At 46.4% G+C, this 72,089-nt stretch overlaps 1 protein-coding gene across 1 annotated transcript; it reads right to left on the bottom strand.

Annotated features, from left to right (window-relative positions):
- Positions 1–25,948: 25,948 nt before the first annotated feature.
- On the bottom strand, positions 25,949–56,998 carry LOC122924021 (gastrula zinc finger protein XlCGF26.1-like). Its single transcript, XM_044274938.1, has 3 exons — positions 56,946–56,998; positions 46,356–47,268; positions 25,949–27,726 (listed from the first exon to the last, which is right to left on the bottom strand). The coding sequence occupies exons 2-3, from the start codon at positions 47,203–47,205 to the stop codon at positions 27,053–27,055; spliced, it is 1,524 nt and encodes a 507-aa protein (XP_044130873.1). The 5' UTR covers positions 47,206–47,268; positions 56,946–56,998; the 3' UTR covers positions 25,949–27,052.
- Positions 56,999–72,089: the final 15,091 nt, after the last annotated feature.

Genomic DNA, 72,089 nt, shown 5'->3' with positions numbered 1-72,089 from the left:
AGGTGACTTTCCCAGTCAGTGCTGTGGATAACGATATCGTCCAGGTATGCCGAAGCGTACCAACGATGTGGACAGAGTACAATGTCCATTAGCCTTTGAAATGTGGGTAATACCTTGTACTGATACAACCCCCTCTGGTGTGACGAAAGCTGTTTTTTCCTTGGCAGCCTCCGTCAAGGGTACCTGCCAGTACCCTTTGGTGAGGTCCAACACAGAAAAATACCGGGCTTGGCCCAACTTCTCAATAAGCTCATCCACTCGGGGCATGGGATATGCCTCAAACTTGGACACCTCATTCATTTTGCGGAAGTCGTTACAGAACCGCAATGTCCCATCCGGCTTGGGTATTAAGACTATCGGACTGGCCCAATCACTTTTTGACTCCTCAATGACACCTAGCTGAAGCATTAGCTGCACTTCTTCTGCGATGGATTGTCGCCGAGCCTAGGGTACACGGTATGGTTTTACCCAGACTTTTGCCTGATGCTCAGTGATTAATGTCATGTTGGATTATGGAAGTGTGTCCAGGGAGGCCCAAGAACACATCCTTGTTCCGACTAATGAACTCCCTGGCTTCCTGAGCCTATTTACAGGAGAGGCTCTCAGCAATTTCCACTGTGGCAGCCGCTTCCTTTGCTTCAGACAGAGTGGCCAAAACCGCTTCCTCTAGGAACCCTGGTCGTGGGCTGTCTTCAGTACCGGTTTCCCTATCTTTCCATGGTTTGAGCAGATTCACATGGTACATCTGCTCCAGCTTTCGCCTCCCTGGCTGATGTACCTTGTAATCTACCTCTCCAATTTTTTCAAGTAACTTGTAGGGCCCCTGCCACCTAGCTAGGAACTTACTGTCTACATTTGGTACCAGAACCAACACCCAATCACCAGGGTTAAAGTTACGGACCCGCGCCTGCTGATTATAGACCCTACTCTGGGCTCGCTGCGATGCCTCCATATACTCCCTGACTAGAGGTAACACTGTTTCCATCCTTCCTTGCATCTGGGTGACTTACTCAACCACACTTTTGTGCAGTGGGGGTTGTTGTTCCCACGCCTCTTTGGCCACATACAACGCCGTATAGCAGTTTAAAAGGCGAGAACCCAGTAGAGGCCTTGGGCACCTCTCGCACTGCAAACATGAGATAGGGCAAAGGAAGGGCCCAGTCCCTCCCATCCTTAGCCACCGCTCTTTTTAACATTTTTTTTAATGTTTGATTAAACCTCTCTACCATACCGTCCGTTTGCGGATGATACACGGACGTCCGTAGCTGTTTTAAGTGGAGCAACTTACAGAGTTCCCTCATGACCTTGGACATAAACCTCAGTCAGAACCTCCTTAGGCAGACCCACTCGAAAAAACATCTCCATTAACTCCTTAGCTATGAGCTTTGCTGATGTATGATGCAGTGGCACGGCCTCCATGTACCGAGTGGTGTAGTCGAGGACGACCAAGATGTGTTTGTGCCCTCTAGCGGACTTCGGTACTGGGCCTAGGAGATCCATAGCGATCCGCTTGAATGGAGCCTCAATATTCGGGAGAGGGATCGAAGGACTACGGAAATGTGACTGGGGGCTCGTTATCTGGCAGGTTGGGCAAGACTTATAATATTCTTTTACCTCTTTGAACACACCGGGCCAGTAAAACCGTTGTAGTATCTGATCCTGTGTTTTCTGCAATTCCAGATGACCCCCGAGAACATGCTGGTGGGCTAACTCTAACACGAGTTTGCGATAAGCCTGGGGCACCTCCAACTGTTCAATGGATTCACCCTGCAGCTGGTTTACCCGAAACAATATATCTTGATGAACCACAAAACGGGGAAACACTGTCTTGGCCCCCGGTTGTTGTGGTTCCCCATGTATTATTAACACATTTTCCCAGGCTCGGGATAGGATTGGGTCCCGGTGTTATGCAGTACCAAAATTATCCCCGGAGACGTTGAGGTCTGCCAGCTCAGGACCCGGCGACAAGTCCCCCATGTCTCCCACCATCACACTTAGAGGGGGTTGTCTCCCCCTTTTCCACCGAAGTGGCGGTCAACCCTACCACTGGCCCTTTGGACTCAGGTTCCCAGGGTTCTGGTCTCCGTCCTGAGCTGGGCCACTCTGCTAGGGTTAGATCTGTCTCACGGGTATCGGTAACTTTCGTATCCGGCCACAGTGCCGGGAACCCGGGGAATTCTCTCCCAATTATTAGTTCATACAGTAATTTTGTGGCGACGGCCACCTCATGAGTCCACCTGCCGGCCACCGTTGACAGAGAGACCAGTGCGGTGGGATAGTCTTTTAAGTCCCCATGAATGCACACAACGCCGACCTTTCGGCAGTATACTTGACAGGCCGCACCAGGGCAGCTCTTACCAGGGACACCAGAGTGTCCCCCACTTCCACCTGGCACAGGTGGCTATTGTCTACAGTCTCGGAGGTACCTGTGGCGCACAGCTTCCTGGCATACAATGAGTGGCGGTAGCCATAGTTGGTATCCATGGGTTCACCCCGATGGGGACAGTCGGCCCTTATGTGTCCAGGCTCGTGACACCGCCAGCAGACCACCGGGGCTGGGTCTGCAGGGGGTACGTCCCGGGCGGGTTTGGCTGGCACCAGCCGCCGGGTCTGGGGTGGATATTTCCGGGGTTTGACTGGCCCCCTCCCAAAAGAACCCCCTGCAGATTTCTGGTGGCCTCGTAAAAGGCAAAGCCCTCCAGAATACATCTGCCAACAGGCGGTCCAGCATAGCAGTGGGAGTCAGTATGTCAGGCTGTAGCCATTTTTGCAACCGGTTTAGCAGGTCATAATATTGTGGTCTGGCGGGTTCAACTGGGTTAAATTCCCACTGATGCACCCGCTGGGCACGGACCAATGCATTCATCCCCACTCTCGCCAGGATCTCACCTTCTACGGTCGGGTAGTCAGCCTCTTGATCATCGGGGAGATCAAAAAAAAACTTGCTGGGGTCCAGACGTCCAGGAACGGAGCGATGACCTCAGCCCACTGGTCTCGGGGTAACTTTTCCCTCAGCGGCCACCTTTTCGAACCCCGCCAGATAGGTCTCGACGTCATACGAGGGGGTCATCTTAGGGATCGCCACACAGACAGATTTCCGGGCATCATGGACATTCTGGGACGCTCCTGCCGCTTGCAATGCCATCACATGTTGTAATAGCAGCTGGTTAGTTTCCTGCTGCTGCTTGTTAGCCTCCCGCTGCTGTAAGTTAGCCTCCACTAGGGCTTTCACGACTGCCTCCATTTTGACAGGGGACACGGGTCTTAACCTTGCCGGCTTAATATAGGACATGCACTTGTGCCCAGGAAAAAAAAAAACTTTTCGGCCTTCAGGCCTGCCTCACTGCATTTTCCCGCATCCTCCACCAATTGTGGGGATTTGCTCTGGTAGACAGGCTAGCGGATGCAGTACAGAGGCAACCACAAAGACTTAAACAATTCAGTGTTTTATTCACACATAGGGAAAAACTAAAAGTAACGGTTTGCAGTCTTGGTGTTTGCTCACACCATAAAAAGTCCACAGAACAAAAGCCTTCACCTGGTCAGCAGTTTTTCCACCCGTAGTTTAAAGCAGGCTTTAGGGCCTGTTTCCCAGCAGGCGTCTCTCAGCCCTTTAGCACGGCATAAGTTCTCAGTTCCAAAACACACAGAGACTGAGAGCGCTCCACTGTCAGATGGAGGATAATCCACACCCAGCTGAGACTGCTGGCTGGGTTTTATATAGGCCAATAAAGACCCAGCCTGGAGCGTGGGGAGGAGCCACCCACCCAGCACTTTGGCTACTCCCAGTAAGAGTCGGCCCGGATCGGCTTTACAGCCATACTAACAAACAGTGTCAACCAGCACTAGCTGCCGCTGACACTTAAATCTACCGGCTCTTACCTCACCAAGGCCAGGAATCTCGGTGACACATTCCATCAATGACAGCCCCTTGAGCCTTCCTACAATATATATACAGTGGATATAAAAAGTCTACACACCCCTGTTAAAATGTCAAGTTTCTGTGATGTAAAAAAATTAGACAAAGATAAATCATTTCAGAACTTTTTCCACCTTTAATGTGACCTATAAACTGTACAACTCAATTGAAAAACAAACTGAAATCTTTTAGGTAGAGGGAAGAAAAAATATAAAAATAAAATAATATGTTTGCATAAGTGTGCACACCTTTAAACTACTACTTTGTTGAAGCACCTCTTGATTTTATTACAGCACTCAGTCTTTTTGGATATGAGTCTATCAGCATGGCACATTTTCCCACTATTCTTTGCAAAAACACTCCAGATCTGTCAGATTGCGAGGGCATCTCCTGTGCACAGCCCCCTTCAGATCATCCCACAGATTTTCAATCAGATTCAGGTCTGGGCTCTGGCTGGGCCATTCCAAAACTTTTATCTTCTTCTGGTGAAGCCATTCCTTTGTTGATTTGGATGTATGCTTTGGGTCGTTGTCATGCTGAAATATGAAGTTCCTTTTCATGTTCAGCTTTCTAGCAGAAGCCTGAAGGTTTTGTGCCAATATTGACTGGTATTTGGAACTGTTCATAATTCCCTCTAGCTTAACTAAGGCCCCAGTTCCAGCTGAAGAAAAACAGCCCCAAATCATGATGCTGCCACCACCATGCTTCACTGTGGGTATGGTGTTCTATTGGTGATGTGCAGTGCTGTTTTTGCGCCAAACATATCTTTTGGAATTATGGCCAAAAAGTTCTACCTTGGTTTCATCAGACCATAACACCTTTTCCCACATGCTTTTGGGAGACTTCAGATGTGTTTTTGCAAAATGTAGCCTGGCTTGGATGTTTTTCTTCGTAAAAAAGGCTTTCGTCTTGCCACTCTACCCCATAGCCCAGACATATGAAGAATATGGGAGATTGTTGTTACATGTACCACACAGCCAGGACTTGCCAGATATTCCTGCAGCTCCTTTAATGTTTCTGTAGGCCTCTTGGTAGCCTCCCAGACCAGTTTTCCTCTCGTCTTTTCATCAATTTTGAGGGAAGTCCAGTTCTTGGTAATGTTACTGTTGTGCCATATTTCTCCACTTGATGATGACTTCACTGTGTTCCATGGTATATCTAATGCCTTGGAAATTCTTTTGTACCCTTCTCCTGAATGATACCTTTTAAAGAGAGTCTGTCACCAGATTGTGACCTAATAGACCGCTTACATAGCGCTCTAGCATAGCAGTCTATGATTCTAATGGTACCTTTGATGTTTGCTTGTGAAGTTCCCCCAAGGCAAAAACTGACTTTTATTCATATGTAAATTAGGGCTCGCAAGTGCCCAGGGAGGGGTTCACCTCGTTGGAGCCCAGGCTGTTCTGCCTCATTTCGTCATATCCCCGCCCCAGCCTCTTCCTCTGCTCGCCCCGCTCTTCCTTTGCGTCCTCCTTCTCTGCAGCGAGATCCCGCGCCTGCACTATCCATTGCTTGGCCGGGGCATGCGCACTGCGATGCCCATTGTGGGCGTCTCTGGTCCGCCTCCTCGACGCTGTTTCTCGCCGTTGGCCGGCGCATGCGTAGTAGCTACTGCGATGCCGTGCCCACAATGGGCATCGCAGTGCGCATGCCCCAGCCAAGCAATGGATAGTGCAGGCGCGGGATCTCGCTGCAGAGAAGGAGGATGCAAAGGAAGAGCGGGGCGGGCAGAGGAAGAGGCTGGGGCGGGGATATGACGAAAAGAGGCAGAACAGCCTGGGCTCCAACGAGGTGAACCCCTCCCTGAGCACTTCCGAGCCCTAATTTACATATGAATAAAAGTCAGTTTTTGCCTTGGGGGAACTTCACAAGAAAACATCAAAGGTACCATTAGAATCATAGACTGCTATGCTAGAGCGCTATGTAAGCGGTCTATTAGGTCACAATCTGGTGACAGACTCCCTTTAACAATGAGATCCCTCTGATGCTTTGGAAGCTCTCTGTGGACCATGGCTTTTGCTGTGGGATGCGACTAAGAAAATTTCAGGAAAGACCAACTAGAGCAGCTGAACTTTATTTGGGGTTAATCAGAGGCACTTTAAATGATGGCCGGTGTATGCCGACTCCTATTTAACATGATTTTGAATGTGATTGCTTAATTCTGAACACAGCGACATCCCCAGTTATCCCCATATTTGTCACGGCCACGGTTTTGGCCATGACTCCTTGGGAGCCGCATACAGTTGCCCGCGGTTTGGGTAGTTGTTTCAACCGCAGCTTGAGGCATGATGTGGTTTGCCTCAAGTGCGGTTGCCGCGGACAACAGCTATGTGTGCGGTTTCCTTGGAGTTGTGTGCGTGTGTGTATGCACGTTTGTATGTCTGGTGTGCACTTTGTGTTGTCTGGTGTGCACTTTGACATCTTCCTTTCTCTGTGGCTGCCCGTGGCAACGTTTGGTATGTTGTACATGTGGTGGCAGTGTCCCGGCCTTCGGGCTGTTTCCCAGGACGGCTGCCACCCATGTCGTTGCCTGCGGAAACAGCCACAGGGTGATCAGTTTGGTCACTTCCCCTTTATGTATGTTTCCCTTCTGTTGTGCAGGGTGTTTTGGTGCAGCTTACGGTTCTGGATTCCTGTTTGCGCAGGGATCCAGTCAGCAAGGCTGTGACAGGTTGGTGGAACTAATAGCTTGGCCATTGAGACTCCTGCTCCTCCGTGCCTAGGAGGAGTAGGTCGTCTTACCCAGCTCCTAGCTCAGGGATCTGCAGAGGGTAAGTCAGGGCTCCGAGGTTCCTGCGCATGGGTCCTCCTACCTTTAAGGTCGGCCCATGCAGGTTAGGAGTTAGGGTCAGGTTAGGGATGCTTGAGGAGGTGACCTGCTCCCCATCCTGTTCTCCTGGCCGAGTAGCCACAACATCACCTGGCATTGCACGGCTGAGGGTTTTCCCCATCCTCAGCCGTGACAATATTATTTTAGTTTTTTTAGTTTTTTTCCTTCCACCTAAAATATTTCAGTTTGTTTTTCAATTGAGTGGTACAGTTTATAGGTCACATTAAAGGTGGAAAAAGTTCTGAAATTATTTATCTTTGTCTCATTTCTTTACATCACAGAAACCTGACATTTTAACAGGGGTGTGTAGACTTGTTATATCCACTGTGTTTATATATATATATATATATATTTATATTTATATATATTTTAGTAATTACACATTTATTTTGTGCCATACATTTTTTACAATTGCTAAAAAAAAAAATTATAAAATTATACTTTACGCTTTTCTAGCACAGTTTCTCAGCGGTTAAGGTTCTTGCCTCTAATTTAGAAGGTTGTGAGTTCAAATCCCAGCAGAAACATTTCAGAAATAGAGGCTAAATTAGATTTAAAACACAGGGTGTCCCCAAGCATACTGACAATGCTTGGGGATACCCCCTTCATGTTCATAGCAGGGACTGCTAAGCCAGGAACTAGAGTCCTGACTGTTCAGTAACACTGGGGGATTTCCTGTACAGCGATATTTTGCATAGACCTGAGTGGGCCCCCTAGGAGCAGTGGGTCTGGGTTTGCCAGGTGCTGACTCCGACCCTGGGTAAGGATCACGGACAGTTATCCGATTGAGTTCACAGAAATCCAGACATGGCTGAAGACCTCTGTCTTTTTATTTTAACAATAAGGAACCCTGCTGCCACTGGAGATTTGAAAGGTCCTATGTGTCCTTTAGCCAAACTCTTGGTAATATACTCTCTCACGTCCAGTCTTTCAGGTCCAGAAAGGTTACACAATCTAGATTTTGGCAATTTAGCTCTGGGAATAAGGTTGATAGGACAATCATATTTCCGATGCGGAGGTAAATCCTGGCATCCACTCTCAGAAAATACATTGGAAAAATCTGAAATAAAAGAGGGTAATGTCTTAGTAGTTAAAACAGAAAAATATGTATTCAGACAATTGTCAATGCAATAATCACCCCAATCCAAAATCTGTCTAGCTTGCCAATCGATGGTTGGATTGTGCTTGCTTAACCACGGTAAACCCAGAACCACCAGAGCAGGGAGACCCTCCAACACAAAACAAGAGATACATTCTTGATGAAAGTCACCCACTCTTAATTTGATATCATGCACCACTTGAGATAAACACTTCTGAGTTAGAGGTACAGAATCAATAGCAAAAACGGAAATGGTTTTTTTCTAATGCACACGGACGAACTGAGCATCAATCAGGTTGACCCCAGCGCCGCTGTCGATAAACACCTCAATACCCACAGTTTTTTACTCTAGCGCCACCTTAGCTGTCAGGAGAAATCGGGTATTACCAGTCAAAGACAAATGCACATTTTCAGACTCTTCTCTCACCCCTCCAAGAGTCAGATGGGAATTAAATATCCTTCTTTTTCCTTCTTGCCACTTAAAAGCAGATCCAGGAGTAGCTCCCCCTAATTGCATGGGTTCGTCCCCAGACATAAACCCAGGAGTAGCTTCACCCAAAGTGTCAGAGGAGGACAATACAAATTTAGAGCAATAAATCTCAGTAGAACGATCACCCTGACGAAGGCTGCACAGCTTGGTTTTGGCTAGAGAGGTCCGATCCGGATCATCATAGATAAGACCCAAAGATTCTAAAAATTCAGTCAGCAAAATTCATCTACTGACCGGAGAGACTGCGATCCGGTCGACAGAGAAAAGCCCATGACTGCGCATCCCCCTTAAGCAAGAAAATAACCACACCGAGTGTGGACGTAGCCTAAAATACAGTTTGCATGCCTCCCTAAACAAAATGAAATTATCACGTCGTCCAGAAAATCTGTCCGGGAGGGCAACTTTAGGCTCCAGATAGGCCTGATCTCCACTACTACCACCGGGACCAACACCCTGTGATCTCTGCATCTGCGAGATGGTCGTGCGGAGGTCAGCTACCTCCAAAGATAGCCCTTGCAGCTGACCTGCCAGTGCAGCAATAGGATCCATGGCTGCACACAAACAAACAAAAAATGATGGTTTTGGCGGTTTATAATGTCACGCTTCGGTGTGGGAGGGAAACACAACACTGAGCATAGGAGGGAAGGGGGAGTCAGGCCTGAGAACTAGGGAAGGAAAATGGACACCTCCTAGTGAAAACCCTAACCAAAATCCTGACTGACTACCATTATGAACAGACCCCAAAGATAGGCGAGTTCATACACAGGAATACCTAGAGTCCTATCAAGCCCTATAGGACCCTGATACTAATGACAAGGATGAAACTACCTGTTCCTCCAAAAGGAGGTACAAACAGGAGTCTCCTACAGGTCTAATACAAGCAAAAGGGAAAAGCAACACACAGAACCCAAACAAAATACAAAAAGGGAAAGGAAAGACTTAATTTCAAAAGAGCAATGGAAGCACCAGGATCTCAGCCGAGATCCAACCACAATCTATTCAAAGGTCCAAACAGAAGCTATAAACCGCACAGCATTGTGAGAGAAGCAACTATAAATAGAGAAGTTTAAATGACCATAATAGCTACACCTGGGGAAAGAAGGTGCGGCAAGCACCAGAAACGACACAGACGTCATTTGATCCAAACGGAAAACATGGCAGATCAAACCATGTGTTGCCAGTCTCACCGATCTCCTGCCATCTGTCGTGGAAACGTCCGTGACACCAGCTCTGCTATGTCTGCCCTGTTCACAGGAGCCCAGAACTGTACATAGTACTCTGTGTGTGATCTGACTAGAAATTTGTAAAGTGGTAGGACTATGTTCTCATCATGGGCATCTATGCCCCTTTTGATACAGCCATTATCTTATTGGCCTTGGAAGCAGCTGCCTGACACTGGTTTCTTCAGCTTAGTTTGCTGTTCACCAAAATTCCTAGGTCCTTTTCCATGTCGGTGTTACACAGTGTTTTACAATTTAGTATGTATGGGTGACTTGCATTATTCCTTCCCATGTGCATAACCTTACATTTGCCAGTGTTAAACCTCATCTGCCACTTATCTGCCCAAGCCTCCAATCTATCCAGATCCATCTGCAGCCGTATACTGTCCTCTGTAGTATATATACAATATACTGTCCTCTTTTGTGTTAATTACTTTACACAGTTTAGTGTCATTTGCAATTTTTTTTATTTTACTGTGCAGAGAATAGGGCTCAATACTGACCCCTGAGGTACCCCACTAGTGACAGTGACCCAATCTGAGTGTGTACCATTAATAACCGCCCTGTTCTCTATTACTGAGCCAGTTACTTACACACATACAGTGGGTCTAAGCATTCTCATTTTATATACTAACCTTTCATACGGTACAGTGTCAAATGTTTTGGAGAAGTCCAGATATACGACATCCATTGATTTGCCGCTGTCAAGTCTAGACCTTACCTCCTCATGAAGCCATGCTGATATGACGTTATTTGCTTATTTTCATTGAGGTACTCTAACATAGCATCTCTTAGAAAACCTTCAAACAGTTTTCCCACGACAGATGTTACACTTACAGGCGTATAGTTTCCGGGCTCTGTTTTTGGACCCTTTTTGAATATTTGCACCACATTTGCTATGTGCCAATCCTGTGGAACACTCCCTGTCAGTATAGAGTCCTTAAATATCAGAAATAAGGGTTTGGCTATGACATTACTTAATTCTCTTAGGATACAGGGGTGTATGCCATCTGGTCCTGGCGATTTGTCTATTTTAATCTTTTTAAGACACCGCTGCACTTCTTCCTGGGTCAGACAGGGCACTTTTAATGGGGAATTTACTTTTACATTCAAGCAGAGCAGAGGTTGGTACAAGGACAGACAACAGGATACAGCACACCTTAGCAGCAATTTAGCAAGTAAAAAAATGAATTGCTCAGGTTCTTCCCCATAGGAGAAGGTGTTTAAGTACCCCAGGGTTGACAGCTATTAGCTAGTGAAGATGCAGGTGTGCAAGAGCCATATTCAGTGTGCATTCACATCCTATGGGCCGAGGACGAGAGGTCCTTTAATAAATTGGGCACATGTTACCCCAGCTGACTTCATCTCCTGGCTCGGACCAGTACACTGTTGGATTTTAAAATGTGTTGGTACAACAAATTACTCCTTCCCTGTTGAGCGGTTACAACAACATCCTACACAGAAGCTCAATTCCATATTTCTATTAAGGAAGATTATAGCAAAAAACTATCATATCAGCTAATTTCCTTGACCAAGACATAAAGCTATTGTCAAAAAGATGAAGATTATTCAAGATTTTCAATATAGCTTCCACAACAGCAACAGCAGGAGGTTGTCCTGCCTTCCAGGGACAGGAAACAACACGGAGACCAACAATTTAAAAGACTCCTCCCCTTTACCTCCTCCAGTAAGTAGCCTAGGACACAGAAGTGATGCAGAACAAACACATCTCTAAAATTAAGTAAACAAATCATATATGTTCAATGAAAAAAGGAAATATTTTTTCCTATGTCGGAAAGAAAAAACAAAACAGAAAAAAAGCGAGAGAACTTTCTGGTGCCGTTGTGAAGGCTATATGGAAAATTCAATTACCGTTTAGAGTAATCTTCATCTGTTCCATACGCCTCCCCAATTACACAAGCAAAAGGATTAAAAGAGAAATTTCATCCTCTAGGGTAGGACTACTGCAGAAAGGACCTTCTGTCCGAAAGATAAATCCCTGTTAGAGGTTACATCCAACTTATAATACTTGAAAAAGGTGGAAGGATTTGCCCAGGTAGCTGCTTTTCAGATTTGATCTAAGGACACCGAGGCACCTTCTGCCCAGGAAGTTGACACAGCTCTTGTAGAATGGGCCTTCAGTCCCTGGGGAATGCTGACACCTTTAGAGAAATAGGCCAGGGAAATAGTAATTTTTATCCAACAGGCAATAGTTTTTTTTGCTTTCCGCTTGTCCTGTCCTCGTTACCACGTGTACCCCTGGGGTGTGTATGGACTTGGCAGGCAGATAAATACCCTCCTACTACTCAGTAAATTGAGACCAGGTAATGATCTGTAGCTTTAATGAGCCGAAGTAAGTTGGTGTGAAACTGTGAACCAGTAACATAAAGAATGCAATAAGTACATGAACTGCAAATATACATATCATAGAACAGCATACAACATGTCTGCAAGGTTAGCTGACTAGGCCCTTACTTTACATCTGAACTACTAACTAGCTTCCTACACAGAAATACACATAATGCATGTCTATAGCTAGTAGTAAATAACGTAGGCATGAAAGAACAACAAGAAATAATGCCTTACCGGCTATGCAGCCTATAGTAGAAGTTTAGATACAGAGCATGTGAATGAAAATGGCAACTTCTGGAAGACTACTCCCCTTCCTGTAGATAAGTGAGGACACAAACGGGAAGAGTAACAAAAGAGGCTGAACATACACAGAGAACAATATAGAAGTGGTCAGAGGGTGGCGCTAATTGACCATGTTTTAATACAGGACAAACCCTATATGAATCAGCACACATTTATGAGAAGCTGTCAGGAGACATGACACTCCCCGTCTGGTATTGATTATTACCACTATCAGTCATCAGGAGATAACAGGAGAATGAGTTCACACACTGTTCTAAGGAACAGCTTAGTCTCTTGTGATCTGCAGACCTTTACTTCCACTTTACGGACATTCCCATCCTCACTTGGAAATGTCTTTGTGACAAGTCCTAGGGGCCACTCATTTCTTTGCAACTGACTGTCCTTTAGAAGAACAACAGCCCCAAGTTTCAGGTTGGGCCTGACAGTTTGCCATTTGTTCCGTGGTTGTAAAGTGGATATGTACTGTTTCTTCCACCTGTCCCAAAATGTATTGGCAAGGCACTGTACTTGTCTCCATTGACGTTTATAAAGATCTTTGGTGCTGAACTCACCAGGAGGAGTACTCACTTTCCCAACCTTCTGGGTAAGGAGGTTTGCAGGAGTGAGAAGGAATGGTTCCTCTAGATCGCTCAGAACTGGAGTCAAAGGTCTAACATTGATGATGGCTGTGACTTCAGCCATGAAGGTTACAAGGCTCTCATGAGTGAGTCTAGCAGTTCCTACTTGTAAGAAGATGGAATCCAGGATTCTGCGGGCTATACCAATCATTCTCTCCCAAGCTCCACCCATATGAGAGGAGTGAGGTGGGTTAAAGGGCCAAGTGCAATCCTGGTCTCTCAGGTATTTCTCCACACTCTTGCCAAAAATATTGGAGGAGATCTGTAGTTCTTTAGCTGCTCCAACAAAATTGGAGCCTCTGTCAGAGCGAATGTGCTTTACAGGACCTCTGATTGCAATAAAACGTCTAAGAGCGTTGATAAAGCTTGAGGTATCCATCGATTCGATGACTTCAATGTGAACAGCTCTGATGGTCATACACGTGAATAAGACTGCCCAGCGTTTGCTGTTTGCTTGGCCTCCCCTAGTTTGACATGTTGTGACAGACCAGGGTCCAAATACATCAAATCCAACGTTGGTGAAAGGAGGATCCATACTGAGTCTATCAACAGGTAGATTTGCCATCTTCTGAGTCTGTAACATACCACAAAGTTTACAACACATGACGCATTTGAAGATAATGCTACTCACACATCTCTTCGCCCCAACTATTCACAATCCAGCAGTATGTAGAGCTCCTTCCGTAAACAGCCTTCCTTGGTGCTTCACTTGGATGTGATAGTATTGTACAATCAAAGTAGTAACGTGATGATTCCCAGGAATTATCAGAGGGTTTCTTTCCTCGAGCTCAAGACTTGCTTGTTTAAGATGACCTCCTACTCTCAGTAGACCGTCCTCGTCCAGGAATGAGTCAAGCTTTTTTAAAGAGCTACTTTTAGGGATAGACTTATGGTTGGTGATGCAGTCAATCTCTTTGGTAAAGACTTCATGTTGTATGGTATAAATGAAGATTTTTTTTGACTGCTGGAATTCTGTCACAGTGTGAACCTCTTGCCAGCCTTTACAGTGCCTAACATCATTACAATTGGTCTCTTTAAAGGCACGAGCTATGTGGGCTAGACAGGTAATGGCTCGTATGAGCGATTTCCAAGTAGAGAATCTTTTGAAGCGATGAGAACCAAGGGAGTCGAAGGATGTCACTGTGTGAAGTGCAGACACTTTGGGACAGATCTCAGTGTCCAAGTCTTCGTCCACTAGTTCGCATATGTTGTTCTGGTGAACAGCCAAACCTGGATTACGTAAGAATGCAGGACCAGTGAGCCAGGTTGTGTTTTTGAGACGACTTGGTGCAACAGCTCTTGTAGCATGGTCTGCAGGATTATTGTCGGTAGGCACATAATGCCATTGTTCTGGACAGGCGGATTTCCTAATCCGAAGCACTCTGTTATTGACATAAGCATAGAATCGTCTGGATTCATTATAGCTGTAACCCAAGACCACCTTGCTGTCTGTGTAGAATTCAACCTTTTTAAGGTCAATGTCTATCTCAGACGTGATTAGCTCGGCCATTTCGACGGCCAAGACTGCAGCACAAAGTTCAAGTCTGGATATAGTGTGTTCAGGTTGTGGTGCGAGTTTTGCCTTGCCCATAATAAAACCAACGTGGTGTTGTCTGTTAGTGTCCACGGTTCTGAGATAGGCTACAGCAGATATAGCTTTAACAGATGCATCGGAAAATACACAGAGTGTATGGTCTTGGACATCAATAGATGACACAGGAGCATATGGGCGTGAGACATTAAGGCTAGACAGAGCTGTCAGGGAGTTTCTCCATTCTACCCACATATTATTCTTTTCAGGGGATAATGGAACATCCCAGTCAGTAGTTTCACGGATTAAATCTCTAAGCAAGGCCTTACCTTGGATAGTGACAGTAGCTACAAAACCCAAATGGTTATTTCAGGCCAGGTTTTTCTTCCTTGTTAACTTGAAAGGTGAAGGTATCGGATTTCAAGTCCCATAGAAGTCCAAGGCTGCGTTGGACAGGTAAAGTATGTGACCCCCAGGTCCAAATCTCTTAGGTCATTAGAATGGTCTTCAGTAGAGAAAGGCTTCCATAACCTCTTTGCTGTTTGAAGCAATCTTGTGGAGTCTCAAATTGGAACAGGCGAGCATGTCCTGGGCTCTTTTGAGGAGACTGATTGCAGAATCAATGGAAGGTAAAGATTTCAAACAGTCATCTACGTAGAAGTCTTTTTCTACAAACTGTCTTGTATCTGACCCATATTCTCTCTCTCCTTCCTGAGCAGAACGTCTGAGTCTGTAAATAGCAACAGCATGTGAGGGGCTGTTCCCGAAAATGTGTACTCTCATGCGGTACTCTATGACATCTTTTAAAGGGTCATTGTCTTTAAACCAGAAGAATCTGAGGAAGTTTCTATCCTTCTCTCTAACAAGGAAGCAGTGAAACATCTGTTGGATATCAGCAATCAGACCGGCAGAATCCCAGCGGAAACGGAGGAGTACCCCTAGCAGTTTGTTATTCAGGTCAGGGCCTGTCAGGAGTACATCGTTTAAGGAGATGCCTTCATATTTAGCACTAGAGTCAAACACAACTCTGATCTGACCTGTTTTTTTTTGGATGATATACTCCGAAAATTAGGAGGTGTCAGCATTCTTCATGAGCTTCAAGGGGTGGTGCAATCTCTGCATGCTTGTTCTCAAATATTCTCTGCATAAAAGAAAGGAAGTGTTCTCTCATCTCTGGCCTTCTTTGGAAGTTACGTCTAAGAGAAGAGAAACAATAGATAGATAGATAGTGCCACCTGATTGTCATCTTTTGTCCTTTGACTAAGTGGTCTTGGTCGCTGTCACTAGAGACATCTATGAAGGAACAAGGTAGATGGGAAGCACACGGTAGCTCCTTTATGAGGAAGTTGTTGACACATGGTTGGAGAAGTGAGGGGCATTCACTGGCTAGTGTGCTTGTAAACATATTGTTAACTGACTCTGGCTTGTGCACACTCCCAAGGCAGTCTTCTCCTATTAAGACCCATCCAAGATCCAGCCTTTGAGCATAAGGAGCGTTGCCAGGACCATTTATGTGCTGTCTCACTTTATGGACTCTTAGGATGTCTCTCCCGAGTAGCAATATTATCTTAGCCTGTGGGTCAAGTTCTGGGATCAGGTGGGCTATACACTACGTGCAGAATTATTAGGCAAATGAGTATTTTGACCACATCATCCTCTTTATGCATGTTGTCTTACTCCAAGCTGTATAGGCTCGAAAGCCTACTACCAATTAAGCATATTAGGTGATGTGCATCTATGTAATGAGAAGGGGTGTGGTCTAATGACATCAACACCCTATATCAGGTGTGCATAATTATTAGGCAACTTCCTTTCCTTTGGCAAAATGGGTCAAAAGAAGGACTTGACAGGCTCAGAAAAGTCAAAAATAGTGAGATATCTTGCAGAGGGATGCAGCACTCTTAAAATTGCAAAGCTTCTGCAGCGTGATCATCGAACAATCAAGCGTTTCATTCAAAATAGTCAACAGGGTCGCAAGAAGCGTGTGGAAAAACCAAGGCGCAAAATAACTGCCCATGAACTGAGAAAAGTCAAGCGTGCAGCTGCCAAGATGCAACTTGCCACCAGTTTGGCCATATTTCAGAGCTGCAACATCACTGGAGTGCCCAAAAGCACAAGGTGTGCAATACTCAGAGACATGGCTAAGGTGAGAAAGGCTGAAAGACGACCACCACTGAACAAGACACACAAGCTGAAACGTCAAGACTGGGCCAAGAAATATCTCAAGACTGATTTTTCTAAGGTTTTATGGACTGATGAAATGAGAGTGAGTCTTGATGGGCCAGATGGATGGGCCCGTGGCTGGATTGGTAAAGGGCAGAGAGCTCCAGTCCGACTCAGATGCCAGCAAGGTGGAGGTGGAGTACTGGTTTGGGCTGGTATCATCAAAGATGAGCTTGTGGGGTCTTTTTGGGTTGAGGATGGAGTCAAGCTCAACTCCCAGTCCTACTGCCAGTTTCTGGAAGACACCTTCTTCAAGCAGTGGTACAGGAAGAAGTCTGCAAGGTAAGAAAAACATGATTTTCATGCAGGACAATGCTCCATCACACGCGTCCAAGTACTCCACAACGTGGCTGGCAAGAAAGGGTATAAAAGAAGAAAATCTAATGACATGGCCTCCTTGTTCACCTGATCTGAACCCCATTGAGAACCCGTGGTCCATCATCAAATGTGAGATTTACAAGGAGGGAAAACAGTACACCTCTCTGAACAGTGTCTGGGAGGCTGTGGTTGCTGCTGCACGCAATGTTGATGGTGAACAGATCAAAACACTGACAGAATCCATGGATGGCAGGCTTTTGAGTGTCCTTGCAAAGAAAGGTGGCTATATTGGCCACTGATTTGTTTTTGTTTTGTTTTTGAATGTCAGAAATGTATATTTGTGAATGTTGAGATGTTATATTGGTTTCACTGGTAAAAATAAATAATTTAAATGGGTATATATTTGTTTTTTGTTAAGTTGCCTAATAATTATGTACAGTAATAGTCACCTGCACACACAGATATCCCCCTAAAATAGCTAAATGTAAAAACAAACTAAAAACTACTTCCAAAAATATTCAGCTTTGATATTATTGAGTTTTTTGGGTTCATTGAGAACATGGTTGTTGTTCAATAATAAAATTAATCCTCAAAAATACAACTTGCCTAATAATTCTGCACTCCCTGTATGCTTTAGGTATGCATGATGCATTGCAACATCTGGAGTAGGAATTTCAAATCTGTGATCAGGGATTTGATTGCACTCTATTAGAGTTGGTAAGGGCAAGCTGATCTCTCCGTTCATCGCTTCAACTTGGAGACCGGATGCTCTTCTCCCCGCCGTCTCCACAAATCCCACACAAGTCCTTAGTGAGTATGGGAAGCTGGGGCTTTTAATGTTGAATATGTCAAAATAGGTTGAGGTGGCTAGAGACCTATTGCTTTGATCATCTAGAATGGCATACATTTTGACAGCTTTGTCTCTTTGTCCTGTTGGGTAGACTCGGACTAGACATATTTTGGAACAGGATCTTCCACTTATGGATCCTTTGCAGATCTCAGTGCACTGTGGAGTGACCTCCAGGGTAGCGATAGCAGTGTTACCCTCCTCTCCACCATGCTAAACGGTATTGTAAGCGTGTTGTAAAGTCCATGGAGCTGGTCCATGATGTAATGCTGTACTATGGTCTGTGCTATCACATTCTTTACACTTTTCACTAACCTTGCAGTCTTTGGCTAAATGAGTGGTTGAAGAACAGCACTTGTAGCAGATGTTATTTTCTCTAAGGAAGGCTTTACGCTCCTCGATGGGTTTTTCTCTAAAGCCCCTACATGTCAGGAGAGAATGTGATTTTCGGTATATAGGACACTGCTTACCAGGGTTTTTAACTTTGTTTGAAGCATGGTAGGAACCAGCAGACCTGTGGAGAGAGTCTGAAGGGAACAGTTCAGTCTTGTGAACCGCCACTGAAGCTCTACGTGAAGGAAGACCTGGAACAGAAGTACATGCCAGTGTAAAATTAAAACTAGGATCATTTCTTATCTTAGCCTGGTCACGTATGAAGTCTACAAACACAGAAAATAAAGGAAATGAAACATGGTGTTTTTTCTTATAGGTAGAACCACATTTGACCCACTCATTTTGTAAGCCAGGGGTTAACTTTTGCACTATGAGGTTAACGCCCCTGGCAGTGTCAAAGAATGTGAGTCCCAACAGATCACCTTCAGATTTGGCTACTTGAAGTTCCATTAATAAGTCACTAAGTTCCCTAAGTTTCTGGAAGCCTTTGGGAGCTATTCTAGGGAAATCTTCTATCCTTTTAAAGAAAGTGTTTTTTATTGCCTCTGCTGAACCATAAAATTCGTCAAGTCTGTCCCAAACCATTTTTAGTCCGATCTCTGGGTTTCTTAATTAATTGACTTGATTCTTTTTACATGCTCAGCAGATACAGTCCCTAGCCACTTAGCTAAGAGGTCTATCTCTTCATTGGGGCATAGTCCAACATCTTCGATTGTGTTCTTAAAGGAAGAACGCCAGGCCCTATAACTCTCAGGGTGAATCAAACTTCCCAAGTCCCTTGGCAACCAGCTCACGCCTTGTGAGGAACTTAACAATGTCCATGCTGATTTGATCAGGAGGAGAGTAAGCCGGCAGTGTGTTGCGATAGTGACAAAATGGTGTATAAGCATACCTGTCAGTAGTCTCTCTTTTAGGTTGGACTGTATCATACCTTCTAGGCACTATACAGAATGTTTCTGGAACATTATGCGCAGGCTGGAACTCCTGATGAGAATGCGGGTGGTCCCTACTTAGTTCATTTCCTGGATTGTCCTCTGGCCTGCGGGTTAGAGACTTATCCTGGACTTTCGGGGTTGCTGTGAGGCCAGTTCGATTAAATACGTAGATGAGGTCTTGTTGAAGATCTTCTGTCGGCTGGAGAGTGTCGATCATTCTGGAATATCGATGGACATACTCTGAAGTGCGCTGCAGGGAATCTTGATGGATGAGATCTAGGCTGGCTGGACCGCTGCATCTTTCGTCATCCGGGTGAAAGAGTGCTTCCAGGGCCTCTACTTTGGCAATGGCTGTGGCAGCTTCCTTCTGCACTGAGAGCTTCTCCAGTGCCGCTTGCTGACTTGCCTTTTCAGCTTCAAATGTTGCTTGTCGTAGCTTTAGTTGCATCTCTTGCTCTGCAAAGGCAGCGCGTGCTTTTGCCGCCTCCGCTTCGGCGCGTGCAATGGCGGTGGCATTGCTGACTGCTGAGGATCTTGCAGAGCGACTGGCTTTAGACCTTGTCTTGTAAGAAGTTTGTTACATGATGCTGCTGTTCAGGATCTTGACTGTGAAGAGACTGCTGCGTTCTCATATTCATGTAGCTGCGTGGTGGGATAGCGGCCTCTGAAGTCTGTATCTTATTTTCCACTCGCCAGGTCGCAGCCGTTTCACTGTTCTGTCCTCGTTACCACGTGTACCCCTGGGGTGTGTATGGACTTGGCAGGCAGATAAACACCCTCCTACTACTCAGTAAATTGAGACCAGGTAATGATCTGTAGCTTTAATGAGCCGAAGTAAGTTGGTGTGAAACTGTAAACCAGTAACATAAAGGATGCAATAAGTACATGAACTGCAAATATACATATTATAGAACAGCATACAACATGTCTGCAAGGTTAGCTGACTATGGCAACCTCTGGAAGACTACTCCCCTTCTTGTAGATAAGTGAGGACACAAAGGGGAGGAACCCTTTTAGAGCATTCAGGACTGCCATTAGTTCTATTACGTTTGAAAATAATTGTATCGTGGACTGGTTCCAGAAACCCTGATTTATGTGATGAGCAGAATGGGCTCCCAACCCTGAGCCGCTTGCATCCGTGGTGATGACAACCTGATTCGGTTGACGGCAAGGGACTCCCTGGTTTAAATTTTTCTCTATGAGCTACCACCAAAGGGAGTGTTTTAATGGTTGAGGAATGATGACTTCTTTATCCAGAGACAGTTGACTTTTGTCTAGTGATGAGCGAGCATGCTTGGCCAAACTGCTATTAGGCTCGAGCATCGCTATGCTCGGCAGATCCGAGTGCTCGGATCTCGAATACAAGTGCTCAAATACAATTTAATATAATGGAAGTCAATGGGAGCACCCCATGCATCCCCTGCTCGGAAGAGAAGAGGGTGTCTGGTTCATAAAAAAGGTTAGAAATTGATGGAAACCCCATCAAAAAGGTTTGGCAGCAGCATTAAGAGGATAGCTGGATGCATCTTAGACTCCTATTATGTACAACATACAATAGACAACCACACAAAGGCTATATGCCAAAAGCCAGGTACTGTATGTACAAGCCATCCATCTATCCATGAGACAGATAACAGCTAGCATAGCTTACAATGGCAGCCTTGTGCACTATGAGATATTCTAAACCAGCTCTCATCTGACTGAGAACCAGTAAACCTCAAAGTTATCTTGCATCTGTTGGATGGCTTGGGTGGACCTGCACACGTAGATAAATATCATTAGGGCGACAAAAAGTTTTCCGATTGTCCTAACATAATATTCAAAAACCTTTCTATACAGTTTTGTCATTCATTTGCATTAACATGGGCATTTGGGAAAGACATGCAAATGAGCAGAATCTGCCAAGTTTTATAGCGATCATAAGACTATGAAAACCAATAGAGGGCGCTATTGAGTTATGAACAGCGCCCTCTATTGGTTTCACAGTCTTATGACAAGACAAATATTCTTGTCAGAAGACAATGAAACCAATAGAGGGCGCTATTGAGTTATGAACAGCGCCCTCTATTGGTTTCATAGTCTTCTGACAAGAATATTTGAAGTTTACTGGTTCTCAGTCAGATGAAAGCTGGTTTGGAATATCTCATAGTGCACAAGGCTGCCATTGTAAGCTATGCTGGCTGTTATCTGTCTCATGGATAGATGGATGGCTTCTACATACCTGGCTTTTGGCATATAACCTTTGTGTGGTTGTCTATTGTATGTCGTACATAATAGGAGTCTAAGACGTATCCAGCTATCCTCTTAATGCTGTTTCCAAATCATTTTGATGGGGTTTCCATCAATTTATAACCTTTTTTTTTATGAACCAGACACCCTCTTCTCTTCCAAGCAGGGGGTGCCTGGTTGTCTCTCATTGACTTTCATTATACTCGGGTGCTCGGCTGAGCACACGAATATAGCAATGTGTTTGGGCCGAACACCCGAATACTTTAGTGCTCGCTCATAACTACTTTTGTCCCAAGTTCTGAGAAGGAAGGATTGAAGACCTCTGACATGGGCCTGGGCCCACTTTACTGCTGAAATGGTTGCTGTAATAAGACCCAGATTCGCCATAATGAGCCCTATTGAGACTTTCCTTGCCTGTAAAAACTTCCTCACTTGAAACAGTAGAGATTGTATCTTTCCATGAGGTAGGAAGAAAGTCATCAGATTGGAATCTAGTTGGATTCCTAAAAAGATCTGTTGCTTGCTTGGATAGAGTTTCGACTTTTCCATATTTATCATCCATCCCAAAGATTCCAAAGATTATTTTACTCTATTTGTTCCTGAAGCACCAGTTCTGATTTGGCTGCTAATAGGAAATCATCTAAGTAAGATATAAATAATATTACCTGTTGGTGAAGATGGCTCGAAACTTCATCTATGATCTTTGTAAATATTCTTGGCGCCGAGGAAAGGCCAAAGGGAAGAGCCTGGAATTGGAGATGATAAAGGTGACCTTGTACGTGAACAGCTATTCTTAGATATTTCTGATGATCCTCGTGAATGGGAACATAGTAATACGCATCTGCCAGATCCAATGTCACCATGAAGACATCTTTCATTAGTAGATTTATTGTTGACTTGATCATTTCCATCTTGAATTTTTTGTACTGTACAAATTTGTTCAAGTGCTTTAAATTTATTACAGCCCTGTAGGCACCACTTGTTTTTTTTTACCAAGAATACCAGGGAATAAAAGCCTTTTCTGTTCTTGATGCGACAGCACCTGAACCATAACGTTCTTCTGTAAAAGGAGTAAGATTTGAGTTTCCATGAGCTGCTGTTTTACCAAAGTCAGGATTGCGTTTGTCATGAATCTTTCTGGTGGAAGAGAGTCGAATTCTATCCTGTAACCCTACACCTAGCGTCATGGATTTGGTTGTCTGGAGGATTTATCCTGGTTAAAAAGGAAGACTTTTCCTCTTCCTTTTGGATGTATTTTGTTTTGGTCAGGTTTATTACGTCTCTGCATGCGAAAGGAACGTCGCTGGTGGAAATATCTGGATTCCATGGGAAAAACTATTTTTCTATCCAACGCTTTTTCCAGAATGTCATCCATAACAGGCCCAAAAAGTCTGTCACCCTCACAGGGAATACTACACTGTGATGAATACCGCACCTCGTGGCCCCACCTGACATCAACTACGTCGAGCTCATGAGATACGGCTAAGTCACTGGTTTCAAAGACGTGATGTTACGCCCTCCCTGGGAACACATAAGGTCAGCTTGATACAGTTTACACAGACGCCTCCTGTCCACATGGGCACAGAGAGGCAACGAGCTGAGGGAGCCTTTTCGCTGCCCCAGTGAAACAGCGCTTCCTCAGCCCGGGAAGACTGCCACCAGCTTCTCATTTGATATAAGCCCGCAGTAGTATATAACTAGGCCGAAACATGGATGTGGGGATTCGTGATCGAGATACCAGAATAGCACAAGATTAAATTATATATTTAATCGCCTTAAGGGCTCACTAGACATAACACAATATACACAGAAAATATATACAGTGGTCTGAGTGGCAAATACAGATGGCGTGGTACAAACAGGGTTAAGCAAAACAAAAAAGGTCAGTTTACCAGGTATATGAGTCCTTTGGGTTGTGATGAGTTCTTAGCTGTAGTCACATAGGAGGCAATGATGTCAGCAGGTTGCAGGTTCCTCTAAACACATGGCACGATGTGACCTCCCTTCAGAGAAAGAACCCGCCCGCTTGCTGGTACAAGCCTTTAAAACCGGCAGCTGGCCCATCCCCTCCCGGCCTCTGGTAGGGGTCCTCTCCCCCTCTGCTGGGACTGGCAGCAAATGAGCCACAAAACCGATTAGGGCTCATGTCTCCAGACCAGAATGTTGCAGGGAGGTGGTTCTGGGACCAATGGATCCGCCTGGGTTCCAGCTACCAGTAGAGTCCAAGCATGGTACCGTTATTTGGTTTCTTTGGGGAGATATATATATATATCTTCCCTCCCTGGAATCCCACCACCAAACTATGACCATGGGCCTGTTCATCGTGGCCACAGGGGCACAAATATGCATCTGGTTTATGTCTGTGATGGACGGGCGATTCATAATTTCTTATAAATTGCCGGCTCCATGATGTCTGATAATGTTCATTGAACTGGGGAATGGCCTAGACCCCCTGCAGGATCTGAATGGAGGTGAGAAATTGTAAACAAAGATGGCCTGCTAAAAGTTCTCTGCTATTTGGCTGGGCTTTAAAGCAGGGCCCCCCTGTGGAGTTCACTACCTCTGCTATCTGACAGCAGATGGCTGGTGTGGGAACATGGCTGAAATTAAATAATAATGTCACGGACGGTGTACAGGAAACAAGACAAAGCAACATGCATATATGACTCACTGGATCCAAAGCTAAGGAACCAAGGGGAGACCCCTGCACAAGACCAAGCATCCCAGAGGTAGATGGTTGCATATCCACGTACCTCGACTATATAACCCCTGAACACCCTACAATAGTGAGGGGACACGACCACCGGCTCCCTACACCAGACACGGAGGGAGTCAGGGTCACCTGGGATCCAGCAAACAGAAAATAACAGATGAAAGTACAGCACTTAACTTTAGTAGCAGACTGGGAAATGGGATCAGCATGCACACACACTCCAGGAAGAAATATAAGCCGCCCAGTAATGCATCATGGGGAGGAATTTAAAGGGAAGCAATCAGTCCAACTACATGACAGCTGAGAGAGGCTAACGAGCTGAGGAACTGAACAGCACAACAAAGAAAACTCAAGGAGGAGGTTCTGAAAGGCTTCTGTCAGAGCTTCTCAGCTGTCTGGTTGTGACAAATAATCCATATTCCTCACAAAAGGTTTAATGTCAGCAGCACCTTAAGCAATCCTTTGGGCTCTCTGGCACTTAAGACCTCTACAAGGAGAGGTGTTGTACTATTCGAATTGCACTGAGGAGGGCCTTGACAAAATGTACTCCGTCACAGAAAACCCATTGATCCTCGAGGTGGCAGCATCACCAAATAGACAGGAATTCCATGATCCAGTTTTGCTGGTACCTGTTGACAACTGATGTAACCCTACTGGGTTGGGGTGCTATCTAGATAATGTCTCAGTGAGGGGCACCTAGAGTCATCAGGAGCAGACATTATCCTCCAACCAAAGGCAGCTTAGGGCAAATTGTCTGTCCCTGCCGCATTTTGCTCCACTGATCAGAGGGAAAGCAGTAAGGATAAATTACACGACTTAGAGGAAGTGGGGTTACTTCTCAAGTGGGCAGAGGCCCTTTCTCTCTGCGGTTCACATTCATCTCTCAATATGGTTGCAGAACATCTGAGTCTGGTTACTCACTTAACAGGGAGTGGTATTTTAATCCAGATATCTTTCATTAGATCACTCAAGAGAAGGGATGTGCCAGAAATAGACCTGATGGCTATGAGACTCACTATCAGAAAGACAATCCCTTGGTGGTGGACATTCTGTCCATACCATGAAGGTTCAGGCTGGTCTACATCTTCCCTCTAGTTTCCATGATACAATACTGATAATATTAATGAAAATGAAGAAGGAGCAGGCCACTTGAATAGGTATCATATTGTTTTGGCCAAGGAAATCATGGTTTTCCCAATTCATTCAGATGAGTCGAGGGCTTTGGAGGCTTCCCACACTGCACAATCTTATGTCTCAGGGCAAGCAGCTCTGCTCCTACCAAACAGATAAAATCTAACAGCCTGGAGCTGTGATGGATAACCTCCAGCACTCCAGCTGTGGTAAAACTACGGCTCCGAAGATGCACACATGCTTGGCTGTTCTCAGAACGCCATAGAAATGAATGGAGCATGCTGGGAGTCATAGTTTCACCACAGTTGAAGTGCCGGAGGTTAGCCATCACTGGGATAGAGGGAGCTTACCGTGGCAGCCCTGAAAAGCTTTAGAAGCAATTTCACTGCAAGCTCTCCAATCGGAAGGCAGAGGGAGCTGCATCCCTCTGCCTTACCTCACATAGGCAGCAATCACTTTTGAAGGTGGCATCTAAATGTGCAGTGGGCCACTCCCCCCGAGGTCCCCAACTGATGGAGTGCGTTGCTCAGTCTCTGAGTTCTTTGTCGTGACGCCAATTGCATATCAGCAACGAGAGCACAAGGATCCCATTTAGTGAGACTGGTGGTACCCAGGTGTAGGAATGCCAGAGTGGTGTAGTGTCCTACAATGTCCCTGTATGGTGTTATTTTAGCACTTGTCAGGGTGCTCCGCCTCCTACCTGGATGCCTTGGAACCTCAGGTGTTGTAGTTCAAAGCAAGTAGTAAAGGGGGTAGTTAACTTGGATGATGAAGAAAAAACTGAGTCCAGACCTTGTATGAAGTTCAAATGCAGCTTTACTTTCAATAAACGGTAATCCAAACAGTTTCCAGACTTTAGCTCGATTCCTAACAGATTTTAGCATTGACTGTGGCAGGCAACAACTTCTGCAACAAACTCTTCTCTGCTGTATCTGTACTTTCTCAGCTCTGCTATGCTGGCAATATTAAATAAAAATTCTATCTTGCGACTTCTATCTTGAGTCTGTATCCTTATCTGTAAATCCAGCGGAACTTCTTCCTGGCTTGTGAAGCTCTAGGCTTTAGCCTTAATGCCCAGAAGAGCCAAACGTTGCTCTGTTGGCCTAGGCAAGCCACATGTCCAACAGGGACACGGGCCTGCTGCTTCCTTCTCCCAACAGGGAGATCCTCTAACTCCATACAACCTGTCCCCAGGAGGGGGGAAGTTGAAACTGACTCCTACTAACTAGAACCTCCCCTCCTTACAGGGAGAGAGAAAGGAAAGATAAGTTCCCTTCTCTGCTAAGTAGCTCTGATAAGTCTGCTGCTGAACCAGGTTATTACATTAACAGTTTCATAGGAATGCATACGCACAGTGTGAAAGACATGACATAAATGCATTAAGTTAACCATCAGAAACAGTAGTTGGGTGTAAAAGTGGTAAAGGCCCAACTCCGGGTCATTACAAGTGGTTAAGTGACAGGGTTCGGTGCGATTGCTGTTCCCAGTCATTGTAGCAAGTTGCCGGCTGTATTATATATCCAGCACCAGCCGCGTATGGATTGGGCTTATTGAGGATAGGTCATCAATATATATTGCTGCACAACCATTTTAATCTCGTGTTAATTACGTGAGGACGCACTTAATAGTCTTACTATGTGAGGCACATGGTTTTATCAATTTGGGCTTCCATGTGCATTACATTAATTGTTAATTAATTCCATCATGTACCTCCACATATTAATCCTGTTGCCCATTATGTGAGAAGGTATTTGATTGTGTTACTATTAATGTGAGGTACTTGGTTTTATTAATTTGTACTTCCTTGTGCCTCATATTAATAGTAAGTGCCACTTAATGGGCAACATGGGGTTACTGTGGGTATTTCTCTGTGTTATTTTATTTATCGAATAATGTCATTCTTTAATTGGAATCGAAATCAAAGTCTAAATTCTGGAATTGTGATCGTATCCTTACTCTTCTATGATTTCTCTCATGACTATCAAGATCAGATTTTTGCGTAAAAGATTGCTCACATTCTGAACATGAATACGGCTTCTTTCCTGTATGAGTTCTCTCATGTGTAATAAGACCTGATTTCTGTGTAAAACATTTCCCACATTCTGAACATGAATACGGTTTCTCTCCTGTATGAATTCTCTCATGTTTAACAAGACTTGATTTCTGTATAAAACATTTCCCACATTCTGAACATGAATATGGTTTCTCTCCTGTGTGAATTCTCTCATGTGTAACAAGACCTGAGATCTCACTAAAACATTTCCCACATTCTGAACATGAATACGGTTTCAATCCTCTGTGACTTCTCTGATGTACATCAAGACTTGATCTATGTGTAAAACATTTCCCACATTCTGAACATGAATACGGTTTCTCTCCTGTATGAATTCTCTTATGTCTAATAAGAGTTGAGATCTCACTAAAACGTTTCCCACATTCTGAACATGAATAGGGCTTCTCTCCTGTGTGACGTAGCGCATGTTTAACAAGAGTTTGTCTAACTGTAAAACATTTCCCACATTCTGAACATGAATACGGCTTCTCTCCTGTGTGACTTCTCTCATGTCGAACAAGCGCTGATTTATATGCAAAATATTTCCCACATTTTGGACATGAAACGTCTTCTCCCGTGTGCGAATTCTTCTGTGTGTAGAAAGACTTGATCTTTTTGTGATCTCTTGAAACCTTTCACCCCCTTTCTGACCGGCACTTGTGGTAGCAATCTGTGATTGGTCAGAAGATTTCTCATGAACAGGGGGATTATATGACAGATCTGTACTGTGAAGTCCTGGATGTACATTGAGGTTTTCTCCTGAAGAGCACTGCATGTTGTCTTCATCTTCTACTTTATAATTTAGTGACAACATGAAGTTTCCCTCAGAATTCTTATGGGAATTTTCTACTAAAGATACAAAATTAATATATTTTTTTTATTTTCAATCTAAATTACAGAGTCGACAAACTTATAACATTCCTATTAAAGGGGTGTCTCATCTCACTGTTACCAAGTCCAGACCACCAGCCGGCCGGGAAACAACAGAGTGCTCCAGCGCCCACTGTCTCAGTAGCTCCAATTGCAGCGCATGAAAGCTATGGAAACTGAAAAACACAGCAAACTATGCTGTATCTGAGTTAGGGAAGCTGTGCAGCTTGCTGTGCTATCCTGTTTCCGTAAGTTCAATGTGCCAGTACTCTCTGTTAATGCTACGCTTATTTATAAGGTGAGATGATTGGCAAATACATTTTGTACAAAACCATTTGCTGTCTGCATCCGCAATTGCGGAGCGCGGCCCCGATTTTCCGGTCCACAGCTCCGCAAAAGATAGAACATGTCCTATTCTTGTCCGCAGCTGTGACGCAGCTGCGGACAAGAATAGGCATTACTATAGGGGTGCCGGGCGGGTGTGTTGTGGATCCGCAATTTGCGGGTCTGCAACACACCACGGACGTGTGAATGTAGCCTTATACTGAAACCAAATAAAATCAGCCTATAGGGAAGACAGGCTAATCAGGAGTGCACGACTCACTGGAGTGCCACATCTCCAGCATTGTAAATCTGCAAAAAAAAGGGGGGTTAGTCAGCACCTCCAAGTGCGCAGGTGCACGCTGCCATGGCAAAAACATAGAGAAAAACAGACAATGCAACAGCATTCTGCAAACCAGATAAAGTACAATAAAGCCATAGTCACAAAAAAGTATTCACGTGCTAATGCTACGCTTATTTATAAGGTGAGATGCTTGGCAAATGCATTTTGCAGAAAACCATCTGAGACCGTCTGCCAAACGTCAAGGCGATCTCTGTAAGATCTGTTATTGTACTTTATCTGCTTTGCAGAATTCTGTTGCATTGTATTTATTCTCTATGTTTTTGCCGTGGCAGCTTGCACCTGCGCATTAGGATGTGCTCACTATCTCTGTTTATCTCTATACCCATACTGGTTGGCGTTTGTGTGAGAATGGCGCATCTGGGTCTGCACATGACGGGTCTTACCTTGTGATATAAGAGGCTGGTGCTCCTCCATTACATGTCACTGCACACACGTGTATACACTGCACATGACGGGTCTTACCTTGTGATATAAGAGGCTGGTGCTCCTCCATTACATGTCACTGCACACACGTGTATACACTGCACATGACGGCTCTTACCTTGTGATATAAGAGGCTGGTGCTCCTCCATTACATGTCACTGCACACACGTGTATACACTGCACATGACGGCTCTTACCCTGTGATATAAGAGGCTGGTGCTCCTCCATTACATGTCACTGCACACACGTGTATACACTGCACATGACGGGTCTTACCTTGTGATATAAGAGGCTGGTGCTCCTCCATTACATGTCACTGCACACACGTGTATACACTGCACATGACGGCTCTTACCATGTGATATAAGAGGCTGGTGCTCCTCCATTACATGTCACTGCACACACTTGTATACACAGCACATGACGGCTCTTACCTTGTGATATAAGAGGCTGGTGCTCCTCCGTTACATGTCACTGCACACACGTGTATACACTGCACATGACGGCTCTTACCTTGTGATATAAGAGTCTGGAGCTCCTCCATTACATGTCACTGCACACACGTGTATACACTGCACATGAGGGGTTTTACCTTGTGATATAAGAGGCTGGTGCTCCTCCATTACATGTCACTGCACACACGTGTATACACTGCACATGAGGGGTTTTACCTTGTGATATAAGAGGCTGGTGCTCCTCCATTACATGTCACTGCACACACGTGTATACACTGCACATGACGGGTCTTACCTTGTGATATAAGAGGCTGGTGCTCCTCCATTACATGTCACTGCACACACGTGTATACACTGCACATGACGGCTCTTACCATGTGATATAAGAGGCTGGTGCTCCTCCATTACATGTAACTGCACACACTTGTATACACAGCACATGACGGCTCTTACCTTGTGATATAAGAGGCTGGTGCTCCTCCGTTACATGTCACTGCACACACGTGTATACACTGCACATGACGGCTCTTACCTTGTGATATAAGAGTCTGGAGCTCCTCCATTACATGTCACTGCACACACGTGTATACACTGCACATGACGGCTCTAACCCTGTGATATAAGAGGCTGGTGCTTCTCCATTACATGTCACTGCACACACGTGTATACACTGCACATGACGGCTCTTACCCTGTGATATAAGAGGCTGGTGCTCCTCCATTACATGTCACTGCACACACGTGTATACACTGCACATGACGGCTCTTACCCTGTGATATAAGAGGCTGGTGCTCCTCCATTACATGTCACTGCACACACGTGTATACACTGCACATGACGGCTCTTACCTTGTGATATAAGAGGCTGGTGCTCCTCCATTACATGTCACTGCACACACGTGTATACACTGCACATGACGGCTCTTACCCTGTGATATAAGAGGCTGGTGCTCCTCCTTTACATGACACTGCACACACGTGTATACACTGCACATGACGGCTCTTACCCTGTGATATAAGAGGCTGGTGCTCCTCCATTACATGTCACTGCACACACGTGTATACACTGCACATGACGGCTCTTACCTTGTGATATAAGAGGCTGGTGCTCCTCCATTACATGTCACTGCACACACGTGTATACACTGCACATGACGGCTCTTACCTTGTGATATAAGAGGCTGGTGCTCCTCCATTACATGTCACTGCACACACGTGTATACACTGCACATGACGGCTCTTACCTTGTGATATAAGAGGCTGGTGCTCCTCCATTACATGTCACTGCACACACGTGTATACACTGCACATGACGGCTCTTACCCTGTGATATAAGAGGCGGGTGCTCCTCCATTACATGTCATTGCACACACGTGTATACACTGCACATGGCGGCTCTTACCCTGTGATATAGGAGGCTGGTGCTCCTCCATTACAGGTCACTGCACACACATGTATACACTGCACATGACGGCTCTTACCTTGTGATATAAGAGTCTGGAACTCCTCCATTACATGTCACTGCACACGTGTATACACTGCACAAGACGGCTCTTACCTTGTGATATAAGAGGCTGGTGCTCCTCCATTACATGTCACTGCACACACGTGTATACACTGCACAAGACGACTCTTACCTTGTGATATAAGAGGCTGGTGCTCCTCCATTACATGTCACTGCACACACGTGTATACACTGCACATGGCGGGTCTTACCTTGTGATATAAGAGGCTGGTGCTCCTCCGTTACATGTCACTGCACACACGTGTATACACTGCACATGACGGCTCTTACCTTGTGATATAAGAGTCTGGAGCTCCTCCATTACATGTCACTGCACACACGTGTATACACTGCACATGACGGGTCTTACCTTGTGATATAAGAGGCTGGTGCTCCTCCGTTACATGTCACTGCACACACGTGTATACACTGCACATGACGGCTCTTACCCTGTGATATAAGAGGCTGGTGCTCCTCCATTACATATCACTGCACACACGTGTATACACTGCACATGACGGGTCTCACCCTGTGATATAAGAGGCTGGAGCTCCTCCATTACATGTCACTGCACACACGTGTATACAATGCACATGACAGGTCTTACCTTGTGATATAAGAGGCTGGTGCTCCTCCATTACATGTCACTGCACACACGTGTATACACTGCACATGACGGCTCTTACCTTGTGATATAAGAGGCTGGTGCTCCTCCATCATGGCCTCCTTGTACAGGTCCTTGTGTCCTTCTATATACTCCCACTCCTCCATGGAGAAATAGACAGTGACGTCCTGACACCTTATAGGAACCTGACAACACAATGACACCGTCATCACCCAGACCCCTCCAGTGCTGTTACTGGAGAATTTCCCAGCATTCCCAGCAGTGTCACCTCTCCAGTCAGCAGCTCCATCATCTTGTGGGTGAGTTCTAGGATCTTCTGCTCATGTATCAGGGGGTGAGAGGGAGGCTCTGTGATGGGGGGAGGGGTCCTGCTCCACCCTCCTGACTCCTGGAGATGGATGATGGGAGTCACACAGTCCCCCGATGTCTTCTTCACTATTGTGTACTCCTGTGGATGGAGAGAGACACTTAGGGAATAAACCCTTCAGGGACCACGTGCTCTCCTCCGGCCCTCTCCTCCTGGTACAACATGCCTACTTACCTTCTCATGGCTCCTACAGCATGACTATTGGTCACTGGTCACATGATACATTACTCACCATATTGGGGGCTGATCTTCAGGTTCTCCGTCACTTGGAAGGTCTGGAGGCCGTTCTCCAGGACCCTGGACTCTTCCTATCACTTCATATGATGGATTCTCCTTCCCGATGTCTGACTTGTTACAGAATACAATAAAGAGGAGAGAAATCTAGAAAAGTTTACCTCTCCGCTCAGCAGGTAGATGATCTCCAAGGTGAGGTCTAATATTCTTCTGCTGATCTCCTTCCTGTCCATCCTTGGTGGTCGTTCAGGAGAAGAGGAGAGAACTGGAGGAGCTGGAGGCTTCTAGTACTGCAGGCGCCTTTATGAGAAGAGGAGAGGAAATCATCCAGGGGACAAGACCAGATGTCACCTCCCGAACCGCACTTCCTGAGCCTGGAGGGGCCCCGCTTCTCAGAGCCCCCACCACATGGATTCCAGGGGCCCCAACATGGAGATCTCTGGTGGCTCCACAGGAGATAAGTGTCTGATAGATGCAGGTCCCACCTCTGGGCTCTAGAACTCCTAGAGAAGAGACTGGAGAGAGCTGAGCTCAGGCCGGGCCCCGCTCCATTCATTCTCCTCCTGGAGGCAGGGGCCCCTCACCAGGTCTTATATAAACTAGATCATTATACATATCTGTACCTGTTGATGAAGGCATGCTAGCCGAAACGCGTCCAGGATTGTGGACATTTCTTTGTTGAAATAAAAATATTCGATTGATTGAGAAGACACGACTGCTGGGATTTTTCCTTGAATATTCGTGGATTTTTTCCTATCCCGTGCAACGTGCAAAATTGAGTGAGTGCCGACTATTTTCTCTTATACCTCACCAGGACAGTCAGGGGCCAGCGAATGATGACAACCCCCACTATCCCCACTACTCCTCCCCCGTCATACTAAGCTGAGGAGTGGAGAAGGATTCCTTGTGTGTAATAGAGGAGAATCTCCAGAGGTGACATGTCTGAGCTCTCCACCACACTGTCTCCTCACAGCTCATCTTACCTGCAGGCTGGAGGAATGGCTGATACCAGAGAGAACAAGAGCCCTGACTACCGACCAGGACCTGCCCAGTATCTGCTGCACCGCCAGAGCTGAAGGACCTGGGGTGACGTCACTGTCATGTGATCTGTGCAGGGGGCGGGGCTCAGCAGTGGAGAGGAGAAGAGGTGAAGGACCTGGGGCGGATGTCACTGTCATGTGACCAGTGCAGGGGGCGGGGTCAGCAATGGGGAGTAGAAGTGTTGGGGAAGAAGCAGTGATGTTAGTCATTTGACAAGAGGGGGCGGAGCTTTCTATGGAGAAGGAACTGTAGGATTCAGGATTTTTTTTTCTTTACAGCCAAGGAAATGCTGGGAGTTGTAGTTCTCTGATATCCTATTATAGCAGTCTGGATGTGCTGGGAATTGTAGTTTTCTCCTTTGATTTTTTATGATAACAGCCTGGACAGACTGGGAGTTATAGTCCTTTTCTTTGCCTGGACATGTTGGAAGTTGCAGTTCTCTCCTCTCTTTTTTGTACATGATTACAGGGCTGGGACAAGGTTCACCACCAACAGTGGCTGAGCTGCCCAAGTGCGTGTGGACTCCAACTTGTGGAGTCTTTACTAAATACTTACTGCTGTAATCACACATAAATATGCACAGTTTAATGTACCAATTAACTATCGTTGTAAACAAATGCACAACCTCTTTAGATCCATATAAAGATAGAAATAAAGTGCAAAAACAAGTCATATAAGACAATAACCACATAATCGTAATATAAATAAACATAATCCTGTCAACAAGACAGAATAAAAACTAGCAAGTTTTGCAGGGGTACGGATAGATGGGGTGGTAGGACAAGGGCTGATGGGGGAAGGGAGCGGGGTTAGATCATCTAACCCCCCTCCCCCCATCAGCCCTCGACCCCCCCCCCCATCTACCCCACCAGACCAGACATTTAGATGTTATTTATTCCTGCAGCTCTAATGCTCTGATGATCACTGATCAAGAAGAACGGACGGCGCTGCTCCTCCAGGATCCACAAGCAGATTAGATCCTAGACGGCTCCTCCTCCGCTCCTTCTCCGTGCTGCCAAACACTGCTTCTCTTGCTCCTGCAGACCCCTCTGTCACATCCAGGCTCCTATGTTCCCCTCCAGACTCCTCTGTTCCCCTCCAGACCCCTCTGTCACCTCCAGGCTCCTATGTTCCCCTCCAGGCTCCTATGTTCCCCTCCAGACCCCTCTGTAACCTCCAGATCCCTCTGTCACCTCCAGACTCCTCTGTCACCTCCAGACCCCTCTGTCACCTCCAGGCTTATGTGTTCCCCTCCAGACTCCTCTTTCCCCTCCAGACTCCTCTGTTCCCCTCCAGACCCCTCTGTCACCTGCAGACTCCTCTCTGCTCCTGCAGACTCCTCTGTTCCCCTCCAGACTCCTCTGTTCCTTCCAGACTCCTCTCCGCTCCTCCAGACTCCTCTGTTCCCCTCCAGACCCCTCTGTCACCTCCAGGCTCCTATGTTCCCCTCCAGACTCCTCTGTTCCCCTCCAGACCCCTCTGTCACCTCCAGGCTCCTATGTTCCCCTCCAGGCTCCCATGTTCCCCTCCAGACCCCTCTGTAACCTCCAGATCCCTCTGTCACCTCCAGACTCCTCTGTCACTTCCAGACTCCTCTGTCACCTCCAGACCCCTCTGTCACCTCCAGGCTCCTCTGTTCCCCTCCAGACTCCTCTGTTCCCCTCCAGACTCCTCTGTTCCCCTCCAGACCCCTCTGTCACCTGCAGACTCCTCTCTGCTCCTGCAGACTCCTCTGTTCCCCTCCAGACTCCTCTGTTCCTTCCAGACTCCTCTCCGCTCCTCCAGACTCCTCTGTTCCCCTCCAGACCCCTCTGTCACCTTCTGGCTCCTATGTTCCCCTCCAGACTCCTCTGTTCCCCTCCAGACCCCTCTGTCACCTTCAGGCTCCTCTGTTCCCCTCCAGACCCCTCTGTTCCCCTCCAGACTCCTCTGTCACCTCCAGGCTCCTATGTTCCCTCTATGGAAGCTTCTAGAAGGCTCCCTTTAAAAAAATGTCATGCTCATGGAAGCCAAGCCCTGCAGGACTAGGTAGGATTGAAGTGGCTTCTGCTTGTCCCTGGTCTTCTTCAGGACTCGGGAACGAGAGGGATGGGAGAAAAAATGTGGAGAAATATTATGCAGCAGGTAATGGATAGACCGTCCAGCTCCTCAGGATAATCAGCCGTCAGACTTCCCTCACATCACCATCACACCATATCTGGAGCTCTCAGTTTCTGAATGATTTGGAGAAGAAGATGAGTATTTAACCCTTACTGCGCTGAGTGGATTGTCTTGCAGATGAGCAGATTGGATTTGCTATTGACATTGCCTCTGATATGAACTGTAGAAATGCTTCTCAAGGTGACCTCCGCCCAACACACAATCTGTCTCCAATCTTCTGACAGAGAAAGGCGTCTGTTTCCACCTTGTTTATGGGGAGAAAAACATCCACCGTGTTGTCCGTCTGAATCAGAGTCCGTCTGAATTAAGGGCTGAGAAATGAGTAAGGCCGATGTGATTGCCCTGAGTTCCTTCATGTTTGATGGCAGGAGATCTGATGACGGACACTTCTTTTCTACCCAATGATTCTTGACATGGGCACCGCAACCTGAGCCTGAAGTATCCGTGGTGAGGAGGAACTTCTCCAGATGAACCAAACATTTCCTTGCAGACAAGGCTGCTCTTCTATAGGGACTTTGTCACAGGGTCATTTTGAAAATGACAGGTAGAGGAAGAGTCAGGCCATTCCTCAGAGGTGGTAGGGGTCGGGCAGGTGCCCCAGGCCAGAGCCTAAGTGGAAAGTTGGAGAAGGTGCGTGCTATTACGTCAAAGGACGCACCAGAGTTGGTTGAGTGGCTCAATCAGCCTTCCGCTTCTGCACCCTCCTCATCCTCTGTATCTGAACCCTCCTCATTCTCTGATGTGTGCATCCCCAAATATACCACCACCACCACCACCACCATAGCCCCTCCTCTCGAGTCAGAGGAATTATTTTCCCATCTATTCCCGATGCGCAGCCATTCTTGCCTTCGGATCAGGATGAGGAGGTAGCAACGGCCACCACCCAGCGGTCTGACGACAGTACCTAAATCAGCCCAGAGACGGAGTTCCCTGCTGTTGCTGCCTACTCCGAGAACTCTAATGTCAGTGGTGGTGAAGGTAACGATGATGACATGTCGATGGATATCACGCGGGTGCCCACAAGAGAGGAAGAGGAGGAAAGTTAAAAGGGAGAGACAGAGCAGCAGATAGGGGGTAGAAGGAGGAGAAGCAGGCAGAACTCGCAGTGCACAGGAGGCAAAAAGCAGACCGAAAATGTATCTGGAGCGAGCCATCCACCATTCACAGTCGCATCTTGCACTTCCAGGACACCGGGACATGGCTCCGCAGTGTGGGCTTTCTTTAACGTGTCAGCTGCTGACAATAGTGTTGCCATCTGCAGCCTGTGCTGTCAACGCATAAGTCGCGTTAAGCTCAACACTCACATAGGGATGACATCCTTAAGAAGGCACCTGGCCCCCCATCACCCAGTGGGAGCAACACCATCAGAAGCCACAAAGCCACACTCCCGGCGCTCCACGTCCTGCCTCTTCCCCTACTCTTCTCTCCTCCCATTTGTCCTCCACTCCACCTTCCACCATGCCGTTGTCGCGTTCTTCTGGCAAAAAGCAGGCTTCCATGGCCCATATGTTCGAACGTAAAAAGTTGATAACGCCGTATAATCCTCTTGTTCAGCAGCAAGTGAATGTGTCTCTGGCACACAGTGTCAGTGCCAAGATACATCTGACCACAGACACGTGGTCTAACCAACATGGGCAGGAAAGGTACATACATTTTACTGCCCATTGGGTGAACCCTATGACGGCCGTCAAGCAGGTTCACCCAAAGGTTCTTGCTAAGATGGGCTTTGGGGAAAAATTTATACGTACTCTTAGGCTGTTGTATAGATCACCAAGGGCAAAACTGAGTCTCAATGGAATTCTGAGTAGTAGTATTGATCTAAACAGAGGCACCCGACAGGGCTGCCCACTATCTCCCCTGTTATTCGATATTTATATCGAGCCCCTTGCGTTGGCCATTAGGCAGGATGACCAGATTAAAGGATTTGGTACCCTAGGAACACAGGACCGCATCTCACTATATGCAGATGATATCCTGTTTTTTATAGATCATACGGAAATCATTCTTCCTAGGATTATTCAAATGGTTAACGCATTTGGTGAGGTGTCTGGTCTCCGAATAAACTGGGCAAAAACTAGTCTGCTCCCAATAGATCCCCTGCCACAAAAGGAGGTTCCTGCTACACAGTTGGATATTGTTGATACTATTCAATACTTGGGTTTGACTATATCGCCTCGGGTTGAAAATTTTGTACAACTCAATCTGATCCCCATAATGGTAAAGATCAGAGCTAAAATAGGAATCTGGCTGAAACTTCCCCTATCCAGAGCTGATCGAGTTTCACTAGTTAAAATGGTGATATTACCACAATTTCTTTACGTGCTCAGGAATACACCTACTTGGATACAAGACAAACACTTTAAACTCATGGAAAGAATAATTAATGATTTAATATGGGGAAGAAAGCGAGTGCGAATTAAGCTGGAATACTTGTATAAATCAGTGGAGTGGGGGGGTTTAAATCTCCCCTACTTTAAAGGGTATTTTATTGCAGCCCAGCTATTGAGGTGCTACGAATCAGAGGACAGTGCACTCCTGGGGAAGTTGGTAACTAGCCACGCTCATAACAATATTTTTACCTTGTTGGAATCCGGGCTTTTGAAGAGCTATGAGCAAGGCTATAAAGAGACTATAAATCTACTCCTGAAAGTGTGGGGTATAACTAGGACATGGTTGAAGGTTGGGGGTTCACTCACATTTACGCCTCTTTGGCATAATTTCTATTTACATAGGTTAGATGATATTGCAGCTGACACATTTTGGCAGAAGAATAAAATATTATATATTTCACAGGTAGTTAAAGATAGAGAAATTAAATCCTTTACAGAAATGACACATAATATAAGAAATCTCTCATGGTTTAGGTATTTTCAATTGCGATCTGTACTATCCAGTTTGGACGATAAACGTCTGCTGGAAATAGATAATTTATCTTTTTTGAATGATTGGGTAGGGGGTACACCTTCTAGAATAAAGATTTCCAATATATATAAGTTATTAATTAAGGCACGGTTTAGCGATACACAATCACCAGGACAAAAAGCATGGGAAGCGGACTGCCCGCACTTGCGAGTAGAAGGGTGGGAGAATATTTTTGGGAATCTGACTTCAGTATCCCAGAACTTTAACCATGTCCTAATACAATTTTACATTTCCCATAGACTATACATTACTCCCCTATGGATGAATAAATGCGGGTTGAGAGCCACATCCAACTGCCCCAAATGTGATATTGTAGGAGCAGACTTCCTCCACATGGTTTGGACTTGTCCAGAACTTGTAAAATACTGGAATAGTATTAATAATTGTATTATCCATAAACTAAAAATTCGAATTCCTTTTGAACCTCATGTATTCGTGCTTAATGACTTTTCCAAATTAAAAAATCACAAGTATCAAAAGATCTTTCTGAGCAGAATATTGATGTTGGCTAGAGTTCTGATTAGTCGGACCTGGTTTGCCCGATCCACTCCAGACATAAATATATGGATAAATTTAACTGATAAGGTAAAAAATTACGAGAAAATCATATATAAACGGAGGGAAGTTGAGGACCAGTGGAATAGGATATGGGGTGGCTGGAAGATTGACTAACTGAGGTCATGTTGGTTTGTTTATGGGGGTCCTACCTTGACGCACCACAGACTAGGGGGGAGGGAGGGGAGGGTTTTTTCTAAATGCAACTAAAAGATGAACTGACTATATTTATATTTATCTACATTTGGTTGGGTCATTAACAATTGAGGGGTTGTAAAAAATTTTGCTGTTAATGTTTTGTAATTTTCCCAATAAACTCTTTAAAAAAAAAAAAAAAAAAAAAAAAAAAGCATGTAACCCATGGCACCCGTGTGATGTTGGTGTTACGGCCACACATTGCATGCAGGCCTACCTCTTCTTCTCCTCCTCCTACTCCATCCTCCGTCTCCTCTTCGGCTGACTCCTCCTTTTCCACTGCTACTGCCTCTTCCGCTGCACCCCCCAAGCTCCCCAGAAATGATTCAACGTGCCAGGTGAGACGTTGCCATGCTGTGCTGCGTCTGTTGTGCCTGGAAGCCAAGAGCCACACCGGTCCTGCACTGCTTTCAGCTCTGTGGTCACAGGCCGATCAGTTGCTAACCCTGCTCAATTTGACAGCTGGTAAAGTGGTGTGCGACAACGGTGCCAATCTGCCGAGTGCGCTGAAACAGGGCAAAATGGACACACATGCCGTGCATGGCACACATCCTGAACTTAGTCGTGCAACGATTCGTTGCCAAAATACCCCGGGCCCAGGATGTCTTGCAGCAGGTCAGGAAAATCTCTGGCCATTTTAGAAGATCTTACACGGCCATGGCTCACTTAGCTGATGTTCAGAGGCGACACCACTTGCCCGTCAGACGTCTGATTTGTGACTGCTCGACGCACTGGAACTCCACCTTGTATATGCTGGATAGGCTGCTCCAGCAGAAACGTGCAGTTAACAACTACCTGTACGAAGTCTGCAGCAGGACAGGTTCTGGGGAGCTTGGTTACCTTTCACTGCACCAGTGGCTGCTCATAAGCGATGCATGCAGACTTCTGCGGCCATTTAATGAGATCACCAAACCAGTCAGTCGCAGCCAGGGCGCCATCAGTGACATCGTACCTTACGCCTTCTTTCTGGAGCATGCATTGCGTCATGTCATTGATCAAGCCTTCGAGGAGCAGGGGGGGCTACTCCATTTGAGACAAGTCAGCAAGAGTCTGAAGAGGAGTCAGAGGAGGATGGTGGCTGGGGGGAGGAGGAGCAAGAAGAGTAGGCTTTAAACTTTTTGGGGATCCGTGGTGTTGTCTGTGGCTGGGGGGAGGAGACCGAGGACGACATTCTCCTGGGCAATGAGCAGAAGCCAGTGTTTGAAGAGGGACCCCCATATAAAAAGCACAAAGTGTAAGGTGTGGCAGGCGCAGCACTATAAAGTGCCTTTTGCACTGTGGCATTAGAAGAATTTTGATATCTCTAACTTTTTAGTCCAACCAGACTGGCTGTTACTCTGTAATTCCTCTAGCGCTATTCTATGGAAACAATAGGTTTAAAGAGCACGCCAAATGCTTGAAATAACTTCTTTATTAACTTCAACTTTTCTTCATATATAACACTGCCGCCTCCGCAGCAGATAGTCCATGTACATAACACGTGTTGAATAAAGTATCATAAAATGGCGGTATGCATAAGATGGTGGTTCAACTTTTCAATCTTGTAATTCAACATAAACTGGTGGATATATTTCTCTCTTCAGTATCTGTACTCTCACTTTAAGTTATTTAAGCACTTTATGATCTCTCTGAGAGGTATATCTGAGGTTTAACCAATAGTTCACTTGCTATACTCGGTTTGCAGTTTGCTCTATACAATTGCTTTGAGCAGTTTGCAGTAACTATTTGCAGATTGGTTGAGTATGATCTGGTATGGTTGTATGCAATTTGGATTGCAATATGACATTTGAATTTGGATTGTGAAATTTTGGGAATTTGCAATTGGTATTTGGTGGAACTGTAAGTAAACACACATATAACTGGTTCAGTATACAGTTCTAATCACAATACTAACTATAGGAACATTATATAACTGTTCTAAATACCTATTTTAGCCTCTCTGCTTCCATAAAACACAGCTCTCAGTGGAGTGAATGTCTGTTCAGCTCCTCTCCTCTAGTGTAATGATTCTAGCAGCTCCTGCTAGGGGAATTTTCCACACATGCTGTGTGTGAGGCTGGCTGTGATTGGCCAAGACTCCTGCTGTGTGTGAGGCTGGCTGTGATTGGCCAAGACTCCTGCAATGTGTGAGGCTGGCTGTGATTGGTCTAGACTCCTGCCCAGAAACAACAGTTTAACTCTATGCTTTCTGTTGTTTCTGCTGTGTCATTGAGCTTACCTTACATTATATAATGAATCTTAAAGGCATACTATCTTTTCTGCTTCCGTGAACACAATATATATTACAGTTATATGACATCCAAACATAAAGTCACAGTAAATAACTCTGCTTTTGTCTTTAACACACAAACATAGGAACTGTATTAAGGTTATTGGCAGGTCTAGCTGTATAAACATATAAGCTATATTAGCAACCTAGGACAGGTCTTAGCTGGCCAGCTACACAAGGACCAGTAATGGGTGGCAACGTACTTAGACCCCCGGTACAAACACAAAATGGCGGACATGTTACCAGCATCACAGAGGGCTGTCAGAATGCAGCATTTTCAGGCCTTACTTCGAGAGATGGTGCATTCTGCTGTTGCTGGCGCTGGCAGAGGAATTTCCACCAACAGCGAAACAGGTGCGGGTACCAATCCTACCGCGCCTGCAAGAAGAGGGCAGTTTGAAGATGTGTTGGTCACTTCGGATATGAGATCATTCTTGTAGCCAATCCATCGACAGCCGTCCTCCGCATCCAGCCTCAGGGAACGCCTAGACTGACAGGTGTCCGACTACAATATGCCATAGAACTCTTGGCTTGCCCTTCGTCAAGTGTCCTCTCCGAAAGGACATTCAACCCAGCAGGGGGGGGATTGTGACTGATAAGTGCAATCGCTTAGCTCACGACAGTGTGGACTACCTCACATTTCAAAAAATTAATGAGGCATGGATCTCGGAAAAATTCAACGCCTGTGACAACCATGTGTAATTGAATTTCCTCATGCCAGCCCACACATATCCACCACTACCCAGAACAAAGAATGGTCCTTGTCTTATGTATATAGAGCGGCATAAAAGGACTTTTCGATTAGATGAATGCCTAATTTTCAGGGCCTGTACTTCAGTGGCCTGCAGTAAAATTTTAACCAGTGACCATCTAATATACCTCCAGCCACATAATCACTTGTTCTTTTCTGTCCAGTGAATGCCTAATTTCTGGGGACTGTACTCACATGGCCTTAAATAAAAAATTTCTAGGCTCCAGCAGGGCACATTTTTGAGAGTTTCCCTTTAAAACGCATAAAAATGACGCCTGATTTAAATAGATATTTTTTGGTGAGAATGTTTGCAAATGTTCCCCCTCTGGTATGTCACTGTCCATGTTGTGGGACTATTTGTGCACTTCTAGTAAGTATTTGGTGGCTGCAAATATAACCTGAAGGTTTTTCAGGTTCACCTGCCATTAAAGTCAACGGGGTCCGCCCCAAGCACGCGGTTCGCGAAGATTTGATCGCGAATGCGGGTTCGCGTATCGTCCCGGCCGATGTTCGTCCATCACTACTGGTCGATAGTTCCAATTATTGTACAAGAAGATTTCATGGCAACGATCAATATAAAAAATGCTTATCTTCATGATCCTATCTTAATCTCCACAAATGACATTTTTAACAATTGCAATTCAACTTCAGAATTTCCTCAGTTCTTACACATTCACAAAGTTGATCTTGGCTATGGCTGCTGCTCTAAGTATTTGTGAAATGTATGTTGTCCTTTATTTGGACAACTTCAGAGGAGCTACATCATGTGAAATATACACTTAGTCCTAACTGCTGTAAAAGGTTAAGTGTCAATTGGGAAAAATCAGACACCCAACTAGGCACCTCCTAATATTTTCTGGAGTTTGTTCTGGATTCTAGAAAGATGATCTTATCACTGTCTCTGGTGAGTCAAGCAAGAATAAGAGCTGCAGCAACATTCCTTTCAAGGCCCTGAAGGGTATTTATCAGTACTCTCATGAAGGTTTAATGTCAGCAGCATTTGAAGCAGTCCTTTGGGCTCTCTGGCACTTAAGATCTTTACAGAGAGAGAGGTGTTGTACCATTAGAATTGCACTGAGAATGGCCTGGACAAAATGTACTCCCTGTCACAGAAAACCCATTGATCCTCGAGGTGGCATCATCACCAAATAGATAGGGATTCCATGATCCAGTTTTGCTGGTGCCTGTTGACAACTGATGTTACCCTCCTGGGTTGGGGTGCTACCTAGATGATGTCTCAGTGAGGGGCACCTGAAGTCATCAGGAGCAGACATTACCCTCAACCCAAAGACAGCTTAGGGAAAATTGTCTGTCTCTGCCGCATTTTTATCCACTGATCAGAGGGAAAGCAGTAAGGATAAATTACATGACTTAGAGGAAGTGGGGTTACTTCTCAAGTGGGCAGAGGCCCTTTCTCTCTCTTCTTATCTCTCAATATGGTGGCAGACCACCTGAGTCTGGTTACTCACTTCACAGGGAGTGGTCATTGAATCCAGATATCTTTCATTAGATAACTCAAGAGAAGGGATGTGCCAGAAGTAGACCTGATGGCTATGAGACTATCAGAAAGACAATCCCTTGGTGATGGACATTCTGTCCATACCATGAAGGATTCAGGCTGGTCTACATCTTCCCACTAGTTTTCATGATACAATACTGATAATATTAATAAAAATAAAAAAAGGAGCAGACCACTGGAATAGGTATCATATTGTTTTGGCCAAGGAAGGCATGGTTTTCCCAATTCTTTTAGATGAGTCGAAGGCTTTGAAGGCTTCCCCCGTTGCACAATCTGGTGTCTCAGGGCAAGCAGCTCTGCTCATACTGAACAGATAAAATCTAACAGCCTAGAGCTGCGATGGATAACCTCCAGCACTCCAGCTGTGGTAAAACTACGACTTCCAAGATGCACACTTGCTTGGCTGTTCTCAGAACATCATAGAAATAATGGAGCATGCCGGGAGTCATAGTTTCACCACAGTTGGAGTGCCAGAGGTTAGCTATCACTGGGATAGAGGGAGCTTAGCATGGCAGGCCTGGGAAGCTTTAGAAGCAATTTCACTGCAGGGTCTCCAATCGGAAGGCAGAGGGAGCTTGCATCCCTCGGCCTTACCTCACATAGGCAGCAATAGCTGTTGAAGGAGACATGCTGAGTGTGCAGTGGACCACTCCCCCCGAGGTCCCCAACTGATGGAATGCGTTGCTCAGTCTCTGAGTTGTTTTAGTTTGTCATGACGCCAGTTGCATTTCAGCAACGAGAGCACAAGTCTCCCTTTTAGTGAGACTGGTGGTATCCAGGTGTAGGAATGCCAGAGTGGTGTAGTGTCCTACAATGTCCCTGTATGGTGTTATTTTAGCACTTGTCATGGTGCTCCTACCTGGATGCCTTGGAACCTCAGGCATTGTAGTTCAAAGCAAGTGGTAAAGGGGGTAGTTAACTTGGATGATGAAGAAGAAACTGAGTCCAGACCTTGTATGAAGTTCAAATGCAGCTTTACTTTCAATAAACAGTAATCCAAACAGTTTCTAGACTTTAGCTCGATTCCTAACAGATTTTAGCATTGACTGTGGCAGACAACAACTTCTGCAACAAACTGCTGTATCTGAACTTTCTCAGCTCTGCTGGCAATATTAAATAGAAACTTTTCTTTTGCTTTCTACTGCGACTTCCATTTGCTAGCCTAGGCAAGCAACACGTCCAACAGGGATGCGGGCCTGCTGCTTCCTTCTCCCAACAGGGAGATCCTCCAACTCCGTACAACCTGTCCCCAGGAGAGGGAAGTTGAAACTGACTCCTACTAACTAGAACCTCCCCTCCTTACAGGGAGAGAGAAAGGAAAGATAAGTTCCCTTCTCTGATAAGTAGCTCTGCCAAGTCTGCTGCCATCTGCTGCTGAACCAGGTTATTACATGAACATTAACAGTTTCATAGGAATACATATGCACAGTGTGAAGGACATGACATAAATGCATTAAGTTAACCATCAGAAACAGTAGTTGGGTGTAAAAGTGGTAATGGCCTAACTCCGGGTCATTACAAGTAGTTAAGTGACAGGGCTCAGTGCTAATTGCCGTTCCCAGTCATTGTAGCAAGGTGACGGCTGTATTATACATCCAGCACCCTCCACGTAGGGATTGGACTCATTGAGGATAGGTCATTAGTGATGAGCGTCAGGGGCAATATTCGAATTCGCAATATTTCGCGAATATTTATTAGAATATTTGTCATATAGTCGTGAATTTGCGAATTTCGAGCTTATATTCTTGACTGTGAAAATCGGTAAAGTATTATTTGTGTAATGCGCGTGAAATACCGGTGTGTGTCACTTATGCTACATTTTTCAAGTAGGTATACGTTTCCTGAGACTGGAGAAAATGGTTGGCATGGGAGAACATTACAACAGCTTTATATGCAGATAGAGTGCTCCAATTAATTCACGCTTGCGAATTTTCGGTGCGGAGGTTCTTTTTTATATGGTAAGGGGGGGGGGGGAATTTTCTATTGGTTGCTAGGGATGTTGCTAAGCTGTGAGCCTTCCCATTGGCCAACAAGCTAGAAGAAGGGAGGGATGATCACCTGATTTGCACTATGTTAAAAAACAAAAACAGATATTCGTCATTATGAATATATAGCACTATATTCTAAATATTCACGAATTCTCGAAGTGCTGATATTCGCAATAAAAATTCACTTTTCAAATATTCGCACTCAACACTATAGGTCATCAATATATATTTCTGCACAACCATTTTAATCTCGTGTTGTCCATTACGTGATGAGGCACTTGGTTTTATCAATTTGAGCTTCTTTGTGCCTCACATTAATAGTAAGCGCCTCATAAAGTACCTCTTCACATAATGGGCAACATGGGGTTACTGTGGGTATTTCATGGTGTTATTTTATTTGTTATCGAATAACGTCATTCTTTAATTGGAATCGAAATCAAAGTCTAAATTCTGGAATTGTGATCGTATCCTTACTCTTCTGTGACTTCTCTCATGACTATCAAGATCAGATTTTTGCGTAAAACATTGCTCACATTCTTTACATGAATATGGTTTCTCTTCTGTATGAATTCTCTCATGTATAACAAGACTTGATTTCTGTATAAAACATTTCCCACATTCTGAACATGAATACGGCTTCTCTCCTGTGTGACGTAGCGCATGTTTAATAAGAGTTTGTTTAAGTTTAAAACTTTCCCCACATTCTGAACATGAATACCGCTTCTCTCCGTGACTTCTCTCATGTATAAAAAGATTTGATTTATATGGAAAACATTTCCCACATTCTGAACACGAATACGGCTTCTCTCCTGTGTGACGTCTCTGATGTGCAACAAGATTTGATTTATCATTAAAACATTTCCCACATTCTGAACATGAATACGGTTTCTCTCCTCTGTGACATCTCTGATGTACATTAAGACTTGATTTATGCGTAAAACATTTGCCACATTCTGAACATGAATACGGTTTCTCTCCTGTATGAACTCTCTTATGTTTAATAAGCCTTGAGATCTCACTAAAACATTTCCCACATTCTGAACATGAATAGGGCTTCTCTCCTGTGTGACGTAGCGAATGTTTAACAAGAGTTTGTCTAACTGTAAAACATTTCCCACATTCTGAACATGAATACGGCTTCTCTCCTGTGTGACTTCTCTCATGTCGAACAAGCGCTGATTTATATGCAAAATATTTCCCACATTTTGGACATGAAATACGGCTTCTCCCGTGTGCGAATTCTTCTGTCTGTAGAAAGACTTGATCTTTTTGTGATCTCTTGAAACCTTTCACCTCCTTTCTGACCAGCACTTGTGATAGCAATCTGTGATTGGTCTGAAGATTTCTCATGAACAGAGGGATTATATGACATATCTGAACTGTGAAGTCCTGGAGGTACATTAAGGTTTTCTCCTGAAGAGCACTGCATGTTGTCTTCATCTTCCACTTTATAATTTAGTGACAACATGAAGTTTCCCTCAGAATTCTTAAGGGAATTTTCTGCTAAAGATACAAAATGAAATTAAAATTAAAAAAAAATCTAATCTACAGAGTCGACAAACTTATAACATCGCTATTAAAAGGGTTGTCTCTTCACACTGTTACTAAGTCCAGACCACCAGCTGGCAGACAAACGCAGAGAGCTCCAGCGCCCACTGTTTCAGTTGCGCCCATTGCAGCGCATAAAAGCTATGGAAACTGAATAGCACAGCAAACTATGCTGTATCTGAGTTAGGGAAACTGTGCAGCTTGCTGCGCTATCCTGCTTCCGTAGCTCCCATGTACCAGTGCTCTCTGCTGTTTACCGGCCGGCTGGTGGTCTAGACTGTGTCTCATCTCACCTTAGTAACAGCAACATAAGACAACCCCTTAGGCTGGAAGAAGCCATTCACTTTGAATCCTCTCCTGGCTTTGGCTAAAAACAAACTGCAGGAAAACTGCACTTGTGATCCCAGCCTTACAAAGCTTCTACAACTTCCTGACAAAGTCCAGGATTCTGGTTTACACCAGGTCATGACTTATTACATACAGTAAATCATGACTTGATAAAACAAAAAAATCTGAAAAGCCGGACCTTGTCTGGAAACGAGCCCTGCTCTCTGCCAACACATTTTGCCCTTCAAGAATAACTGGAAATTCTTTTACTACAATAAAGGAGCATCATGGTTGGAGCTGCTTTGCTCCTCAGAGTCTGGAGAGCCGGCTACCATTGAGTGAACAATGACTGGAGCTTAGATCTGCTGCATGGAGACACACTTCTGTCTATCTCTATACCCCTACTGGTTGGCTTTTGTGTCACAATGGTGCATCTGGGTCTGAACATGAAGGGTCTTACCTTGTGATATAAGAGGCTGGTGCTTCTCCATTACCTGTCACTGCACATGACGTATCTTACCTTTTGATATAAGAGGCTGGTGCTCCTCCATTACCTGTCACTGCACACACGTGTATACACTGCACATGACGGCTCTTACCCTGTGATATAAGAGGCTGGTGCTCCTCCATTACATGTCACTGCACACACGTGTATACACTGCATATGACGGCTCTTACCCTGTGATATAAGAGGCTGGTGCTCCTCCATCATGGCCTCCTTGTACAGACCCTTGTGTCCTTCTATATACTCCCACTCCTCCATGGAGAAATAGACAGTGACGTCATGACACCTTATAGGAACCTGACAACACAATGACACCGTCATCACCCAGACCCCTCCAGTGCTGTTACTGGAGAATTTCCCAGCATTCCCAGCAGTGTCACCTCTCCAGTCAGCAGCTCCATCATCTTGTGGGTGAGTTCTAGGATCTTCTGCTCATGTATCAGGGGGTGAGGGGGAGGCTCTGTGATGGGGTGAGGGGTCCTGCTCCGCCCTCCTGACTCCTGGAGATGGATGACGGGAGTCACACAGTCCCCCGATGTCTTCTTCACTATTGTGTACTCCTGTGGATGGAGAGAGACACTTAGGGAATAAACCCTTCAGGGGCCATGTGCTCTCCTCCTGCCCTCTCCTCCTGGTACAACGTGCCTACTTACCTTCTCATGGCTCCTACAAAATGACTATTGGTCACTGGTCACATGATACATCACTCACCATACTGGGGGCTGATCTTCAGGTTCTCAGTCACTTGGAAGGTCTGGAGGCCGTTCTCCAGGACCCTGGACTCTTCCTATTACTTCCTATGATGGATTCTCCTTCCCGATTTCAGACTTGTTACAGAATACAATAAAGAGGAGAGAAATCTAGAAAAGTTTACCTCTCCGCTCAGCAGGGAGATGATCTCCAAGGTGAGGTCTAATATTCTTCTGCTGATCTCCTTCCTGTCCATCCTTGGTGGCTCATTCAGGAGAAGGCTCGTATTGCTGGTTTTCTTCATGAAGCCTCCAATAAAAAAAAAAGAGAAATGAAGGTTAATCAGTGAGTCCCATGTCCCTATAATGAGGCCGAGACAAAGTACTATTCATCCCACAAAACTTAGTACCCTCAGTAAAGAAGCACTGATGGGAAAACTCTGAGCTCTGTGTGTATCTAAGCTTCTGGCAGTGCAGTGTGTGGAGGCAGGAGACATGTCCTGAGTATTTCGGCCCCTCGGTCTGTGACTTGTGCTGTTCGGCGCATAGAACACTGCACACATGGATCGCACACGGAGGAGAACACATGTGTGTAAATCAAGCCTAAAACGGCCGTACACCTTCAGTATCGGTCAGATTAACCCTTCTTCTCCTGGAAGCTCTTCTCTCATACAAATACTGCGGCTTCAGCTTCTATGTCTTCTGGATGGGGGGGCAGCGAGCTGCTGAGACATCGCTAGTGGCGGCGAGGGGTGGGCATGCTGAATTCATCATGCCCAGTGGCGAGGGTCCACCAGTGGAAGTGATTCTGGGGGCCTCCAATACTTACCAACAACGTAGTTGGTAAATTTGGGGCATGTAAGCCCTGCCTCGAAAACGTCCCCAACCCAAGTGTGACGCCCACTTTTGGCCGGGGCTTACATAAGCTCCAATCAGTTTTGGCCTTAGACAGAAGGAATCGGTAGGTCAGTCCCTGCAAATTCAGGACTCTTGGCAAGTAGTTCTTAATTTCTAATGATAATTTGTTTTCCCTTAGTCCTAACAATGGCACAGATGGGGTATTCCGCCCCCCGTGGACTGGTAGGACAGGTGCAAATTTTATTGACACTAAATAATTAACTAGACCCTTCCACCTCCAATAAAAAGGGGGATCACCCCCAGTCCCCTTGTGTAGTTACAAGTAGAAATAAGCAACAATAATAAATAACAATTACTAACTAAGGGGGGGGGGGATATTTGTGTGCCACTGTTAGGACTAAGGGAAAACAAATTATCGTTAGAAATTTACGATTCCCTTACGTCCTAACCAGTGGCACAGATGGGGATTAGCAAGTAGAAACCCCCAAGGGAGGGCCCTCATGCCTGGTGGAGGATAACACTGTCCGGCCAAATGAGGAATAGCTATCTATCCTAGAATCCACTCTATAGTGTGAGATAAATGTGGAGTGAACTCCAGGAAGCTGATTTCCAGATGACATCCAGTGGAATCGAGCTTCCTTCTGCAAAGGAAGTAGCCACCGCTCGAGTAGAGTCGGCCTTTACAAACTCGGGTGGCTCAGAACCCTGAGATACATAAGACTCCCGAATTGCCTCTTTAATCAATCGACTGATGGAGGGCTTAGAGGCCTTCCTACCCTTGTGGGTACCGGAAAAAAAGGATAAGGAGATTTTCATCTTTCCTAAATACCTTGGACCGCTCCAGGTAAATCCTGAGACATCGAGGGTATGGCGCCCTCTTTCTTCTGAGGAGGAGAGTGGAGCCAAAACTGGAAGAGAAATTACCTGGTTGATGTTGCTGAATGAAGGCACCTTTGGGATAAAGGTAGGCAAGAACTTGAGCAGCACCCGGTCTTGCAGGTACTTGGTGTACGGCTCAAAAGCAGAAAAAGCTTGGAGTTCCCCAACTCGCTTTGCAGAAGTGATAGCCAATAAAAAAGAAATTTTCCAGGCAAGAAATTTGAACTCCGCCTCCTTTAAAGGCTCAAAGGGAGGGGGGGAATGATAACCCCCTGAGCACGACCGTTAAATCCCATACCGGGATAGGTCTGATTACTGTAGGCTTTAACCTTGAAACTCCCTTCAGGAACCTCTTGATAAGGGGTTCTTGAGAAAAGGACCGGTTGAGACAGGCCGAGATAGCAGAAGTTTGCACTCAGAGTAGACGGTGACAACCCCTTGTCAAGACCGTCCTGCAGGAACTGTAGGATGGTAGGCATGGAAACATCTGTGGATGACAGTCGACGACTGGAACACCAACTTAAAAAAAATCTTCCAAATTCTTGAATAAGATCTGTTAGTAGTCTCAGATCTGGAGTGCTGTAGGGTTCTGAAGACAGACCCTGATAGCCCTTCTATTCTTGGAAGGGACTGATCAACCTCCAGGCTGTTAAGTTGAACATTTCAAGATTTGAGGAGATCTGAGTGTCCCCCGACACCAGTACTCCCTTTGGGGGAAGCCTCCAAAATTGACCCCGACTCATTTGAGTGAGTTGGGTAAACCAAGCTCTTTTCCGCCAGTATGGAATGATGGCGATGACTGGTGCTTGGTCCTGCCTGATTTTCATCAATATCCTCGGAATCAAGGAAATTGGAGGGAAGATATAGGCCATCCCGAACCTCCATGGGATTGACCGTGCATCTATTGCCACCGGATTGTCCTCCCTGTAAAGGGAGCAGTACCTCTCCACCTTGGTGCTGAACCTCGTTGCCATGAGATCGATCTTTGGCATGCCCCACCTGAGCATTATCTCCTTGAAGATGTCTGGATGGAGAGACCATTCTCCGGTTGGAAGACATTGGCTCAGGCGATCTGCAATCATATTATAGACTCTACGAATGTGGACGGCTGATAAATGCTAGTTTGACCGCCCTGATTTCTAGGAGATTCGTTGACAATAACTTCTCCTGAGATGTCCAGGTTCCTTGAACTGTCCTGTCCAGAAGATGTGCTCCCCAGCCTACTAGGGATGCATCTGTGGTAAGTATGATCCAAGAGGGTTGGATCAGGGACTTGCCGTCCTCTAGATGGGTCCACCATCTTAGGGAGGACCGGGCACTGGTAAGACAGGGAGTGCACAGAATTTAGTCCCACCGGTCTGCGATTCCACTTGGCTAGTACCTCCGATTGTAGCAGACGTAGATGCCATAACGCCCAAGGAACCGCCTCTGCGGTTGATGACATTAGTCCCAAGATTTTCATCAAAGTACGAATGGTTACTTTCCGAGGTACTAAGAGAGAGCGGGCTGTCTCTTGAACAGGTAGCCTTCTTTCAGGAGTAAGATAATTAGTAATTTCCACTGAGTCCACCACGAATCCCAGGAACTTCACTGAGGTAGCTGGCAGGAGATGGGACTTGTCCCAGTTGATTATCAATCCTAGCTGGTGGAGGAAGGCTACAGCCCGCTGAATGTGTTGGGACAGGATCGCTTGGGAAGGAGCTCTGAAGAGCCAGTTGTCCAGGTATGGAATGATGCTCAGACCCTGAAGTCTTAGAGCTGCCACCACGGAAACCACCACTTTGGTAAATGTGTGTGGGGCTGAAGAAATTCCAAACGGGAGGGCCGCAAACTGAAAGTGTTTTAGGACTCCCCTGACTTGCACCACTATCCTTAAGAATCTTCTGGACCCAGGATGGATGGGAATATGGAGGTAAGTATCCTTGAGATCCAAGGTTGCCAGGAAATCTCCTGGCAATAGAAGATTGGTCACTGACTGGATAGTTTCCATCCGGAAATGCTTGTGTTTGATGAAAGTGATTGAAATATCTCAGATCTATGATCATCCTCCAGTCTCTGGTCACCTTGGGTACCAGGAAAACTGGGAAATAGATACCTGAAGAGGCACCTCCTCTAAGGCCCCTTTCCAAAGATACTCCAGGATATAGTCTTCTAGAATCTTCTGTTTGCTGGATGGAAGCAGTCTTGTTAGAACAAATCTGTCCGATGGGGAACTGTCCAAGTCTACCAGGTATCCCTGAGATATAATAGGAAGCACCCAAGGGTCTTGGATATGAGTCTGCCAAGATTCTAGAAAGTGTTGTAGGCGACCGCCTACGAGAATATGGGGAGCAGGGAGTTCTTAGAATCCAGTCAGACCGGCATGGTACCAAAAGCCTCAAGGAAGGCCCGCAATCAGAGCACTGAGGATTTCTTGGGGGGCTTAGAGACCCAGGAGGATTTCCCCTCTCTACGGGAGCTCCAATCTCTCTGGGCCTATACCTTTTGCCCCGACCATGAAAGGGCTGTTGGGGAAGGGACTTGCCCTTCTTATCCAACAGTCCCTCCATTATATGGTCAAGCTCTGTCCCAAAAAGTTTGCCAGGTTCATATGCCATGGCGCAGAGATATGCTTGGAAGTTGTATCAGTCTTCCAGGGTTTTAGCCAGAGCGGACGCCTGCCCGCGGCTGAGAGCGCCATGGTCTTGGAAGCCAATTTAAGTTGTTGTGGAGCAGCGTCACACAAAAAAAATAATCAATGGCCATACCGGCCGTCTTACAAGAGGCCAAGATGTCATCCCTAGAGACCCCCTGGTCCAGGTCAGACTGAACTTGGGCGAACCTGGTTTTGAGAAAGTTCACCACTTCAGAGGACGTTATTGCGACCGAGGCAGAAGCCGGTGCAGAGGATTAGGTACGCCTAAAGGTGCAATCAGCCTTGCGGTCCATCGGATCCTGGAGGCTTGATCCGTCAGTCTGATGCTACTATAGTCCTCTTGGAAAACTTGGAAATGGCCATATCCACCTTTAGGTACTGGCCCCCAAGAGCATAATTGATCTTCTCTTAACGGGAAGACAGACTTAAATCTTTTGGTCTGCAAGCAACCTTTCTCTGGTTTCTTCCACTCCGTCTTTATTAATGACAGGAGGGAATCGTCCGCTTTAAAGGCCCTGGGCCCCTTAGAGGTGGATGTTGAGGCTTCACCCTGATCAACATCCTGGTCCCCCGACCAGATGGATCTCAGCAGCTGCTGGGCTTTCTTGGGAGGGAAGAAGAAGTAGGAAAACCATCCTCATCTTTGGAAGAAGAGGAGATAGATCCCTCTCTAGCATCATGAGCCCCCGATACCTCCATGGCCCGATGAGGAGAGGAAGGTCTTATAGGAGCCTGCTTCAGCTCCTCTATAGAGGAGTTCACCTGATTCATGTTGGACTCCATGAAGCTCTTCACCCAGTCAACTACATCATGAACTGTAGGTTCTTGCTGTGGAAAAAGCTTAGCTCTACAGGGCGGACATCGAGAAAATAAATAATTGTCCTCCAGGACAATTTGACAGTCGCGGCATTGAAGATGGCGTCTCTTGCCAGAATTCTTCCTGCCCGGTTCCCGATCACCGTTCCCTCATAGAAGACATGGCTGCAAGCAACAACAGAATTACCTGTTAAGACTGGAAGGAGGAAAAGAATCCAAGAAAATAGGCTTTTACCCAGAAAATCCAAGAAACTGCTTCAAGCAAAACCTCAAGGTAATTAGCAGAGGACAGCACTAGATGAACAAAGTAAAACCGCTTGGAAGAAGGGAAAATTCGCTTCAGCCAATATCCAAGATAAGCAGAGTAAGGAAAACCATACACCTGCGCTCCAGGAGGCCAAATGACCACTGGTGCAGGATTAAAATAGCAACATTGGCGCCGAAAAATAGGCTCCGCCCCTTTTAGGGCAGAGCTAGCGCTAAATATAATAATCAATAAACTGTCTTCAAAAGAGAGAAAATAGACAAAAAAACTAAAGGGAGCCTATAGTAGCTTAGTTCTCCACAAGTGGCGAAAAGAATACATTATATAGGCAGGGAACACTTCCCCTAAAGAAAAAAGGAAATTATGTCACTCGCTGGAGACGTCACTCCCAAAATGGCGGCGCCCACAGGAAACACGTGGGGCCGCCGACTCCTAGCTCCCAGCGCTCCCTAGGAGCGTCTAGATAGAGAGGACCAGCGGCGTGCGTACATGCGGGAGCCCCTCTTTCCACTACAGGCTTGAATCTTGAGAGGGGACCGATAAGTCACAAGAATCCTCTCCGCCCCGAGTTGCACCACGGCAGCTGAACAGATTACTCTGCGCCCAACCGCAGGAAGAAGAAGAAACAGCCACCAGAGATAGCTAAAAGACCCATGCAAAGTTAACCCCAAAGGGTAAGTATCGAGATTTATTAGAACAGGGATCCCCCCCAGAGGGTGATCTCCAACAGTCCAAACCTCTCTGGAGGACAGAAAAAAAACACAAGAGGACTAGGGGTGATCCCCCTCTCTATTGGAGGTGGGAGGGTCTGGTCAATTATTTAAGTGTCAATAAAATTCCCACCTGTCCTACCAGTCCACGGGGGCGAAATACCCCATCTGTGATCTGTGCCACTGTAAGGGCGTAAGGTAAGAGCCCGTCCTAAAGCTACACGGAGGCGCTGCCTTATATTGGTAGGCCTCAGACACAGGAACGTCTGCATTGTAGCCACAACACAGTGCACAGAGCAGAACTGTATTTTATACCGCACTGTATCCATGTGCTATGTCTGACCGTACCTTTACATACGTGTAACATGTCTGATCATAACTCTGTGTGTGCAGAACACACGGTGCATCCATAAAAAGGCATAAAAAAACAGAAAAGTACCACCTGCCATAGCACATACAGAGGCTGGTGCTCCTCCATTACATGTCACTGCACGCACGTGTATACACTGCACATGACGGCTCTTACCTTGTGATATAAGAGGCTGGTGCTCCTCCATTACATGTCACTGCACACACGTGTACACACTGCACATGACGGCTCTTACCCTGTGATATAAGAGGCTGGTGCTCCTCCATTACATGTCACTGCACACACGTGTATACACTGCACATGACGGCTCTTTCCTTGTGATATAAGAGACTGGTGCTCCTCCATTACATGTCACTGCACACACGTGTATACACTGCACATGACGGCTCTTACCCTGTGATATAAGAGGCTGGTGCTCCTCCATTACATGTCACTGCACGCACGTGTATACACTGCACATGACGGCTCTTACCTTGTGATATAAGAGGCTGGTGCTCCTCCATTACATGTCACTGCACACACGTGTATACACTGCACATGATGGCTCTTACCTTGTGATATAAGAGGCTGGTGCTCCTCCATTACATGTCACTGCACACACGTGTATACACTGCACATGACGGCTCTTACCTTGTGATATAAGAGGCTGGTGCTCCTCCATTACATGTCACTGCACACACGTGTATACACTGCACATGACGGCTCTTACCGTGTGATATAAGAGGCTGGTGCGCCTCCATTACATGTCACTGCACACACATGTATACACTGCACATGATGGCTCTTACCTTGTGATAAAAGAGGCTGGTGCTCCTCCATTACATGTCACTGCACACACGTGTATACACTGCACATGACGGCTCTTACCGTGTGATATAAGAGGCTGGTGCGCCTCCATTACATGTCACTGCACACACATGTATACACTGCACATGACGGCTCTTACCTTGTGATATAAGAGGCTGGTGCTCCTCCATTACATGTCACTGCACACACGTGTATACACTGCACATGACGGCTCTTACCGTGTGATATAAGAGGCTGGTGCGCCTCCATTACATGTCACTGCACACACATGTATACACTGCACATGACGGCTCTTACCTTGTGATATAAGAGGCTGGTGCTCCTCCATTACATGTCACTGCACACATGTGTACACACTGCACATGACGGCTCTTACCTTGTGATATAAGAGGCCGGTGCTCCTCCATTACATGTCACTGCACACACGTGTATACACTGCACATGACGGCTCTTACCTTGTGATATAAGAGGCTGGAGCTCCTCCATTACATGTCACTGCACACACGTGTATACACTGCACATGGCGGCTCTTACCTGGTGATATAAGAGGCTGGTGCTCCTCCATTACATGTCACTGCACACACGTGTATACACTGCACATGACGGCTCTTACCTTGTGATATAAGAGGCTGGTGCTCCTCCATTACATGTCACTGCACACACGTGTACACACTGCACATGACGGCTCTTACCTTGTGATATAAGAGGCTGGTGCTCCTCCATTACATGTCACTGCACACACGTGTATACACTGCACATGACGGCTCTTACCCTGTGATATAAGAGGCTGGTGCTCCTCCATCATGGCCTCCTTGTACAGGTCCTTGTGTCCTTCTATATACTCCCACTCCTCCATGGAGAAATAGACAGTGACGTCCTGACACCTTATAGGAACCTGACAACACAATGACACCGTCATCACCCAGACCCCTCCAGTGCTGTTACTGGAGAATTTCCCAGCATTCCCAGCAGTGTCACCTCTCCAGTCAGCAGCTCCATCATCTTGTGGGTGAGTTCTAGGATCTTCTGCTCATGTATCAGGGGGCGAGGGGGAGGCTCTGTGATGGGGTGAGGGGTCCTGCTCCGCCCTCCGGACTCCTGGAGATGGATGATGGGAGTCACACAGTCCCCCGATGTCTTCTTCACTATTGTGTACTCCTGTGGATGGAGAGAGACACTTAGGGAATAAACCCTTCAGGGGCCATGTGCTCTCCTCCGGCCCTCTCCTCCTGGTACAACGTGCCTACTTACCTTCTCCTACAACATGACTATTGGTCACTGGTCACATGACACATCACTCACCATATTGGGGGCTGATCTTCAGGTTCTCCATCACTTGGAAGGTCTGGAGGCCGTTCTCCAGGACCCTGGACTCTTCCTATCACCTCCTATGATGAATTCTCCTTCCTGATGTCTGACTTGTTACAGAATACAATACAGAGGAGAGAAATCTAGAAAAGTTTACCTCTCCGCTCAGCAGGGAGATGATCTCCAAGGTGAGGTCTAATATTCTTCTGCTGATCTCCTTCCTGTCCATCCTTGGTGGTCATTCAGGAGAAGAGGAGAGAACTGGAGGAGCTGGAGGCTTCTAGTACTGCAGGCGCCTTTATGAGAAGAGGAGAGGAAATCATCCAGGGGACAAGACCGGATGTCACCTCCAGAACCGCACTTCCTGAGCCTGGAGGGGCCCCGCTTCTCAAAGCCCCCACCACATGGATTCCAGGGGCCCCAACATGGAGATCTCTGGTGGCTCCACAGGAGATAAATGTCTGATAGATGCAGGTCCCACCTCTGGGCTGTGCTCAACTGTGTCCAGAACTCCTAGAGAAGAGACTGGAGAGAGCTGAGCTCAGGCCGGGCCCCGCTCCATTCATTCTCCTCCTGGAGGCAGGGGCCCCTCACCAGGACAGTCAGGGGCCAGCGAATGATGACAACCCCCACTATCCCCACTACTCCTCCCATCATACTAAGCTGAGGAGCGGAGAAGGATTCCTTGTGTGTAATGGAGGAGAATCTCCAGAGGTGACATGTCTGAGCTCTCCACCACACTGTCTCCTCACAGCTCATCTTACCTGCAGGCTGGAGGAATGGCTGATACCAGAGAGAACAAGAGCCCTGACTACCGACCAGGACCTGCCCAGTATCTGCTGCACTGCCAGAGCTGAAGGACCTGGGGTGACGTCACCGTCATGTGATCAGTGCAGGGGGCGGGGCTCAGCAGTGGGGAGAGGAGGTGGCAAAGGACCTGGGGGGTGATGTCACTGTCATGTGATCAGTACAGGGGGCGGGGCTCAGGAGAGAAGAAGAGGTGGTAAAGGACCTGGGATGATGTCACCGTCATGTGATCAGTGAAGGGGGCGGGGCTCAGCAGTGGCGAGAAAAAGAGGTGGGGTTAATAGCAGTGATGTTAGTCATGTGACATGAGGGGGCGGAGCTTTCTTTGGAGAAGGAACTGTAAGATTGAGGATTTTTTTCTCTCTATACATCTTAAGGAAATGCTGGGAGTTGTGGTTCTCTGATATCCTATAATAGCAGTCTGGATGTGCTGGGAATTGAAGTTCTCTACTTTGATTTCTTATGATAACAGCCTGGCCAGGCTGGGAGTTGTAGTTCTTTTTTTCTGATATAGTATAATGACAGCCTTGACATGCTGGGAGTTGTAGTTCTCTCCTCTGTTTCCTGCACATGATTACGGGGGTGGCCATCTTTCCTGATGCTGAGAGCAGCGTTTAGAGAGATGGTTTATAGCAGCTACATGGACTATGGGCACAGAAGACAGGAGAGGATTGTGGGCATGCTTTGTGATCTGAGCAGAGGCCATTGTGCAGGGAGGGGGAGGAGGTAAGCTGTGACACTGATTGTAAATGGCGGATCCTGTGTTATCTATACTGAGGTGTTAAAACTGATAGAATTAGTCTGGCGTTGTATCTCCTCCTGTGAGCGCTGCAGGTCCCTTGTGAAGTGGGTTCAGTTCACACCAGACACAAAAAGCAAGAAGAACGGACGGCGCTGCTCCTCCAGGATCCACAAGCAGATTAGATCCTAGACGGCTCCTCCTCCGCTCCTTCTCCGTGCTGCCAAACACTGCTTCTCGCGTGGATTGCGGTACGGCTTCTACACGTTCCGCGTCCTCAGCTTCCCTCCAGGCTCTTCTCTTCCCCTCCAGACTTCTCTGCCCCTCCAGATCCCTCTATAACATTCAGACCCGTCCAGACTCCTCTCTGCTCCTGCAGACTCCTCTGTTCACCTCCAGATTCCTCTGTTCCCCTCCAGGCTCCTCTGTTCCACTCCAGGCTCCTCTGTTCCCCTCCAGGCTCCTCTGTTCCCCTCCAGACTCCTCTGTTCCCCTCCAGACTCCTCTGTTCCCCTCCAGACTCCTCTGTTCCCTCCAGACTCCTCCGCGCTCCTGCAGACTCCTCTGTTCCCCTCCAGACTCCTCTGTCACCTCCAGGCTCCTCTGTTCCCTCTATGGAAGCTTCTAGAAGGTTCCCATTAAAAAATGTAATGCTCATGGAAACCAAGCCCTGCAGGACTAGGTAGGATTGAAGTGGCTTCTGCTTGTCCCTGGTCTTCAGGACTCGGGAACGAGAGGGATGGGAGAAAAAATGTAGACCAATATTATCCAGCAGGTAATGGATAGACCGTCCAGCTCCTCAGGATAATCAGCCGTAGTCTGATGAGGCCACTTCTTTTGTACCTAATTCTTGAATCAGGAGGAAGGAACTTCTCCAGATGAACCCAACATTTCCTTGCAGACAAGTGGTCTTCTGCTACATCAGTTCAGATCTTTGTAAACACGTAGAAGGATTCTGAAATGACTGTCCAGAGAGTTTGGATTCTTGTCGCAGACACAGAGGAGGTTACAGTGCAGAGATTATGTCAGATATGGCCCAGTGGACCTCCTGGATTGGTGACCAGGTCTACAATTCTTATTGAACTGTACAATGTGACAGGCTGGAGAAATGACTTACCTCCTGGTGAATGGCAGGTTATCCTGTTGACAAGGTTATGGACATTGCTTGAGTGTCCAGAACAGATCCCAGGAACTTCAGGTCAGGGGACAGTCTGAGATGAGACTAAATTCATGAGAAAGTTGTGCTGCTTGAGACACAGGGCCGGCGTCAGCACCCGGCATACCCGGGCAAGTGCCGGGGCCCACTGGTCCTTAGGGGACCCGCTCGTTTCCGCGTTTAACCATTTTTACATACTGTTGACAGCGCTGCTGCCGCCTGACAGGATCTCCAGGCTGGAGCGTCAGTGTGTGAGTACAGTGGGACACAGACTGTCAGCGAGGACTCGTCTCGGAGGACACCGGGGCGGAGGCCGAGCTGATCAGAAGATTCAAGACAGCAGAGCAGCCGAGCCCAAGGAAGGAGGCCTGGAGTCTTATTAGAATTCAGGGCAGGGGAGCAGACCAGTAACATGGCCGCGGGGCTTATGTTCACCAAGATAAAGGCTGAAGCCAATCATTGAGCGGAGCACAGAGGACATGGACAGACACTAACTATTACCAGGTGCTGCTCCGCTCAGTGAGCACAAGCCTATAGAACACAATGTAAACTCCTACAAGAAAACACCAGACGCAGGAAACCCGTTATACACTTTATTGGCAAAAATTCATTGGAGGAAATTTTCCTGATTTGATTTTTTATCCAATAAAGTGTAATATTGATTATTATTTTCTTATAGGAGTTTATGTTTTAGGCCTCATGCACTCGGCCGCTGTGTGCCCGTGGCCGTATTGCAGCCGCATTCTGCAGGTCCGCAACGTAATACACGGGCACCGGCCAATGTGCATCCGCAATGGGGCCACAATCACAGAGATGCGGAGCGGAAGCGCGGATCGGAACCCCTCGGAAAGCACTACGGAGTGTTTCCATGGTGTTTGTGGCCGCGCCTCCGCACCCCAATAAAATAGAAATCATTCCATTTTTTTGTGGGGGGCGGACGGATCGCGGACCCATTCAAGTTGAATGGGTCCGGATCCGTCCCGGACGTTGCCCGTGCATTGGGGAATGCAAATTGCGGTCCCCAATGCATGGAACGGACGCACAATGGCCGTGGGCCTGAGGCCTAAGGGCTCTTTCACACGAGCGGATGACGTGCGGGTAATCGCTGTGTGAAGGACAGCCAAGCCCCGCTCCGGACAGACGAGACGCGGAGCAGTAACATGACTGATGACGCTCCGCGCCTCTCTGGGATCTTGTAACTACAAAATCACAGTGAGATAAAGTTGTCTCCGTGATTTTGTAGTAAAAGGTCACAGTCAATCATGTTACTGCTCCGTGTCTCTGCTGTCCGGAGCGCGGCTTGGCTCTGCTTCACGCAGCGGATTACCCGCACGGCATCCGCTCGTATGAAAGAGCCCTCAGTGGTGCAGCAGCGCAGCGTAATAATGTTATTAGGACCTGGGATCTGCCAACAGCAAGATGGAGGAGAGAGAAGGCTGGAGTCAGGGAGAGGGGTGACCAGCAGGGTCCACAGGCTGAAGTACGAGGGGCCATCTACAAAGACGTTCTTTTACGTTGGTCTTTGTTTCCCCCTACACTGGCAAGTACGGACCTGATTTCTGACAATGTCTTGGCCCCCGCCACTGCCAAGTAGGGAGGACGGCACAGAAACGGGGTCTTGTGACTTTTATAATGCCTAAAACTGGCATCGGCCATAGAGTCTGTAAATAATCAGACGTCTCTTCTGTCCCAAAAAGAGAATCCAGGGGGAAGTGTAGAAGTGGTGGATGCAGCTGCAGTCTCTCAGTGTGTCTGTGACAGCGCATGCCGTGAGAGGGAAGAGAGCGACATCGCTAATGACAGACTCACTGCTGGCTGGGCCTTGTAGTTCTCTCAGAGAACTGTCTGCAAGGCTCAGCATGTCCGGTCTGTTATTACTGATCACCAGAGGACAGTACAGGGAAGGAGTGTAAGGCGGGCAAAGAACTATAAGGCCCCTTTCAGACGAGCGAGTTTTCAGTGCGGGTGCAATGACGTGAATGCATTGCACCTGCCCTGGACCCATAGACGTGAAGGCTTCAGCGAAAAACACCAGTGCGCGTGCGATGCGTTTTTCACTGATGGTTTCTAAAAGATGTTTGTAAACCTTCAGTTTTTTATCACGCGTGTGAAAAACGCATCAAACGCATTGCACCCACGCTAAAAAAACAGAACGCAACCCCAGATCGCAGATAAAACTGACAGAACTTGCTTGCAAAATGGTGCAGGTTTCACTGAACGCATCCGGAGCCGATCCGTCACGTGTGAAAGAGGCCAAAGGCTGAGCATGTCCACCTCAGCCTATGGCCTCATGCACACGACCGTTGTGTGCATCCGTGGCCGTTGTGCCGTTTTCCGTTTTTTTTCGCGGACCCATTGACTTTCAATGGGTCCGTGGAAAAATCGGTAAATGCACCGTTTTGCAGCCGAGGCCGTGATCCGTGTATCCTGTCCGTCAAAAAAATATGACCTGTCCTATTTTTTTGACGGACAACGGTTCACGGACCCATTCAAGTCAATGGGTCCGTGAAAGAACACGGATGCACACAAGATTGGCATCCGTGTCCGTGATCCGTGGCCGTAGGTTGCTTTCATACAGACGGATCCGAAGATCCGTCTGCATAAAAGCTTTTTCAGAGGTGAGTTTTCACTTCGCGAAAACTCAGATCCGACAGTATATTCTAACACAGAGGCGTTCCCATGGTGATGGGGACGCTTCAGGTTAGAATATACTGAAAAACTGTGTACATGACTGCCCCCTGCTGCCTGGCAGGTGCTGCCAGGCAGCAGGGGGCAGACCCCCCCCCCCCTGTTTTTAACTCATTTGTGGCCAGTGCGGCCGCCCCCCCCCCCTCCCCTGTAGTTAACTTCTTGGTAGCCAGCCCCCCCTCCCTCCCCTGTAGTTAACTTCTTGGTAGCCAGCCCCCCCTCCCTCCCCTGTAGTTAACTAATTGGTGTCCAGTGGGCCCCCCCTCCGTCCGCTATAGATAACTCATTGGTGTCCAGTGGGCCCCCCCTCCGTCCGCTATAGATAACTCATTGGTGGCCAGTGGGCCCTCTGCCCTCCCACCCCCTCCTAATTAAAATCGCCCCCCTATCATTGGTGGCAGTGGTGAGTACCGATCGGAGTCCCAGTGTAATCGCTGGGGCTCCGATCGGTAACCATGGCAACCGGGACGCTACTGCAGTCCCGGTTGCCATGGTAGCTTAGCAATTTGTAGAAGCTTTATACTTACCTGAAGAGCAGCGATGTCTGTGACCGGCCGGGAGCTCCTCCTACTGGTAAGTGACAGGTCTGTGCTATAAGCAATGCGCCGCACAGACCTTTCACTTACCAGTAGGAGGAGCTCCCGGCCGGTCACAGACATCGCAGCTCTTCAGGTAAGTATGAAGCTTCTACAAATTGCTAAGCTACCATGGCAACCGGGACTGCAGTAGCGTCCCGGTTGCCATGGTTACCGATCGGAGCCCCAGCGATTACACTGGGACTCCGATCGGTACTCACCACTGCCACCAATGATAGGGGGGCGATTTTAATTAGGAGGGGGAGGGAGGGGAGAGGGCCCACTGGCCACCAACGAGTTATCCACAGCGGAGGAGGGGGGGCCCACTGGACACCAATGAGTTATCTATAGCAGACGGAGGGGGGGCCCACTGGACACCAATGAGTTATCTATAGCGGACGGAGGGGGGGCCCACTGGCCACCAACGAGTTAACTACAGGGGAGGGAGGGGGGGCCCACTGGACACCAACGAGTTTACTACAGGGGAGGGAGGGGGGGGGCGGCCGCACAGGGGAGGGAGGGGGGGGGGGCGGCCGCACTGGCCACCAATGAGTTAAAAACAGGGGGGGGGGGGTCTGCCCCCTGCTGCCTGGCAGCACCTGCCAGGCAGCAGGGGGCAGTCATGTACACAGTTTTTCAGTATATTCTAACCTGAAGCGTCCCCATCACCATGGGAACGCCTCTGTGTTAGAATATACTGTCGGATCTGATTTTCACGATGTAGCTCATATCCGACAGTATATTCTAACATAGAGGCGTTCCCATGGTGATGGGGACGCTTCAAGTTAAAATATACCATCGGATTGGAGAAAACTCCAATCCGATGGTATAAAAGAACTCCAGACTTTACATTGAAAGTCAATGGGGACGGATCCGTTTGAAATGGCACCATATTGTGTCAACTTCAAACGGATCCGTCCCTATTGACTTGCATTGTAATTCAGGACGGATCCGTTTGGCTCCGCACGGCCAGGCAGACGCCAAAACGACTTTTCTTTCATGTCCGTGGATCCTCCAAAAATCAAGGAAGACCCACGGACGAAAAAACGGTCACGGATCACGGACCCACGGACCCCGTTTTTGCAGGCCGTGAAAAAATACTGTCGTGTGCATGAGGCCTATGTCAAAGTCTGCTGCAGCCTGCCCTGCTGTGCCCAAATTAGAATCTCACCATATTGATATTTATTGGGGGCACAGGGGCAGGCAGCAGCATAGTGCTATCAGCATTCATATTGATATTTATTGGGGGCACAGGGGCAGGCAGCAGCATAGTGCTATCAGCATTCATATTGATATTTATTGGGCGCACAGGGGCAGGCAGCAGCATAGTGCTATCAGCATTCATATTGATATTTATTGGGCGCACAGGGGCAGGCAGCAGCATAGTGCTATCAGCATTTATATTGATATTTATTGGGTGCATAGGGGCAGGCAGCAGCATAGTGCTATCAGCATTCATATTGATATTTATTGGGAGCACAGGGGCAGGCAGCAGCATAGTGCTATCAGCATTCATATTGATATTTATTGGGCGCACAGGGGCAGGCAGCAGCATAGTGCTATCAGCATTCATATTGATATTTATTGGGGGCACAGGGGCAGGCAGCAGCATAGTGCTATCAGCATTCATATAGATATTTATTGGGGGCACAGGGGCAGGCAGCAGCATAGTGCTATCAGCATTCATATTGATATTTATTGGGAGCACAGGGGCAGGCAGCAGCATAGTGCTATCAGCATTCATATTGATATTTATTGGGGGCACAGGGGCAGGCAGCAGCATAGTGCTATCAGCATTCATATTGATATTTATTGGAGGCACAGGGGCAGGCAGCAGCATAATGCTATTAGCATTCATATTGATATTTATTGGGGGCACAGGGGCAGGCAGCAGCATAGTGCTATCAGCATTCATATTGATATTTATTGGGCGCACAGGGGCAGGCAGCAGCATAGTGCTATCAGCATTCATAATGATATTTATTGGAGGCACAGGGGCAGGCAGCAGCATAATGCTATTAGCATTCATATTGATATTTATTGGGGGCACAGGGGCAGGCAGCAGCATAGTGCTATCAGCATTCATATTGATATTTATTGGGCGCACAGGGGCAGGCAGCAGCATAGTGCTATCAGCATTCATATTGATATTTATTGGGAGCACAGGGGCAGGCAGCAGCATAGTGCTATCAGCATTCATATTGATATTTATTGGGGGCACAGGGGCAGGCTGCAGCATAGTGCTATCAGCATTCATATAGATATTTATTGGGGGCACAGGGGCAGGCAGCAGCATAGTGCTATCAGCATTCATATTGATATTTATTGGGAGCACAGGGGCAGGCAGCAGCATAGTGCTATCAGCATTCATATTGATATTTATTGGGGGCACAGGGGCAGGCAGCAGCATAGTGCTATCAGCATTCATAATGATATTTATTGGAGGCACAGGGGCAGGCAGCATCATAATGCTATTAGCATTCATATTGATATTTATTGGGGGCACAGGGGCAGGCAGCAGCATAGTGCTATCAGCATTCATATTGATATTTATTGGGCGCACAGGGGCAGGCAGCAGCATAGTGCTATCAGCATTCATATTGATATTTATTGGGAGCACAGGGGCAGGCAGCAGCATAGTGCTATCAGCATTCATATTGATATTTATTGGGGGCACAGGGGAAGTCCGCAGCATAGTGTTATCAGCATTCATATTGATATTTATTGGGGGCACAGGGGAAGTCCGCAGCATAGTGTTATCAGCATTCATATTGATATTTATTGGGGGCACAGGGGCAGGCAGCAGCATAGTGTTATCAGCATTCATATTGATATTTATTGGGGGCACAGGGGCAGGCAGCAGCATAGTGCTATCAGCATTCATATTGATATTTATTGGGCGCACAGGGGCAGGCCGCAGCATAGTGCTATCAGCATTCATATTGATATTTATTGGGGGTACAGGTGCAGGCCGCAGCATAGTGCTATCAGCATTCATATTGATATTTATTGGGGGCACAGGGGCAGGCAGCAGCATAGTGCTATCAGCATTCATATTGATATTTATTGGGTGCACAGGGGCAGGCAGCAGCATAATGCTATCAGCATTCATATTGATATTTATTGGGGGCACAGGGGCAGGCAGCAGCATAGTGCTATCAGCATTCATATTGATATTTATTGGGGGCACAGGGGCAGGCTGCAGCATAGTGCTATCAGCATTCATATTGATATTTATTGGGGGCACAGGGGCAGGCAGCAGCATAGTGCTATCAGCATTCATATTGATATTTATTGGGGGCACAGGGGCAGGCTGCAGCATAGTGCTATCAGCATTCATATTGATATTTATTGGGAGCACAGGGGCAGGCCGCAGCATAGTGCTATCAGCATTCATATTGATATTTATTGGGGGCACAGGGGCAGGCAGCAGCATAGTGCTATCAGCATTCATATTGATATTTATTGGGGGCACAGGGGCAGGCAGCAGCATAGTGCTATCAGCATTCATATTGATATTTATTGGGGGCACAGGGGAAGTCCGCAGCATAGTGTTATCAGCATTCATATTGATATTTATTGGGGGCACAGGGGCAGGCAGCAGCATAGTGCTATCAGCATTCATATAGATATTTATTGGGGGCACAGGGGAAGTCCGCAGCATAGTGCTATCAGCATTCATAATGATATTTATTGGGCGCACAGGAGCAGGCAGCAGCATAGTGCTATCAGCATTCATATTGATATTTATTGGGGGCACAGGGGCAGGCAGCAGCATAGTGCTATCAGCATTCATATTGATATTTATTGGGGGCACAGGGGCAGGCAGCAGCATAGTGCTATCAGCATTCATATTGATATTTATTGGGGGCACAGGAGCAGGCAGCAGCATAGTGCTATCAGCATTCATATTGATATTTATTGGGGGCACAGGGGAAGTCTGCAGCATAGTGCTATCAGCATTCATATTGATATTTATTGGGGGCACAGGGGCAGGCAGCAGCATAGTACTATCAGCATTCATATTGATATTTATTGGGGGCACAGGGGAAGTCTGCAGCATAGTGCTATCAGCATTCATATTGATATTTATTGGGGGCACAGGGGCAGGCAGCAGCATAGTGCTATCAGCATTCATATTGATATTTATTGGGGGCACAGGGGAAGTCTGCAGCATAGTGCTATCAGCATTCATATTGATATTTATTGGGGGCACAGGAGCAGGCAGCAGCATAGTACTATCAGCATTCATATTGATATTTATTGGGGGCACAGGGGAAGTCTGCAGCATAGTGCTATCAGCATTCATATTGATATTTATTGGGGGCACAGGGGCAGGCAGCAGCATAGTGCTATCAGCATTCATATTGATATTTATTGGGGGCACAGGGGCAGGCAGCAGCATAGTGCTATCAGCATTCATATTGATATTTCTTGGGGGCACAGGGGCAGGCTGCAGCATAGTGTTATCAGCATTCATATTGATATTTATTGGGGGCACAGGGGCAGGCAGCAGCATAGTGCTATCAGCATTCATATTGATATTTATTGGGGGCACAGGGGCAGGCAGCAGCATAGTGCTATCAGCATTCATATTGATATTTATTGGAGGCACAGGGGCAGGCAGCAGCATAGTGCTATCAGCATTCATATTGATATTTATTGGGGGCACAGGGGCAGGCAGCAGCATAGTGTTATCAGCATTCATATTGATATTTATTGGGGGCACAGGAGCAGGCTGCAGCATAGTGCTATCAGCATTCATATTGATATTTATTGGGCGCACAGGGGCAGGCAGCAGCATAGTGCTATCAGCATTCATATTGATATTTATTGGGGGCACAGGAGCAGGCAGCAGCATAGTGCTATCAGCATTCATATTGATATTTATTGGGGGCACAGGGGCAGGCAGCAGCATAGTGCTATCAGTATTCATATTGATATTTATTGGAGGCACAGGGGCAGGCAGCAGCATAGTGCTATCAGCATTCATATTGATATTTATTGGGGGCACAGGGGCAGGCAGCAGCATAGTGCTATCAGCATTAATATTGATATTTATTGGGGGCACAGGGGCAGGCAGCAGCATAGTGCTATCAGCATTCATATTGATACTTATTGGGTCATATCACATATGTACAGCTGATATATACTTAGTTTTTCATATGTGAAGTAAAGAATTGACCTTTTGAGATGATTACCCTGGAATAGACTGAGTAGGTGACATTGGTAGGGGCAGTTCCTCTACATTGTGTTTAGTTCACATACCTCCAGGTACTGATGCACACAAGCTTACAGATACCAAGTCATCTGAACTTACCATCTGACGCTCACCATTTTTGCGTGATAACAACGTGTCACCGCAGTCACAGAAACCTGTATTTCTTATCTGGGACCTGCGATCTATACGTGGATTGGTGAGTGACCCATGGTTATGTTGGCATTATTTGCTAAATTATGACATTGTTGTTTATTCATTTTGCGCGTACCACGGAGGAGCCACCCGCATACGTCCATGTGCTGTCCAAGGTTTCCTTGGACTGCGCATTGACACCATAAATTACAGATCACAATCGGACAGGCGGCCAGTTTTTTTTCACATGGACTTGAATTCAATGGGGCCGTATGCCGCCTGTAAAATATGTCCTGAACAGCGGCTGTATTTCACGTTTACGTGAGCCCTTACTAAGTGAACAGTAGGGTTGTCATTCTGTCTTTCCAATCTTATACATAACACTGTGTAGTATGGGCCTCCCAACCTTCCCTTCATGATGTTGGGGAGAAGTAAGATTAATTATTTAGAATTTGGGCATGCTTGGTACTATCTGCCCCTTTGTCTGACAGCATCTTACACTCCTCTCCACTGTTAAAACACACGTATGCTCAGCAGGGCATGCACGAGGCAGGAGTCAGGAGGCGTGTGGCTGAACAAGTGTTCGGTTGACAAGTATTTATGGTGTTTGAGCGCCTTCTTTAATCCATTTGTGCTGATTTCAAAGAAGTACATTACATTTTGAATTATATAATACTGCCAAATTAAAAAGAACACATACTGTAGGGTTTATTAAGCTATGTGGGGCCAAATGTCATTACGAATTGTCTCACACATGAAGCAGGGACTTTACTGGAAGTTATATCTGCTACCCCAAAAAATTTACAAAAGCATGAACACATAATTAAGAAGCTTGAAGAACCAAGCAGAAAACACAAGTTTGGGAGAAACAGAATGACTGCAATAAATATTGCATGGACACAGCTACAGAAGAGAATGGCCTTCATTGTATTCTTTTTTAGGCCAAAATGAATAGGGATCAAGACCAAGAATTGGCCGGTCAGCAAGCACCTCCCACCAAGAAGCACATGTCTGGAAAACAAAAAAGAAAATAGAAGCAGATAGTGGAAGACAAAATCAAGAAGCTAGCTTTCATTGACCGCTTCTTCAGGAAAAGTACACCTAAGGAGAATGAAGAGTCCTCCATTTGCACCAACCAAATGTCACGACCTCTCAGGAAGCATGTTCGAGCATTGAAGAAGTCAGTGAACTGGTTGTAGACCCTCCAGACCAGCAAACCTTGTCCTGTCATTCTGGACCTCTTCCAGAGCTTAGTGATGATCCGGCAGAATGGCCGGATGTAATCACCGATCTGCGGAGATGCCAAACTATCAAAAGGGGACCTAAGCAAGTGAAGCTGGACGATTTTCCACTTACAGATATTATAGATGGTACAAAAAGAAGATTCTCATCTGGTCATTATTACAGATTGCTGGATAGTGGTAAAAAGGTTCCACCGGATTGGCTCATTTACTCAGTACTTGGAGATTCCATATATTGCTTTTGTTGCAGGCTATTTGACAATGAAGCTAAATCAAATTTCTCAAGGCCATATAGATTTAGAGACTAGAAGCATGTCAGTGGTAAGGGATCCTTGCATTCCCATGAAACATCTAGTAGCCACCTGTCTAATTATGCAAAATGGAAAGATCTGGAATCTAGCATAAAAAAAGAAACTACCATTGACAAAGATTTGCTTCGACAACTCCATTTGGAAGAACAAAGATGGCACAAAGTATTGTTGTGGTAACTGCCATTCAGAGGATCATCAGATACTGTGTTCATAGAACATAATGGTATTTTTCTCCAATTACTGGAGCTGATCTCTGAATTTGATCTGGTTCTGAAGGAACACTTGCAACGTGCCAATGCGCATTATCTGAGCAAGGATATGAAAAACAAATTTCAGCGTTTAATTGCCGATGCAGTGATTGAAATAATCATAAAAAAGGTGAGACAAGCTACATATTTTGCCAAACAGAAAAGAAGGGCCACACTCAAAAGGGATACACTTGATGAAAATTATGCACACTGTATTTATACTAAAACAACCCCTAAAATTTATAAAACATACAAAGGGCTCAAATGACATAGATGCCCTCTAATACTGTGAGAAAGGAATCCCATATATCAAAACACCTTTGCCAAGGTGATTGCTACAACTCGATAAAAGCCGCACAATTCTGTGTAATGCGCAAGTCCCAAATACAGATGCAAATACTCCTATCCCAAAATGATGATGGCTACACCTTCAATGCTGGCACTTGCCACGTTAATTCACAAAGCCATTAGTCCATCCACATCAATGGTATAGTTGGTGTATAGGTCAGTAGTGAGGGTGCCCGCCTCCGTTTTCAGAACAACCGTATCTAGGAAGCTGATGGATAGCAAATCGGTGTGGGAGGTGAATGTAAGGTCAGGGTCCTGGCTATTAATGTACTCTGTGAATTTGGTAAATGAGTTGGCATCACCGTGCCAGATACAGAAGACGTCGTCGATGTAGCGATGCCAAATTTTGGCGTGGGTCTGGAAGAGAGGATGTGTATAGACTATGTCCTCCTCAAATTTTGCCATAAACGCATTTGCGTATGGCAGCGCTACGTTGGCCCCCATAGCTGTTCCCCGTTGCTGTATGTAGAAATCATCCCCAAACATAAAATTGTTGTTCTCAAGTACAAATCTAAGTAGATCTGTGCAGAACCTTTGGGTATCTGTGGAGTAGTCAGAGGTAGTCAAGAGCGCTGCAACGGCCTGGATGCCCTTATCATGTGAAATTGAGGTGTAGAGACTATTGACGTCTAGCCTAGTTATCAGTAGGTCCTCAGGAGTGATGTTAGTGTATATGTGTGCACTTTCCTTGTCTGGTGTGCACAGGGTTTATTGTGTGTATTCCCCTTTAAGTTGCTGTCTTCCCTTCCCTGGTGTTGGAAGGGTTAACTTCCTTCCTTGTGTGTCTGAACACTGGGTGTGTATGTGTGGGTGTGGCTACTTGGGCCTATATAGTCTCTGCTGTGAGCAGTAGTCAGAGGGGTACTTCAGTCATGCTTGCTGGAGTCATCCTCCTACTAATTTACCATCCATAGGTGGAACTAGTGCAGTTCACCTGCCATATCCATAGGTCTGTTTGTGTTCCCCTTTTCCTTGCAGCTTGGCCAGTGAGACTCCTGTTCCTCCGTGTCCAGAAGGAACAGGTCGTCTTACCCTGCTCCTAGTAAGGGCCACCCTGAGGGCTAGTAGGGACTTGAAGGTTCCGGAGTATGAGCCCTCCCACCATCAGGGTCGGCTCATACAGTTAGGAGTCAGACTCAGA

Source organism: Bufo gargarizans, unplaced genomic scaffold, assembly GCF_014858855.1.
Source record: "Bufo gargarizans isolate SCDJY-AF-19 unplaced genomic scaffold, ASM1485885v1 original_scaffold_2145_pilon, whole genome shotgun sequence".
NCBI lineage: Eukaryota > Metazoa > Chordata > Amphibia > Anura > Bufonidae > Bufo > Bufo gargarizans.
The sequence above is the reverse complement of the archived record's forward strand: the minus strand, read 5'-3'. Positions and strand labels throughout refer to the sequence as shown.

What these genes read in the sequence shown, in the direction of transcription:
- LOC122924021 (XM_044274938.1), bottom strand. Translation starts at nt 47,205, where the DNA reads ATGAAGACAACATGCAGTGCTCTTCAGGAGAAAACCTTAATGTACCTC. An exon ending in ATGTTTTATACAGAAATCAA is followed by an intron (nt 27,727 to 46,355) that starts GTCTTGTTATAC and finishes CATATAAATCAG; the next exon opens with CGCTTGTTCGACATGAGAGA.